At 45.2% G+C, this 72,089-nt stretch overlaps 1 protein-coding gene across 1 annotated transcript; it reads left to right on the top strand.

The window, feature by feature from the left end:
- The first annotated feature begins 20,807 nt into the window (after positions 1–20,807).
- Positions 20,808–60,929, top strand: LOC135557261 (protein naked cuticle homolog 1-like). The gene is made up of 10 exons (XM_064990463.1): positions 20,808–20,970; positions 21,098–21,130; positions 21,407–21,540; positions 44,859–44,916; positions 50,128–50,234; positions 50,398–50,493; positions 51,925–52,072; positions 54,781–54,862; positions 55,043–55,203; positions 55,736–60,929. Exons 1-10 carry the CDS (start codon positions 20,946–20,948, stop codon positions 56,272–56,274), a joined length of 1,383 nt encoding a protein of 460 aa, XP_064846535.1. The 5' UTR covers positions 20,808–20,945; the 3' UTR covers positions 56,275–60,929.
- The last annotated feature ends 11,160 nt before the right edge of the window (positions 60,930–72,089 follow it).

Raw genomic sequence — 72,089 nt, 5'->3', positions numbered from 1 at the left:
ATGTAGAACACCTTGCATTGTGGACATTCCAATCTATAGATGACAAGAGTGGTTTTGCAGTTAATGAAATGCTTGAGGTAATACTCCATTTTGGAAGCTGTGTCAACAAAATACTTCTTCTGTACAATATTACTGCAATGGTTGCAATGGTTAAATTTAAAAAATTTTTGAGAGTCACCCGGAATATAACTGTGGACTAATTTGTCATTTAGGGTAGGACATCTCTTAAAGCTTATGACTGGTGGCTCAGGAAAGACTTGGCGTAGTAGCGTATCACTTTGGATGATTCTCCAATTGTTTATAATGATTATTTTAATGCTCTCTGCTTCAGTGCTGTATCTTGTAACAAAATACACTCTCTCCGATGTATCACAATGCTCTCCCCTTCGCAACAAGTTCTCTCTGTCAAGTAATCCAGCCCTTATAGCGGCATCTTTCAGGGCCTGAACGCTGTAGCCCTGATTCAAGAAGCGATTCTTCAATTAAGCAGATTTGACACTGTAGTCTGTTTCCTGATCACAAATTCTGCGGATTCTTTGGAATTGGCCATATGGAATATTCTCTGTTAGCCTTCTGGGGTGAAAGCTGTCTGCCCTCAGAATGGTATTCCCATCTGTAGGCTTCCTAAAGATTGATGTGTGCAAACAACCGTTGTCGTTTTCACTAATGTCGAGGTCCAAAAAATGAATGTTATCCTTGATGTACTCCATAGTTAGTTTGATGTTAGGGTTAATGTTGTTAAGGTATTGGTGGAAGGAAATAAGTTCATCTTCTGAACCGGACCAAAACAGGCAAACATCATCCATATAGCGTCCCCATCATGTAATCCGGTCAAAGAAATGGTTATTAGAAGGATCCAAAATGAAGTCATTTTCCCATTTACCCAAGTACAAACCAGCGTAGGAAGGGCTGTAGCTCCCATGGCACAGCCTTTGACCTGTTCAAAGATACGGTCCTGAAAGATGTTATGATTAAGAGTCCATTCAGTCAGTGAGACAATGAATTCTGTAGGAGGCATCTCAGTTTCAGGTCGGGTACTCAAGAAATGGTGCATAGCTGTCAAACCTTGTTCATGCTCAATGGTGGTGTATAGAGACTCCACATCCATGGGGACTGAAAAGGAAGCTGTACCTATATTGTTCAATTCCTTCATTTTGTTCAACACATCTGTGGTGTCTTGAAGATAGGATGGGAGTGACGTCAGAAAAGGCTTAATAAAGTCATCAATGGACTTAGAGATGGGTTCTGGCAGACTTTCATTACCACTAATGACTGGTCTGCCTGGGGGGTTTTCAAGACCTTTGTGGACTTTTGGAAGAAGGTTAAAAGAAGCCATACTGTCATTGAAAAGACATTTGAACTCATTTCTGAAATGTAACCATTCTCCTTAGCTTCTGTGAGGATCCCTTTCAATTCAGTTTTTAGGTCCTCTGTAGGGTTGAAGGTAAGAGATTGGTAGAATTCATCATTGTCTAATTGACGGTAGGCTTCTGTCACATATTTCTCTTTACTCCACACTACTGTAGCACCACCTTTGTCTGCTTTTTTAACCACAGTCTGTTCATTTATGGACAATTATTCAACTGCATCCCTCTCTGTCTTAGAAAGATTACGTTGTGTTTAGTTGGAGTCAATTTGACCCTTAAACAGATTCTCCACATCAAAATGCACTTTCTTGGTGTGGCATTCTGGACGATGGGACAAAAAGTGGACTTGGGGGAACAGAAACTGAGGGAACAGAAACTGCCTGACCTGAGACGCTGGTGTCTGTAGTTGGAGAGATGTTTGGCTTGTACCAGGCCTTCAGATGTAGATTCTTGCAGAAACTAAATAGGTCAATCTTTGTATTAAATTCATTAGTTGAATATGTGGAGGCAAAGGACAGTCCTTTAGACAATACCCTTATGCAATCATCAGAAAGGGGTTCTCCAGAAATGTTGATCACAGCCTTGTTCTGGTCCTGCTCCATGTGGTTGGATAGTCTTGATTTCTTCCTCCCCCTCCGTGTTGGCCTCTTCCGTGTCCTCTCCTTCTCTTGTTGAGGAACCTGCGTGACTCCTCTTCCTGATCTAAAACATCTTGGTAGGAGCTGGCCTCTTCGGCGTCCTCTCCTTCTCTTGTTGAGGAACCTGCGTGACTCCTCTTCCTGATCTAAAACATCTTGGGAGGAGCTGGCCTCTGAGCGTCTGGGGTGATCCTCATCGTCACTGCTTGTAAACTTGAAAGAAACAGATCTAGGCTTCCTTCTCTGCAGATGTGATTCTGAATTCTTGCGTGTTGGTTTTCTCCAGGCAAAGACCTTGCCATCTCTATAGGCTACTTCATCTCTTCTAAATGTTCTTAGCTTGTCTTGTTTCAATATCAGAGTGAATGTGTCTACTTTCTCTTTCAAGATCTCATCACATTGTGCTTTTTTAGAATTGTCACAGTGTTCTGTGATTTTCCTTTCTCCTTTTTCAATTTCTGTTTGGACTACTTGTCTGTCCTTTTTAGATTCTTCTATTAGACGTAGCATTAGGTCAAAAGAACACTTGTTGAGAATAGCCTCCCATTTATCTATAAATTCAGTTTTACCTTGTGCTCCATGAGCTGCAAACTTCATAATACGGAGTCATCTGGGGATTAGGCCTTTCCTCCAATAGTCAGACAAGGTGATAGAATTGAGGTCAAGTTTGGTATCTTTCTCCATAAGGTGTTGCAAGTCTCTGGAAGCCTTGTTTAAGTCCATTCCAGTATTCTCTGTGGCTGTCATCTAATCTAGCAATGAGGTAGTGGTAATAATCCTTTGGCCCTCTTCGTGGGAATAGGAACATCTTGTAGCCTCTTGGGTAAAATCCGTAGTTTGAGTTGTAAAATGTCCTCAAAAAACACAGAAAGAAATGACTGTGGAGTTGCTTCCTCTTGCTTCCTCTAAGCACCATCCATGCTTTTGTTAGCGTCAGGTACACATATCCAAATGTACGAGCTTCGGACAAAAACTTCAAAAAGTTATATTACAGGTCGAAGAAACATTTCAAACTAAGTATAGAATCAATCATTAGGATGTTTTTATCATAAATCTTCAATAAAGTTCCAACCGGAGAATTCCTTACAGGAACAACGGAACGCAAGTCGATATCATGTGGAATGTGCGTGAAATGGCTCTCTGCCAGTAAGCTGACTCATTCAGCTCTTATTCAGTCCCACAACACAGCAGAAGCCTCATTCAAGTTTCTAAAGATGGTTGACATCTAGTGGAAGCCTTAGGAAGTGCAACATCATTCATATCCCAATGTGAATTCAATAGGGCCTGGGTTGAAAATATACCTCAGATTTCTCACTTCCCGTTTGGATTTCTTCTCAGGTTTTTGCCTGCCATATGAGTTCTGTTATACTCACAGACATCATTCAAACATTTTTAGAAACTTCAGAGTGTTTTCTATCCAATATTAATGCATATATTAGCAACTGAGACTGAAGAGCAGGCCGTTTACTCTGGGCACCTTTCATCCAAGCTACTCAATACTGCCCCTGCAGCCGTAAGAAGAACAAAATCTTATTCACAATGACGGCCTATGGGACTCCCAATCTGGAATCGAACTAGGTACTGCAGTGACGCCTCTTGTACTGCAATGCAATGTCTTTGACTGCTGTGCCACTCAGGATCCCTGTAAGATGGTTAAATAAAGAGCAAAATTATTGATTATTATTATATTATTATTTGTGCCCTGGTCCTATAAGAGCTCTCTGTTATTTCCCAAGCTGGGTTGTGACAAAAACTCACACTCATTCTTATGTTTAATAAATGTATTGTATAGTGTGTGTGTGGCAGGCTTTCAATGATGGCAAAAAACAACATTTGAGAGTGTGCTGACCCTGGTGCTAGAGGGGGTACGCAGTTGGAGGTACGGGACTAGGGGTACGGGACTATAAAACGTTTGGGAACCAGGGTCACCGTTGATGGTGGCAGATTTTGGCCATGACCCCACTCTCTGAGTGTATCTCATGGGGAGTTGTGAGTGCAAAGAAACATTTCCAATTCACACATACGTCGGAATACACACTTGTACTGTGTGAAATAGAACAAATATAAGCACCCACCAAATTATTATTATCATTACAACCTGAAAATTCAGCAGGCTATGGTGTGAAAAAGGATATTAAAAGTGCCGTCTTGTGATATGTTTTTGAATATTACTATTTTTAATATACAAGAACATATGATTATTCAAATATTTAATCAGTTGTCTTTCTCAAATATGGTCCGGAGAACGAAGGGATGATGACGCACTCTTTGTGAGAGGGAGGGCATCTAATTTGATTTCTCCTCAACTCACAGCTCAAACACTTCATTCAGGAAAAGTGGAGTTAGCCCTGAATTAGCCTGCCCCAAAGCAGGTTCTGAAGGATTTGTTGCCATAGAAATGTACTTAGCTAAAAGGTGAGCCCCTTTTGTGTTACCATTACCCCGAGTTGAACTCAGAGTTGACCAAAGTTAGCTTGCTAACTCCTCTATCTAGATTTGTAGTACACCACTCTGGAATCAACATTGAATCCAGCACCACCACCCATCTCCATTGGCTCTTCTCCCCCCGACCCAGACTCATCCCTTCACCTCTGCTGCAGGCTCAGGCCCTAGGGGTTTCTGGGAGATTTAGTGCGGTATCTCCCTGAGAGATAAATTACTCCTGCACTCTTTCTCTCTCTCACGCGCCGCTCTCGCACTCGATTTAAGGGTTTTATTGTAATGGGAAACATGTTTACATTGCCAAAGCAAGTGAAATAGATAATTAACAAAAGTGAAATAAACAATAAAAATTAATAGTAAACATTACACTCAAAGTTTGAAAAGAATAAAGACATTTCAAATGTCATTATTTATATATACAGTGTTATAACGGTGTGCAAATAGTTAAAGAACAAAACGGAAAATGAATAAACATAAATATGGGTTGTATTTACAATGGTGTTTGATCTTCACTGGTTGCCCTTTTCTTGTGGCAACAGGTTACAAATCTTGCTGCTGTGATTGAACACTGTGGTATTTCACCCAGTAGACGTGGGAGTTTATCAACATTGGATTTGGTTTCTAATTCTTTGTGGGTCTGTGTAATCTGAGAGAAATATGTCTCTAATATAGTCAAACATTTGGCAGGAGGTTGGGAAGTGCAGCTCAGTTTCCACCTAATTTTGTGGGCAGTGTGCACATAGCCTGTTTTCTCTTGAGAGACAGGTTTGCCTCTCTCTCGCTCTCGCTCTCCATCCTTCTCCCCCTCTACATAGTTCTATCAGCCTTACATCTCCCTCCAATGGTCCCTCTTTCCTTATTCTCCCTACCATCGTTGTGTAAGGAAAAAAAATAAACATTCTCCTGGCTTGCCGTGTGTCTGTGTGTGAAAGGTTGTAAGCTCAGGGCCCGTGGTGAGGATTCTCTCTGCAACCAGAGCCCGTGGGCCCACCCCACCAAACCCTGTCAAACCCTGGGCCATGTTATTCCAAACAGCCCTCTTTGCTGTGGATAAGCCCCAGTAAATATTTGCGTATTAGCCACCCTTGTCACGCCCTGGCCATAGAGAGGCTTTAATTCTCTATTTTGGCTAGGCCAGGGTGTGACGAGAGTGGGCATTCTAGTTTCTTTATTTCTATGTTTTTTATTTCTTTGTTTTTTGCCGAGTGTGGTTCCCATTGCAGAAATCAGAAAAGTGCAAAAATTATGCAGAAAAATGAATCCATGCTTTTGTTACTTCTAGGTTAGACTACTGTAATGCTGCACTTTCCGGCTACCCGGATAAAGCACTAAATAAACTTCAGTTAGTGCTAAATATGGCTGCTAGAATCCTAACTAGAACCAACATTTTTAATCATCTTACTCCAGTGCTAGCCTCCCTACACTGGCTTCCTGTCAAGGCAAGGGCTGATTTCAAGGTTTTACTGCTAACCTACAAAGCATTACATGGGCTTGCTCCTACCTATCTTTCCGATTTGGTCCTGTCGTACATACCTATAACGTACGCTACAGTCACAAGACGCAGGCCTCCTAATTGTCCCTAGAATTTCTAAGCAAACAACTGGAGGCAGGGCTTTCTCCAAGAGCTCCATTTTTATGGAATGGTCTGCCTACCCATGTGAGAGACGCAAACTCGGTCTCAACCTTTAAGTCTTTAGTGAAGACTCATCTCTTCAGTGGGTCATATGATTGAGTGTAGTCTGGCCCAGGAGAGTGAAGATGAACGGCAAGGCTCTGGAGCAACAAACCGCCCTTGCTGTCTCTGCCTGGCCGGTTCCCCTCTTTCCACTGGGATTCTCTGCCTCTAACCCTATTACAGGTGCTGAGTCACTAGCTTACTGGTGCTCTTTCATGCCGTCCCTAGGAGGGGTGCGTCACTTGAGTGGGTTGAGTCACTGATGTGATCTTCCTATCTGGGATGGCGCCCCCCCTTGGGTTGTGCCGTGGCGGAGATCTTTGTGGGCTATACTTGGACTTGTCTCAGGATGGTAAGTTGTTGGTTGAAGATATCCCTCTAGTGGTGTGGGGGCTGTGCTTTGGCAAAGTGGGTGGGGTTATATCCTTCCTGTTTGTCCCTGTCCAGGGGTATAGTGTCTCCTGATCCCTCCTGTCTCAGCCTCCAGTATTTATGCTGCAGTAGTTTATGTGTCGGAGGGCTAGGGTCAGTTTCTAAATCTGGGGTACTTCTATCTGTCTTATCCGGTGTCCTGTGTGAATTTAAGTATGCTCTCTATAATTCTCTCTTTCTCTCTCTCGGAGGACCTGAGACCTAGGACCATGCCCCAGGACTACCTTGATGACTCCTTGCTGTCCCCAGTCCACCTGGCCGTGCTGCTGCTCCAGTTTCAACTGTTCTGCCTGCGACTATGGAATCCTGACCTGTTCACCGGAAGTGCTACCTGTCCCAGACATATTACTTGGCCATGCTGGTCATTTTAACATCTTGTTATAACATGTTCTGTTATAATCTCCACCCGGCACAGCCAGAAGAGGACTGGCCACCCCTCATAGCCTGGTTCCTCTCTGGGTTTCTTCCTAGGTTTTGGCCTTTCTAGGGCGTTTTTCCTAGCCAACGTGCTTCAACACTTGCATTGCATGCTGTTTGGGGTTTTAGGCTGGTTTTCTGTACATCACTTATATCAGCAGATGTACGAAGGGCTATATAAATACATTTGATTTGATACCTCCACTGAAGGTCCATGCACCAGGGCCGTCACCAAAGCGAAGGGATCTGTGGGCGGAGGCGGGTCTATGTCCCGCACCGGAGCCGCCGCAGTGAAGAGATGTCCACCCGGGCCCTCCCCTTTAGAGTCAGGTTTTGCGGCCGGAGTCCGCACCTTTGGGGGGGGGGATTTTGCTTACCTCTGTCTTCTACGCAAGAATCATTCTGAGAGCCATCAGTTGGCCACTTACGCAATGTAGTTGTTTACGCTCATTCTTCAACATAAAGGCGTGAAACTATGTCAAAATGCTGTAGACACCTTGGGGAATACGTAGAAAAAGGAATCTGGTTGATATCCCTTTCAATGGCCAATAGGGGTGCATAGGAAGACAACGGTTTCAAAATAAGAGGCACTTCCTGATTGGATTTTCCTCAGGGTTTTGCCTGCGATATCAGTTTTGTTATACTCACAGACAATATTTTGACAGTTTTGGAAACTTTAGAGTGTTTTCTATCCTAAGATGTCAATTATATGCATATTCTAGCATCTGGTCCTGAGAAATAGGCGGTTTACTTTGGGAACGTTATGTTTCCAAAAATAAAAATAGTGCCCCCTAGTTTCAAGAGGTTAAAGAATCATGAACAATTACCACGATGCACCTTGGTCTCCTTCCGACGACAAACGTTAAAGCCCTTTGTTTTTCTGTGTGGGCTACAGCCACGGCCGCAAAGCAGCTCACGGCGAATACCTTGAAGATGATATAACACTGTGGCCGCAATTCAAACGTGGTCCTCTAGCGATTGAACCTGAGGAGAGAAAGAGAGAGAGAAAGAGAGAGAGTGCACTTTCAAAGCCTGGTGAAACTATAGAAAACACAGGCGGCTCGTTTCCGGGCCTGGGATAATGAATTCCATGGCCATCCAGGCCTCTATGTGTAGGAGACTCAGAGCTTAGCTAAATAAACCAACCAGTCTGGAGGATGGTGGAGTGAGTACAGTGTCTTGCAAAATTATTCATCCCCCATGGTGTTTTTCCTATTTTGTTGCATTACAACCTGTAATTTAAATGTAGTTTTCATGATTTCATGTAATGGACATACACAAAATAGTCCAAATTGGTGAAGTGATATGAAAAATGACTTGTATCAAATAATTCTCAAAAAAAAAGAAAAACGGAAAAGTGGTGCGTGCATATGTATTCACCCCATTTGCTATGAAGCCCCTAAATAAGATCCGGTGCACCCAACTACATTCAGAAGTCACATAATTAGTTAAATAAAGCCCACCTGTGTGCAATATAAGTATTGCATGATCTGTCACATGATCTCAGTATAAATAAACCTGTTCTGAAAACCCCACTAAGAGTCTGCAACACCACTAAGCAAGGGGCACCATCAAGCAAGCGGCACCATGAAGACCAAGGAGCTCTCCAAACAGGTCCGAGACAAAGTTGTGGAGAAATACAAATCAGGGTTGGGTAAAAAAAAATATCCATAACTTTGAAAATCCCAAGGAGCACCATTAAATCCATTATTAAAACATGGAAAGAATATGGCACCAGAACAAACCTGCCAAGAGAGGGCTGACCACCAAAACTCACGGACCAGGCAAGGAGGGCATTAATCAGAGAGGCAACAAAGAGACCAAAGATAATCCTGAAGGAGCTGCAAAGCTCCACAGCGGAGATTGGAGTATCTGTCTATAGGACCACTTTAAGCTGTACACTCCACAGAGTTGGACTTTACAGAAGAGTCACCAGAAAAAAGCCATTGCTTAAAGAAAAAAAATAAGCAAACACATTCGGTGTTCACCAAAAGGCATGTGGGAGACTCCTCAAACATATGGAAGAAGGTACTCTGGTCAGATGAGACTACAATTGAGCTTTTTGGCCATCAAGGAAAATGCTTTGTCTGGTGCAAATACAACACCTCTCATCACCCCAAGAACACCATCCTCACAGTGAAGCATGGTGGTGGCAGCATCATGCTGTTGGGATGTTTTTCATCGGCAGGGACTGGGAAACTGGTCAGAATGGAAGGAATGATGGATGGCACTAAATACAGGGAAATTCTTGAGGGAAACCTGTTCCAGTTGTCCAGAGATTGGAGGCTGGGACCTTCCTGCAGGACAATGACCCTAAGCATACTGCTAAAGCAACACTTGAGTGGTTTAAAGGGAAACATTTAAATGTCTTGGAATGATCAAGTCAAAGCCCAGACCTCAATCCAATTGAGAATCTCTGGTATGACGATTGCTGTACACCAGCGGAACCCATCAAACTTGATGGAGCTGGAGCAGTTTTTCCTTGAAGAATAAGGAAAAATCTCAGTGGCTAGATACCCCAAGAGACTTGCAGCTGTAATTGATGCAAAGGATGGATCTACAAAGTATTGACTTGGGGGGGTGAATAGTTATGCACGCTCAAGTTTTCATTTTTTTGGTCTTATTTCTTGTTTGTTTCACAATAAAAAAGATGTTGCATCTTCAAAGTGGTAGGCATGTTGTGTAAATCAAATGATACAAACACCCCCAAAATCAATTTTAATTCCAGGTTGTAAGGCAACAAAATATGAAAAATGTCAAGGGGGGTGAATACTTACGCAAGCCACTGTAGCCCTGCTGGTGTCCAGCCCTGCAGGGTGGAGAGAGAAGCCTGGTCACTCACAGATCACTGCATGGCCTAGGCCCAGTCACTGCTACTGACAGGCTCAAAATGCCAACAAGATCTCATAGTTTCCCTTCAAATGTCAATGTATTATGGATTAGGGATTAACATGGGTAACCGTGATCCCAGGACTGTCCCAGGAACACTCTTCACATTTCTCCAAAAAATAAAATGACAAGACCAGGGGAATTACAAAACATTTTCTTCACACAAAGACAACAAAAATTCAAAGCACAATGCATAATTGACATAATTGACTGCACACACGACCTGAATGTAGTTAATAAACCCTACAGGAAACCCCTACAGTATAGCCTATAATATAATATAATGTGTGCCTCTTTGAGCTGTCATTGAGACTCTTCAGACAGTCACAAATGTGATAGGCCTATGCACAATTTACTACATAGGCATATCTGTCACAGACATGAAGTCTGTTGACAATCCAAAAAGGCATAAGGGAAAATGATATCTTCTCCTGTCCTAGAGCCTCCGAGGCTATTTTCCTTTCCAGTCCCAATCCCACTGAACCCAAATCCTAACTTCTGTCTCGCATGAAAATTCCTAACAATTCTGTAATCCATAGGTTGTATTATCAAAACATGTCAACTATGCATGTCAAAATACCCCTAGTATAACATCTCGTACTTGCTGTCCATATGAGAGCGTTTGTGTGATCAACAAACGGTATGAGTAGATATGGATATTTTTAAAATGGAGTTGGTCTCAATTAAGATACCTTGATATTTAAACTATTTCCACTCTCATCTCCCCGTTTTTCATGAGCTGATATGCTATCTGTATAATCATCAACCCCATTTTGCCAAATATAAGAGATATTACGTTATTTGTGGATGGAGGTTGTCGAGCAAGTTTAGCAACTTTGGTCATTTGACTTTTGTTTGACTGCCGTTACAAAGTTTGTATGATTTTACAATGATATACTCGGGATGGGCTCTGTGCCGAGATGAAATGCTCTGAATTAGTTGAAGATCATAACGCTCAGAACTTATGAACAGCCTGTTTTGCAATTCACAACAATGTAATTGGCGATCAAAGATAGCCTACTCTATCATTACTAAATATCAGTTTAATTTGCTCTGAAATCTTTACATAGTGGCGCAACCAAGCCGACAAGCGCTCCTCTCATTTGGGGAGTCACGACTTCCACCGAAGGTGGTTCTTCACCTTGTTCAGGCGGTACTCGGTGGTCGGCGTCACCGGCCTACTAGCCATCACCCATCCATTTTTCCTTTTCTGTTTGTTTTGACATTGGTTCATTCACACCTGGTTTTAATTTGTTTTAATTTCTGTGTGTATATTTACCCGTTTAGGTTTGTGCAGAATTATTTTCATGTTGCTTATTGAGGTGGTTTCCCTCAGTTTATTCATGTGTACCGTGTGTTAAGTCTAGTAAGGAGCGTTGTTTTTTCTTCTTCCGTGAGTATCTGTGTATTCCCATGTCTTGGGCGTTTATGGACATTGTGCCTGTACCGTTTTGGGACTTGCCTATTAAAGACACTACATTGACATCTCTGCTCTCCTGCGCTTGACTCCTTTACTACCTTCAGTACAATTACACAACAGGGAGAACCCAGGCATAGTGACCGTATCTTGGTTGTAAACAGTTTAAATGGGCACTTCCTATTTTTCGGTATTTCCCAGGGACTCTTGGGCTAAATATTAATTACTCATGGTATTGAAACTTGTTAGATTTTCGGAAATATTAATCCTCATTATGGAAAACAACTCAAAGGTTAACAGTTTAGGTATTAATTCTGAGTGGTTTAGGTTAGGGCTATGGTTTGGTGAAAGCTTAAAATAAAATAATAATAAATGACACGCTTTTACCATCAAGTATTCTCACGACTTGCTAGAGCATTCTGAATTGCGGTGGTGCAGTGGTCATAGCAGTGCGCTTTGTCTCCAAGGTGGCGCTGTGGTCATAGCAGTGAGCTTCATTTCCAAAATTGCGTGGTGGTCATAGTATTGCGCTTCATCTCCAAGGTGGCGCTGTGGTCATAGCAGTGCGCTTCATCTCCAAGGTGGCGCTGTGGTCATAGCAGTGCGCTTCATCTCCAAGGTGGCGCTGTGGTCATAGCAGTACGCTTCATCTCCAAGGTGGCGCTGTGGTCATAGCTTTGCACTTCATCTCCAAGCATCACGAGTTCGTTCCCAATGCTGAGCAATCTTTTTTTTTTGCTGAGGAAGGCATATATCGACGTTCTCAGGACTATTTCAAACGTCTGAAATCGAAGTCTATTTCTAGTGATCAGAATGTATAATGCACTGTAAAATTTGGCTACTTTTTGTGGATTCAATTGGTGGGATTTTGGCTCGGATTGTGCAGTAAAGTGTCAATAGAATCTGGCAACACTGCTCATTTACCCATGGTGGAATCAACTGTGAGACTCACTAGTGACTACATCACAACTCACCTCACAGTCATGTAGGATAGAATAGGTTTCCGTTAGTAGGACAAGGGGTATTGTTAATGCCACAGTTTGAGATGACAAATCAACGTCTAAAGAGACAGGGTTTGTGTGAGATGAGCTGGTGCTGGTTCGAGGTGATATGAGAGACATTTCTGTATTTTTCTCCCCCTGACTAGTAGGTGTGGCAGAGCGCTGCTCTGATGTTTTTTTGCTGCTTCTCATTAACCATTCACATTTGTACCTTGTGTGCAGATCACCATCGCTGCTCAACGTGGGGCCAAGCAGTTCAAAGGGAAGCGTTGCTTTGGAAGTGTACGAGCCACCCCAGGAGGTGCCGAGCCTTGGACGCCTGCAGAGTCGTGGGTGCTGAGAACCAGGGCGTGTTTGGATCAGGGACTGAATTTCCCTCTGAAGATGTGGAAAGGTTTACGGCGCGCTCCCACGAGAGTGGCTCTCTGCTCTTTGAAGCTCCTGTCTTGGTGGCTTCTCTTATCTCAGGAAAGGATTATTTTATCCCCTCCCTTTTTACTTCTCTCCCTTTATTTCTCCATTCAGCTTTCTTCTACTCTCTCTCTGTTCCTCTCTCTCTTACTTTCTGATTCTCACTCTCTCCCTCAGGTTTTGCCCCAGCACTCTTTCACCCCAAGACCATTACACTCCTCTGTCCCGCCTGTTCTGTCTGTTTCTCTCCCTCTGTCCCCAATTTCCCCCTCACTCTTTTTACACTCATCTCCAATCCCAATTTTCTCTTTCACAGACTAGTACACCCAGCCTCTTTCCTCACCTCCCCACTCTCTCTCTGCCTTCATCCCCTTCCCCTTCCTCCGTTGCGCACCACTCCCTTTCTTTTCCTATCTGCTTTTCTCCCCTTCCAGCACATGACAGGCCATGTAATTAATGAGCATCATAAACCTCTTTCTATTAGCTACCCATTAGTAAACCTGGCAAGTCTGTCATTTTGGACAAAAACACACAGCTCCTTCATTTGATCCCCACATCAAAGGGGGATCCCCACTGTTTTCGGCTGAATACACTAATTGTGTCCTCGTTCTGGATGGGGCTATACCCCCACCGCTTCAAAAAGGAACTAAACTCAGTGCCGGGTGCAGAAAATTGTGAAAAAGAAGAGGTATTGATTATAGTAGAGCTACATTTGGGACAAGGTTTTGTGCCAGAGAGGAAAAATGAATACAACCATCTGGAACTGTGACTGAAAGTCTGTGGCAGACAGCGTACGTTAACTTCGTTATTACACACTACACATCATTTACTCCATTACTGTCTTCTATACTGTAGACACATTTAGCAGAATTTTTTTGAGGGCTTAAGGCCCTATTAAGAGTGTTTTTACATGCCGCCTTTATTAGATAAAAAGGAATATTTAAGTGGGACACCAGAGTTTCCACTCTTTTACACTACAAGCCAATAACATAAAGTACTAGATCAGCAGCTAATTAAGATAAGTCTCTTAAAAGAAATAAGCCAGACAATTCTTTATTTGTAAGGTATGCATATATTCCAGTTTAGCAGCACCTTCAGTTTTAATTTTGCCTTCTACTTTCATTAAGTTTTTATTGATATCGCAAAAACTGCATTTAAGTATAAAAGTGTCAGAGTTGGAAATATGGTCTGCAGCTGGTCACTTCACACACCACAATACTCTCCTTGAAGAGTTCAATCATATACATATACATTTCATGTAACGGCCGTCGTCGGCGGAATAAGGTGAGGACCAATGTGCAGCGTGGTACGTGTTCATCTTTTTAATAAAGTAAACTGAACACTGAATAACAAAACAACAAAAAAACAACCGGAACAGTTCTGTCTGGTGTAGACACACAAAGACTGAAAACAACCACCCACAAAACACAATCGAAAACAGGCTACCTAAATATGGTTCTCAATCAGGGACAACGATTGACAGCTGCCTCTGATTGAGAACCATACCAGGCCAAACACAGAAATAGAAAATCATAGAAAAACTAACATAGACAACCCACCCAACTCAAAACAAAGGAACTAAGGTCAGAACGTGACATTTAATTAGGTATGTGTATTACTATGTTTGGTCAGCCATAGTGGGAATTTGTATATAATACTTGAAGATGCATTATATGATCCACAGTCACTTTAATCTAACACAATGTGGTATCTTGTTATAAGTGTTGATATCTGGCCTAGCCAGAAACATAAAGCAGATGATATGAGATAATGGAAGTGGTAATATGCAGGAGGAGATATGGTCTGTAGTGATCTTCTAATACATGTGAAAATGTCAGTGTAGCTTTGTGTGACAATGAGGTATTTCCATACACAATGGGATTTCTTCGGTGGGTGAATTGTTTTGGAAAAACTTCTCACACCTAGAATTATGCAAAATATCATTGTCTTTATTTGGTACATGTCTACTGCTATTTTCCATAATAATGATAGGCCTAAATGCTACATAGCAATGTTACACTCAGACATTAAAACCACTAGATAGTAGTGCTGATGTCATCCACGTATCCCTATGGAAAATGCCCGATGGCGCCAGTGGCTTGTATTTATAGATGCCAAAGGAAGCCAGGCTCCCTCAAAAAAATGACCAAGAAAAATTTAAATAAACATATACAATAATGTATATTTCAACTCTTTGTGTTTACATAATTTACCTTGTATCTCACCAGAGAAAGCATCCGAGAGAGCGAAACAGTGGCCCTTTGTCTCTGTAGGCAATCTATCTGAAGCTGTAGCATTGAATGGAAGGTAAGTCAGTAAGCATTTGGCCACCGATTAGTACAATTAAATACAGAACATGTTGGCATGGTGACTCTCTTTGTAAAATCTAACTAAAATTGCAGTAAAGTTAAGTGCGTGTGAGTACACTTTCTAGTCTATCATATGACCATGATCCTTCCACCTGAAAATAAAAAGGTAATGGGCTACCGTCACATCACAACTCGGTTAGGCAATATTGGATTAACCCATGAGACTATATATAAATTATACATTTATTTTATCTCAATTCTGTATTTTTGTATGATTGTAGACTATCATTTGTGCAACTGCATCATTTTGTCATCGTAAAAAATAACCTTAGACATATGATGTAGTTTGGAATTCAAAATGTACTAAATTATAATTGCGTATTACATTCATATTTCAAACATAGTGTGAGCCAATCCTCCATGGCCATCCTCTGTCAGCCCTATAGCCATTGATCAGCCCCTCCATCTCCACTTGACAGGCTCGTTAACTCCGCGCTCTCATCTGGATACTGTAGCACACCACACCAGGTCTGCAAAGACCGTGCAAGAGAGTGTGAGCCTCCTCGTAGCCTGTCGGTCTGTGATTGGTTTGTGTCAGAAAGGATAACTATTTAATTAAATATCTTGATTTGTAGCAAACTTAATAATTCACAGTGAGGACCGAACTTGATCATAATAAACACATTTTAAAGCCCCATACGGTCGTCTAAAAAAAATGTTTTGCCATTCTGGCAATCGTAATTTACATACAGTAAGCTTTCTAGGTGCAGACAGGGGCTTTTGGCACTGCTAGGTTGCTACCATCAGAGCTCGTGACTTCTCGCTCCAGACCAGACACTGGGGCCCTGGTTACAATACACTGAGTTCATACATTTTTTGTAGATTAATTCAGCACTGGATGACTATAGGCGGCGTTCTCTATTCTCCATATGGAATGGCATACACACGACAGGCCAGAGCTCCCTTCCCGAAGACACCTCGCCTGACACATCACACGCTGAGCTCACCACAATCAGCTGAGTCACCACCGCTCCAGGAACCAACACTGTACTTCAATCACGATTGTCTTCTGCCCTTTACAACATCCCCCTCCTTTTGTCCCGCTACAAAAAGGCAACAGTCACATGTTTGTCCTCTAAGCGCCCAGCAGCTGCTCAACTAGAAGCTAGGCCTTTTCTCTATATGCTCCCTCCACACCCCCTCCTCACTGAAGCGGCATCCAGTGTGCACCCCAGGCAGCCTCCCTAACATTGTTACAAGGACATAAACACAGACAAAGCATTAGATCCCCCCGAATCCAGGGAGCTGAATGTCCCCTATTATTCCTGTTGCCAGGGAGAGGACAGGGTGGAATCAACTGGGCTTGGCCACCAAGGTGGTTGGTAAATAGGTTGACAGCCAGGCAGGCGTCCATCTTAAGACCTCAGTCTACACTCTTCTTCCGCTGTGTACTTATACCTCAAAGAGCACCTTCCTTTCACCTCTATGTGACTGTTGTTATCTTGTTTACTCTCTGAAATCCAAGCCAGACAGATAATACTGCACTGCTCTGTACATGGCATGTCAAGTTTGTAATTAGAGACACATGAATAAGAAGATGACCCTTTTGAAACATATTTTTGGTCCATTCCATAGCGGGATGATGGGTAAGTAGCCCAGTGCACAACAGCAGAATCAATGGGTGTGGGTGGTTGGAGTTTGATTCAGATCCATTCTTGCGATGGAATTCTGGCTTGAAACTCCGTCCACCTCCTCTCCCAGGCATCAAAGCGCCAGGCTCGGAAATCGGGACGCCAAGCCATCTCTCCGTTGGCCTCTTCAAAGAACAGGAAGTGTGTCAGAGGGACAGGCCTTGGTTCCCAGCGAACGCAAGAGAGCCGAGCGGCTATAATAACAAGCTCATCTGCGTGTCTTTGGCAGAGGAGTTCAAAGAGAGAGGCCTGATTCCTCTGGTACAACGTGATGATAGACTCAGGATGCGGAAAACCGCTGTTTAGTGGAAATGCACTTGGATGGGGTCTGTGGTGGCTGGTGTCAGGGACAAGCTTGCTGCTTCCACTGTATGTACATTTGAATCCTCCAAGAAGCGAAAATCCCCCAGAGAAGTGGGAGGAGATTAGATTATTGAGCATGACCTCCCCTTCAAAAAACATCCCACTTGCTTAAATGAAACCACAGTAATGTTTCTCTTAATGCACTACTTTAGCAGACTTCCTGTGCAGGTAGCTGGTATAGTGCTCAGAGTACCGTACCGCCACCACACCACACACTCTGAGACCAGACCTCCCACATGGACCTGCTCCCACAAGTGTTTTCAGGCTTGACTGCATCAGAATACAGATAGATGGGGAGGGTGAGAGAGAAAGAGAGAGAGAGAGAGAGAGAGAGAGAGAGAGAGAGAGAGAGAGAGAGAGAGAGAGAGAGAGAGAAAAAAGAGAGAGAGAGAGAGAGACCAGAAGTTTCCAGTGAAGGAGAGAGAGAAGGCCCCCTTCCTCTAACACATACTCCACAGTGTCATAACTCACTCTACCAACTCTTATCCAGCCAGATCTACAGACTCCGGTCTGGCTGATTCAGAAACTACACTCTTTGGTCTTGCTGAACCATGTCTGAGAGGCAGGCAGGCAGGCAGTCGACCTGAGTGGTTTTGCGACTACTGCCAGCAGTTATGATTTCAGTGGAGGCCCTGGTGCCAGTGATTTTATCCGCTGCTGCAGGGCCCAGGGCCTGTCAGAGGCAGACACTGCTAATGGAGCATGGCCTGGAGCCTTTGGGGCGGGAAGTAGCCTGGTGGTTAGAGCGTTGGGCCAGTAACCGACAGGTGGCTGGATCAAATCCCCAAGTTGAAAGAAAATCTGTCATTCTTCCTCTGAACAAGGCAGTAAACCCACTGTTCCCTTGTAGGCTGTCATTGTAAATAAAGGTTAAATAAATGTAAAAAAATCAGGGTAGGACCAGCAGAGTGCAAGCCAGGCCTGGAGTCTTGAGCCCCAGGGAAGGACGAGCAGAGAGCAGGCTGTGGAGCTGCACACCCAGGCACAGAGTGCAAATTATACTGTTAAATTCAGGGGTCTCTTTTTTCATGGGACTTCCTATTTGTGCCGTGCACTAAAAATGTAATAGGCCTAATAGTAAAGACATGTATTTTAACAGTAAACATGTATTATCTTTTAATGTGACATGAACAAAAACCAGTCGTGAGGTTTTTATCTGATTGTCAAACAAAATATTTCAAAAAGTAGGCTACCTGTGCACATTCGTCCACTCCAAAATAATGCCAGCTTCCAAACAGTGCACTGTGCACCAGCCATTGGGTGAATGGAAAGCGACATATGTTCCAAAACACCATAACGTTTAGCATGATGACCTTCGTAGCATGATGACCTTCGTAGCATGATGACCTTCGTAGCATGATGACCTTCGTAGCATGATGACCTACGTAGCATGATGAACTTCGTAGCATGATGACCTACGTAGCATGATGACCTACGTAGCATGATGACCTTCGTAGCATGTTGAACTTCGTAGCATGATGAACTTCGTAGCATGATGACCTACATAGCATGATGACCTTCGTAGCATGTTGAACTTCGTAGCATGATGAACTTCGACCTTACATAGCATGATGAGTAGCATTGCATTGAACTTCGTAGCATGATGACCTTGCTGACGAATGGATATTTTTTTAGCATGATAATGACCTTTCGGTTATTGTCATCAGATCTACACTCTTGTAGCCTAAATTAATTGATGTGTCTTGCTGACGAATGGATATTTTTTTGTAAAAAAAAAAGTTGGACTCCTGAAAAGGGGCTGATATACAGGATTCAAATACAGCTGTGTCTGTCCTGAGCTCATCTGCTGAAATACAGGACTCAAATACAGCTGTGTCTGTCCTGAGCTCATCTGCTGAAATACAGGACTCAAATACAGCTGTGTCTGTCCTGAGCTCATCTGCTGAAATACAGGACTCAAATACAGCTGTGTCTGTCCTGAGCTCATCTGCTGAAATACAGGACTCAAATACAGCTGTGTCTGTCCTGAGCTCATCTGCTGAAATACAGGACTCAAATACAGCTGTGTCTGTCCTGAGCTCATCTGCTGAAATACAGGACTCAAATACAGCTGTGTCTGTCCTGAGCTCATCTGCTGAAATACAGGACTCAAATACAGCTGTGTCTGTCCTGAGCTCATCTGCTGAAATACAGGACTCAAATACAGCTGTGTCTGTCCTGTCTGCTGAAATACAGGACTCAAATACAGCTCTGTCCTGAGCTCATCTGCTGAAATACAGGACTCAAATACAGCTGTGTCTGTCCTGAGCTCATCTGCTGAAATACAGGACTCAAATACAGCTGTGTCTGTCCTGAGCTCATCTGCTGAAATACAGGACTCAAATACAGCTGTGTCTGTCCTGAGCTCATCTGCTGAAATACAGGACTCAAATACAGCTGTGTCTGTCCTGAGCTCATCTGCTGAAATACAGGACTCAAATACAGCTGTGTCTGTCCTGAGCTCATCTGCTGAAATACAGGACTCAAATACAGCTGTGTCTGTCCTGAGCTCATCTGCATGGAGACTGACAGGGGCAGTAGAAAGATGAATGTGATTTGAAAGAACCTGAAACAACTGTCACATGTTTAAACCATAACAGAGGTGTGGGGTGTTGGTTTCATTTGGAATAAACTTTTAACTTCATATTTACCACTGTATCAGTACAAAATAGCATTTTAAATAAATAGGAGAACGGTTAAATTAGAGATGCCCCAAAGCTTGACTTTTGTTGCATTTAGGGGAGCTCATGTCTCATTCGGGGGTCTGAGCCCCCTTGTAATTCACACACGGTCCAGGCATGTGGGTTGGTGGTGCAGGTGGCTGCATGGCTTGGTAGATCTAAACTGCTGCAGGAGGCTGACCAGGCCTGTAAACTTAAACATAGCCTTGACTGTTATAGAGGCCCGGGATAATTTAGGGGCCATTACACTTGGGCCACGTGGGAGCCATCCTGTGAAATTGTGCACATTTTTTGTTAAAGCAATAATTGCCTTTTTTGTAAGACCTTGTACAAGTCTCAAAGCTGTATGGGACTTCATGAGATTTGAAATGTCGCTAGTATTATATACAACAAAAAAGGTGATGTGTCTCTAAACTGTGCTGTCAACAGGCTCATACAGTATGTTGTAAAATGTCTGAAGGGGATTTATGGTTTATCAAATGTATGCCTCAAATGACTTTGTCTTGTGTTTATTTTAGTTTTAAAACTGGGATCATAAAGTGTTCTATAAGTGCCATAAATATTATAAATTGTATTCCATAAATATTACTTTGTGTTTATTCAGGACTCTCACCCAAAATGTGAACTATGAAAGAAATGTGTAAACAAGTTATTATAGGAAGCAATTAACCCAAAGTTTGTATGAGTCATAAAATATTATGTTTGTATGTCTATCAATCAAATACATGTTTTTAATCATTCTTTTTTTTATTGTCCTGCGAAATATCTTTTTAGCCCTATTGCGCTGCTCTTCGACCACTGCGCCTACTTGGCTGGCTGGGAATGGTGGTAGTGGTGACGGGGGCTGCTGCATTGCTGCTCTTTTTATATGTGGAAACTCCGAAAGAATCTCGGCTGTCTCTCATGTGCCGCCTTCGTCCAATAAAACAGAAGAGGGTCTGCCTGCAAGTCGACTAATCTTGGGCGAGGTGTCAATCATGTTCATTCAGCGGTTGAAGTGCGGGTTTTGGTAACCGCCTCCTTTACGCTTGGAAGGGAGACGAAGGAGGGAGCTTTCTTCGGATCAAAGGCTGGTGTGGCGCTTTTGCCGTAGGATGTGCAGAGTGCAGCCTGCTGCTTTCTTTACGGACGCTTCTTGTATCGTCTGGATATCGCTGATTTCTGGATTATAAATACATTTGATGGTTTTCAATCCCAACTCAATGCAGAGAAATGGGTAAACTTCACTCGAAACATGGTAAGATATGATGTTTTACCGAAACATGTCACCCCCAATCGTTGATTTGAATGCTTACTTGCGGTAATACATTCGAGTAATGCCTATCTTTATGTTCTCTGTTTCTCTCGACAATTGTCCCGAAAAGCTGCGATTTGTAAACCGAGGGAAAGTCCGGAGGGTGAGTAGCCCACAGGGCTAGACTTAGGACAGGCTATATATTTGTTGTCTATATTTTATTATCTTTGTTGAAAATATACATTGTTAAAAGTATGTCCAGTCTATCATCCCATTTATCCGTTGACAACATCAGACTCGTTGACAAAATCAGACGAAGTCTGCTATCATTCAAGAAAAGTTAGAAAAAAAACACAATGCTGAAGAAATATGTTACATTGTAACTTAACCGTAACATGTTGTTTACATTGTAATAACGCACCTTTTATGTTGATTTCAGGCGACAGTTTTGTAGTTAATGCCTGTTTGGCAAGGAAAGGAATTGACGATTGGCTCGTGAAACAGAAATACTATTGCTCACGGCTTGAGCAACAGGACTGTCACCACACGAATAAATGCGGCTTGTCTACTCGGGTAAGTTAAATACATGTTTCAATGAATTATTATGATTTCAAAAACAAGATTGTTAATCTGTTTTGATGTTGATACAATGAAGCCTGTACGGTCCTAACTTTCTTAGCTTCCCATTCGAGGTTTAGCCAAGGCTGCAATTTATTTTTACTGGGATAAATTGTTGTCTAAAGTTTGACTGAATTTATCGGTTGTTTCGAATTAAGTACATTAAAAATAAATACAAAAGTACAAAAGTAGATTCTCAGTCACCTTATTGCAGTACACCAATGGAATGAGAATAGCCTTCAAATCTTCAGATGTTGCCTGCTTAATTTTTCTTCAAACACTCGTAAAGCAAAAAGTCAGCTTCTGACGTAGACCTATGCAATGACATTCTCAAGCCATTTAGCTTATTTATATGTATTCTGTGCATTATGCGGAAGTTGAAAAGAACCAGAAATGTTGTAAAAAGAAAGTAGCAGTGTGTTTAGTTATAGGCTTGTTGAGGGAAAGTTATAGGCCAGACTAATAATCTCAGTTAAAAAAAGGAAAATAATAATATAAAGCTGACATCATTTAGATAGGCAGCACATGTCTTTTTTTGTTTGTTTAGATAATCATTATTTGCTTTGTTGGCTAGACAACATAGATAGACATTCTTGACTTTCTCATCCAGACACATGGAAATGATTGAATGCAGTGGCACATTAGAAGTCTCATGCAGGTGTGGCAAGATAAAAGCTGCTATATAAAATTCCTTGTGCACGAACTTCATCCTCTTCTTTACCTGTGACGTTCGTATCAGTGTGTGCATTTCATTCCCATTGTAAAGAGTTAAGGATGTTTTGTGATTCTGGAGAATAAAAGTGTGACATGTTATCACAATGACATGGCTGTTGACAGTACACACTTGGCCCCATATACATGATAGACCAAATATTTAAGTGGGAAAACAACACTTTTCAGTCTTTCAGCCATGTTTGCTTCAACATACAGTACAAAACAGCATATGTTAATACAACTTTTTACAAAAGGAGCCCTGACTTGCTAAACACGGATTGCGTTGGTAACTGTCTAATCATCAGACACTTTTGGTGCATGGGAACAAATGTGTCACACCACCAAGAACAGATGCTGCTAAAGTTTATACTCTAGGCAATAGATCACGGCTGAGTTGAAAGCATTGCAGTCTGACAGACCGGTGACAGGGCTGCATTGTAAGGCTAGGATAGAGGTGGTGGAGGTCATGTCTGTTTCAGATTTGTCATCTCGGTAAACACACAGTGGTTACATCCCAAATGGCACCCGATTTCCTATATAGTGCACTACTTTTAACCAGAGCCCACTGGTCAAAAGTAGTGCACTATATAGGGACTAGGGCTCTAATCAAAAGTAGTGCACTATATAGGGAATTGTGTGCCATTTGGGACGTAACCTGTGTTGTTGTCGAGAGGAGAAATCCTTTCTTGGAAAAGCTTCAGAGGAGCCGGGTGTAAGCCTCTGGTTAGGGATGCTCACTTCTCAAAGGCAGCATTTTTGAGGATTGGGAGCTCATCAAAAAATCCACCAGGACTTTTCCACTTCTCAGCTACTGAGCTCACTCAGCCCACTGGAACAGAGGGAAGCTAATACACTCTGTCCAGCAAAGTGGCCATCATGTTGTGACCACAGACATACCACCATTAGGATGTTTACATGCTACATTTCATGCTGCAGTTGCGTTCAATGAGAATCATGCATTCACTGTCACACTATTTCATGGACATTGAATTTCTAGTGAGCTGCTCATGCTTGTGTGCATGAAAAGTCTTGTGTTAACTGAACAAGAGGCGTTTGCTGTTGTTTCTCTGGTTGGATTATCCCAAGCATTTATCACCCCAGCAGTTTGAAACTTTGGCAATGCACACAAAGGAATGTATCTAAACTGAATATTTTATGTGATTGCATATGCCTCTTTTTGCTTTGCTTCTTCTGATTTATCATGTCATTATCATAAGGAAGTGACCGATAGCAGTGCATACCAGACCAGTCTGGTTCATTTCATTTAAATGTCTCTGGTATGAGGAAGACACAGGGATATGCTGGTGAGGAGCCAAGTCAAGGACTCCTTCAGGGAGTGACAATCAGCCTCATGCACGCTGGCAAAATATCTTGATCAAAGTCCAACCTGTGTCTAAAGTACACCGTTGTTTTCTCTATCCCTGCCGTGAGGTGTTTTTAATAGCATCACATTGGTCGGCCGGCTGTGAAGGTGTGAGGCTCTATTAGCCCAGGGAGGTTGACGAGAAAAGCAGCGGGCTGAGATCTTTATGACTTGTGCCCAGTTTGTATTGAAGTGCGAGTGATCAAGTGTAGCACTGAGTGCCGTCATGGGGTCAGCCTCAGGTCTGCTTGTTGCATGCACATGGTGTCAAAGCCACTAAGCCTGACATGCTGTCAGGCCTCTAATAAACATCTTCATATTGTAATCGGACCCTCCTTATGACATCATCATCGGGGAGGAAGGGGTTCGGTGTTCTGTTCCGTGTAGTGTAGCAGCTCTCTGGGCACAGTTAGGGTATCCATGGGCCCTCTTCAGTTCAGCAGACTCACCAGAGGGCATTGTGGGATACATGTGAAAGGGTGGGATTGTTTTGTGGGGCATTTTCTTTTATTTGCCAGATGGTGTGAAGTGATATTTGGCCTGGATGGAAAAGGCACCCCACTGAAAAAGTAGGATGGTTTTGAACAATTTGGGCTAGCAGGGTTTTCTGTTTTATAAATTATTTAATTCTATGTGCCTAATGGCTTTCACAGCACTGGGGGAAAATTAATAAAATAGGATGAAAAGTGTTCCTGACATCAATCTTTATTTGGATGCTTTTCCCTTAGTTTTTTCCCTTCAACAAAGTGCTCTTTAGAACTTGAATATTTCATTGTAATGTTTTTAATATTTTATTTGTTTGCTTTGACATGGAATTTCATGTGTTTATTTTAGGGCTTATTTTAGGGACCATCTGGCATTTTAGATTTATTCACAATTTTTTAAAAGATTTTAAAACACTTAATTATTAGGCTTGAAATTAATGAGACATTAACTAGCAAATGTCTTATAACTTAGCATTACGAAACTTGACAGGAAGTTTGTGGAAGTTACTGCTTTCCACAAAAGCAAACAACCCTCTTAGCCTTTTAAAAGCAGCCCATAGGATACATATACTTTATAGGCCGTGTTCTTTTTGCCTCCCGGCTGAACTGGGGTCCCGGAGAATGTGGGTCAGATGGTGGCAGCAGCGGGGAGTCTGAGACTGGAATCCTTTTGATCTGAAACCTCCCAAACCAAACTATCATATTCTTTTTATTTTATTTTATTTATTTTTTACCCCTTTTTCTCCCCAATTTCGTGGTATCCAATTGTTGTAGTAGCTACTATCTTGTCTCATCGCTACAACTCCCGTACGGGCTCGGGAGAGACGAAGGTTGAAAGTCATGCGTCCTCCGATACCCAACCAGCCGTACTGCTTCTTAACACAGCGCGCATCCAACCCGGAAGCCAGCCGCACCAATGTGTCGGAGGGTACACCGTGCACCTGGCAACCTTGGTTAGCGCGCACTGCGCCCGGCACAGGAGTCGCTGGTGCGCGATGAGACAAGGACAAGCCCTCCCTAACGACGCTAGGCCAATTGTGCGTCGCCCCACGGACCTCCTGGTCGCGGCCGGTTACGACAGAGCCTCGGCGTGAACCCAGGGACTCTGATGGCACAGCTGGTGCTGCAGTACAGTGCCCTTAACCACTGCGCCACCCGGGAGTCCCTACTATCATATTCTTGAAAGGAGAGTGGGGATTACTGCCATAGCCTACCTCCATTAAAATGAAATGCCCATTTATGGAACATGTTTGTTTTGTAGAGCTTACATTAGCAAGGTTATCATTGGTTGAGGTATATATGCATTGAGTTGTGTTATGTGGTAGGGAGAGGAGAAACTCCAGAGTCAAGAAAAGTTTTCTTGCATATAGATGTAGTGCATATAGAGGATTTTAAACTCACTTGTTCTTATGTATTCGAAATCAAAATGTAAGTAAGTTAACAGTTATTTTATGTGGAACTGAGCAGTAAGGACCGCTGGTATTGTCATGTGAGATCCACAACAGGTGAGCTGGGTACATGTTCTCTCCAGACTATGGCCCTTTAAAGATAGAATCCACATTAGGGGAAACAGCGCCACTGTTTGCCCCAGTGCCTTTGTTATTGTTTTTGTTTTGTTGACAAACGGAGGTGAGCAGCATCCAAATGAAATGAGCAGTTTGGGGGAAAAAAATTGCAGAACTTAATCGGAAGTTCTATCGTGTGTGCAATAATGTCTGAGGGGGGAAAAACTGTTTGTTCTTCGCAGTCACTTCTTTGTTGTTGTGTTATTCCAAACAGATGTCAGTTTCACCACTAAGCTTTCCAGCTTTAATTCTGACTGTAAGCACAGTTTTTGTTCTTTACTAAACTGTTTTTATATCTCCTATACATTTTTGTAATCTAGATTATTAAGAAGAAGTAGAGAAGTCAACAGTATATGATTTGGCAGTTCCAATGCCTGGTCTGGTTTGTTGGGTCTTAAGAAGTCTCTAAGCCCGGGTGTTGAAGGTCTCCTGCCTTCCCCGGTCTTCTCCAGTCCTCTTCAGGCAGTGTTGTGAGTTGTACCCTAAACCAGTGGTCTGTCTGGGGAATTTGCAATGTGCTGAAAGCAAATTTAAAAGATTTAATTTGATGATTTGTTAACGCATTTTCCCCCACACCCTTGCCAGTAACTTTCATCCTCCCTTAAGCCCCCTCCCCCCATCTCAGCTCTCTCCTCTCCACCTCTCCCATTTTCCCTCTCAGGCTCCATCTGTTTCTTGTGTTTACCCTGTGGCCTTGCCTGGTTGTTGCTGATGAAATTAGACTGCATTTGAAGTGGGCCAGTGAGGTGAATATATAGAGGCCCCCTCTGTGAGGCCTAACCCTCTGTGTCGTAAAAGGTTCTAAACTCATACAAAACTGGGACAAAATATCTTAAGGTACATCTGACAACTAATAGCATTCCGAAATGAATCACAGAGTAGAATTTCTGCCCACATCCCCGTGTTTCTCGCTGGGTGCCAGCGCTCTGATTTTTGAAGTAAAGCTTTTAAATGTGCTACCCTCAGCCTCTGAGTCTGATAAAAGACATGGCAGTTCTGGGCTTCTTTTCTTACTTCTTCTCCTTTATTGTTTTTTTATTGTCTTCACAAAAGCACAGGGTCCTTGTCTCAGTGCTGAATGCACCTTTCAAATGCTTACTCCTCTCTTCCTTTCTCTCTCTCGCTTTATGTCCTCTCTCACTTTCTGTCCTCTCTCGCTTTCTGTCCTCTCCCCATGCCTGTGCTGTTCCCACCAGCTGTCCCCCTATGTGCTGTGCGTGACAGTGTGTCATATGCCCCTCTCCCACCAGGCCGTACCCCTCCACAACCCCCTGGGAGGACAGGCCTGTTGTTGGTCTTTGAAGAGGCTGGGAGAAGATTGGAGTTGTTGTCTAAGAAATGAAAGCGTTTGCCTTTGGGGAGAGGGCTGGGGAGTAGGGGGACCTGCACCTGGCTCTGTTATTACAATGAAAATAGAAGAGAGGAGAGGAAGTCTTGGGTTGTCCTTTACGTATCTGGGAGACTGGGAGGGAGAGGAGACACAGGTGGCATTAATGTCACTTCCCGGATCGTGTGTCACATAGATTGCATAGCTGGAGAAATTTCACCCAATGTGACAATGTGAAGCAGATAACCCACATTGGGTGTTGTGAATGGGACTGCCGGAAATGGTTTTGGTGAAAGAAGGAGATTATAATGATATACTAAATGAGGTAAAAGTATTGATACACATACATTAGATCTGTTGGCCCTGTTGTTTACAACTTTCTGTTGTGTGTTGTGATTAGATTAGAGGTCGACCGATTATGATTTTTCAACACCGATACCGATTATTGGAGGATCAAAAAGCCGATACCGATTAATCGGCCGATTTAAAAAAACAAAAACAAAAAAAAAACATATGACAATTTCAACAATACTGAATGAACACTTATCTTAACTTAATATAATACATCAATAAAATCAATTTAGCCTCAAGTAAATAATGAAACATGTTCAATTTGGTTTAAATAATGCAAAAACAAAGTGTTGAAGAAGAAAGTAAAAGTGCAATATGTGCTATGTAAGAAAGCTAACGTTTCAGTTCCTTGAACATATGAAAGCTGGTGGTTCCTTTTAACATGAGTCTTCAATAGCAGAGCAAGGGTAACAACGGCTAGAAGGCTCAGAGCGAGTGACGTTTAAAACGCTATTAGCGCGCACTAACTAGCTAGCCATTTCACTTCGTTACACCAGCCTAATCTTGGGAGTTGATAGGCTTGAAGTCATAAACAGCGCATTGCTTGACGCACAACGAATGCTGCTGGCAAAATGCACGAAAGTGCTGTTTGAATGAATGTTTGCGCGTCTGCTTCTGCCTACCACCGCTCAGTCAGATACTTAGATACTTGTATGCTTGTATGCAAGTATGCAACGTAGGACACGCTAGATAATATCTAGTAATATCATCAACCATGTGTAGATCACTAGTGATTATGATTGATTGTTTTTTATAAGATAAGTTTAATGCTAGCTAGCAACTTACCCTGGCTTACTGCATTCGCGTAACAGGCAGTCTCCTTGTGGAGTGCAACGAGAGAGAGGCAGGTCGTTGTTGCATTGAACTAGTTAACTGTAAGGTTGCAAGATTGGATGCCCCGAGCTGACAAGGTGAAAATCTGTCATTCTGCCCCTGAACAAGGCAGTTAACCCACCGTTCCTAGGCCGTCATTGAAAGGAAGAATGTGTTCTTAACTGACTTGCCTAGTTAAATAAAGGTATAAAAAAAAATAATAAAATCAGGAAATCGGCGCCCAAAAATACAGATTTCCGATTGTTATGAAAACGGCCCAAATTAATCGGCCATTACGATTACTCGGTCAACCTCTAGTTGTGATACTCCTGGGCTACATCTCACGCGGTTCTCCTCCATTCATTTCAGGTTGAGTATCTTCACAATATTGTTCCATTGTTGATTTTGTCTCGGTTTATTGTTGGGTTCCATGTCTGTGTGTTGTTTTGATCTGATTATTTTTATTTGTGAATGTGTAAAAATAGTGATTGAGCATGTGAGGTATGGGGGTGTGCAGGGGGATGGCATGAGACGTGTGTGTATGAGGATGCCGTGTGTCTGGGATGGGCTGTCCGGATGCACTCAGGAGATCAAAGCAGTCCCTGGAATGTGCTCTGAATCCCCAGGGATTAGCAGCTGAGATTTGGGCTTTGTTTCCCCAAATATCTGCTCACTGTGGAGCTACAGATATCCCAGGATCAATTGGAAGTGTTTCTCTTCTCCTCTCTCTTCTTTTATGATGCTTGGCTTTCAGTAGGAGTTGTTTGTATGCTAGAAGAGCTACTTTTTGTTGTTGTAATTTTAACACTACGGACCACGGATTGATATATTCTCTTTGACTCTCCCTTTGCATTTGTTTTGTGACAGAGTTTATAGTTTCCGATTTTGAGATGGCTTATCGAATTGATGAGCGTGTGCATATTAAGTATCAGTGAAAGGCCTAATTAGCAGATTAACTATCTAAATATAGAGCTAATCACGCTGACATCATCATGCTGAGATGAGATGTTTGCTTCTCTTTATCCTTTTGATGTGTGGATGCATCAGACACAGAACAACAGATTTAGAAAGCAAATACAGATGTAGGATCTTAATTTGAGCCAATTTCCTACAGCTGGAAAATAATCCTGCAGCAAAATTAAATGTGGATTATAATTAATGGATTTTTTTTAGGAGTTGATACATTTTTCATTAGGGAAAATCAAGTCTGAAATTTCAAATTGGAAATGACAAACTTTAGAAGCATTTTAAAAACTCACACTACAAGTTTGCACTTCCTGCTTTGCAAAAGAGTGATCAAATTCAGATCCTCTATCGGTAAACTATATCCCCATTTACAATTTTTTTTTTTTTACACTGGCTGATTGGAAAGGGATGGTCACAGAGAGTGTTGGTAGTAATGGATGTTATATGGGACAGGAAGACTTGGTAAAGATGGCGCGTGTGAGGCAGGACCATGTATAGACTGAGTGGGAGAGAAGGAGAGGGGGAGATTGAGTGTGAAAGAAACTCCTGTAGTGGCGTTGGGTTCCGCTGAGCATTCCATGTGAAGCTCAGTGCCCATTTTAATCACACACTTAAAAGGCCCTGCTGAAGTGGGCGTTTAAGCGTTTAAACCCTGAATAATTATCTCTTGTTTGTTTATGTGGTCCCCCAGTGGGTTGCGCTCCGGCCCATGTAGTAAGCACTGAATAATTTGACTGAGCAGTCAAAGTCGCTGCATGTATATGGCTCTTATAAATAGGACAAGATCATCATCTGGGGCGGCAGGTAGCCAAGTGGTTGAGCATTGGACCAGTAACCTAAAGGTTGCAAGATCGAATCCCCAAGCTGACAATGTAAAAAAATCTGTTGTTCTGCCCCTGAACAAGGCAGTTAACCCACTGTTCCTAGGCCGTCATTGAAAATAAGAATTTGTTCTTAACTGACTTGCCTAGTTAAATAAAGGTGTGTATATATATATATATATATATATAAACTGCAATCACACACATAGTCAGGCACACTCTCTCTCAACATATTTATTTACTTGTTGATTTAGGATTAGTAACAGCCAAATACCAATTTAGTCTACTTCCACATTTGTATGTTTTCATTAGTAGGATGACACCAATGATGGTCTCCAGTCTACAACTCTTGGAGTAGTTACTCTCTGCTTCAGACACAGAATGACCACTAGAGGAAGTGGGGCATAGATAAACATTAAACAGCTCTGGGACCATTGTGACCTCCTCCTGACAGAGAGGTTGCCTACCTGGGCCTAGATTGTCTGTTAGGGGATGTTTTCGGCATGGGCTGGAGGGAGCTGGCATGGGCTGGAGGTTGCATTGGATTGTCTGTTAGGGGATGTTTTCGGTTGAGTGAAGCCCAAACACAGGACAGGAGCGGGGGGCCCAGCTGTAAAGGAAGGCACTGCTCTCCTGTGTGTTTATGCTCCACAGGTGCCTGAGTGAGGCCCAGAGAGGAGAGGACTTTACCCCACATCACAGCCTGTCACTGGGTCAGGACAACCAGGGAGGAGTCCCTGAAGGCCCATTTGGCCTGGCTGTTAACCTTAACCCCATTACTCATGCTCAACACAGGCAGAGGAACCTCAACCAGAAGAGTGCTTGGTCTGTGTGAACTCTGAATGGAACTGAAAGTAAAGTGGCCACAGGCTGTCAAGCGTTTAACTGTGGCTACTGGTTTATGGGGGTACGTGGCTTGTTGGTTCTTCATCTGTGACCTCTGATTATATTGTCCAGAGTTGGTTTTGTTGGTTTGTGTCTGCATGTGACTGTGTGGATGATGAGGACAGCTGGGGGAATCTCCTGAGGGCTAATGCCAGTGCTCATGGGACAGGGATGAGTGTGTAGGAACATCCAGGGGCCTGAGCTGTAGGCCTCCCCACCAGGCAGATGTTAACACATGCCTCACTGTCTTGCCTCTGCTACCCCATTTCAACTCTAATAGCACAAATGTAATTACTAAACACTGTAACATCTATGGGTCATTTCCACTCCAGAAGCTTCAGTGTTCTTCTAACTTAGGTGTTCCCAGACATTGGACTGTGGTGGGCCTAGCTTAGGTGTTCCCAGACATTGGACTGTGGTGGGCCTAGCTTAGGTGTTCCCAGACATTGGACTGTGGTGGGCCTAGCTTAGGTGTTCCCAGACATTGGACTGTGGTGGGCCTAGCTTAGGTGTTCCCAGACATTGGACTGTGGTGGGCCTAGCTTAGGTGTTCCCAGACATTGGACTGTGGTGGGCCTAGCTTAGGTGTTCCCAGACATTGGACTGTGGTGGGCTTAGCTGATGTTGCATCCCTCTCTGAGGTACACCTGGGGCAGATGGAAATACTGTTTCAAATGCAGTGTCGTTCACCTCCTCCTTCTGAGTGCGCTATCTATGTGAAACGGTTCTGCTTTAACTTTCTGCTGCAGTATCAGTGGAACCTCACAGATTTTGAAATCTGTGAGTGAAATACAGGGGTTGCCTGAAGGGAGTGGAAGTGGAACAAACTGACGGTGCCGATTCATATTTGATGCTTCAAAGCCAATCCGCCTGTATGCCGTCGGTGTGATACTTTCACTTGAGATGATGAAGCCACTGCTAATGCTACACATTTCCCAAGATCTTTCAAACCAACAAAAGTGAGAGGTTCAATGATTGAGTTCTAGATTCTGTGAGTGGGGTGCTCAGAGATTTGTTTTGCTCCTTCCTGTTTGAGTTCCCGTTTCCTGATTGGTTTGTCACTGGTAACTTTTCCTGTGTGTGCAGTAGTGCACACGCGTGTTGTACAGGCAATTGTTTGTGTGTGTGCTTGCAGGGGATTCGGTCAAGCACGAGCGTGAACAACATGCTCCACCAAAGTTCATTATCATGACCAACGGACAGCTAACCCTGACCACTAGTTCTGTTTAGAGCTATGACTAGAAACCCTTAAACCTGCCACTGGCACCAGAGTGCTCTCTGGAGTTGGAAGTGCTTATTTCTTCCCCTGTGTTTATTTGCTAAGTTGAGAAGTTGTCTGTAATTAGACATAATGTTTGTGTAAAGTTTAAAGCTCAACATGAGAGAGTTCCATATGACGTGGACTAGGGAGGGTGTCTGTCTGGACTGGGCTGAAAAAGTCATCCAATAGGCTCTAATAAAGTCTGTGTGGTCTAAGGTGTGGTGACTCTGTCTTCCAGGTCTCTGGGTTCCTTCTCATGTCAACCTTAGAAAGTGTTCACCTAAACCTTATTCCACCCTTGTCCTAGGTGTAAAAACTAGACACAACTATCTGGAAGTGGCTGTGAATGATCCCTTTAGATAATGGCTTGGGACATTGAAAGAAGGGCAGTCAGAGCAGATGTAGGCCCAGACGTCATTTCCTGACAAGGTAGAGAACAGAGGTGTGTTTAGCTGGATATCTCCCTAGTGCTCTGTCTGTGGTAAGGCTGAAGTGCCTGTCACTTTCTACTTCCCCTGAGGGCTATAGACCCCCTTCCTCCCTCCCACATTCTGAAGCACGTTAGACCTGTGTCTAAACCCACACATACCCCTACAGCACCGCCTCCTAAACCAACTCATGATACTTCAACTAATTACCCAGACTTCCTAGACACACTGTGTCAAGCACTCTGGAACGCATACAGCTCTCGCTCTCTGCTGCTGCTTGGCAGTATAGCTAGATGGTTCCAAAGAGCTCCATCATTTCCTGTGTGGAGGTGAGAGGTATGTGATTGCAGTTTTAACCCCCCAGGCCCTCAGACAGAGATGAGGTGTAACACTGTCTCTGCTGCCTATACTGCTCCTCTCCCCTCATCTTTTCCATTCTTTAGAAATGTGCTTCACTTCACTCTGCATTCAAAGACCAGGGCTATAACATAGTGATTTGCTACCCTTGGCAGACTGGGCCACCTGTAAATCAAGGCCAAGTGACAAGCAGTCACCATTTCTTTCCAATCCCCCTGGGAATGAAGGCTTTCTCCCAGAGGGTTCATCATGGCTGGGCTGGCTGGCGGAGAATGTGTTCGAGAGTGAAGAACAAACGCAACCCATATTTATGTGAATTTTCTTCCCTTTTGTACTTGAACTATTTTCACATCGTTACAACACTGTACATAGCCATAATATGACTTTTGAATTGTCTCTATTCCTTTTGAGACTTTTGTGTAATGTTTACTGTTCATCTATTTCACTTGCTATGGCAATGTAAACATATGTTTCCAATGCCAATCAAGCCCTTGGGGGGGGGGGGGTATGACTGAGACTGACTATTGGCTATACTTAAACTCTTTAACATCATCCTTAGGTCTGGCATCTTCCCCAATATTTGGAACCAAGGACTGATCACCCCAATCCACAAAAGTGGAGACAAATTTAACCCCAATAACTACCGTCGGGTATGCATCACAGCATACCTTGGGAAAATCCTCTGCATTAACAGCAGACTTGTACATTTCCTCAGTGAAAACAATGTACTGAGCAAATGTCAAATTGGCTTTTCACCAAATTATCATACGACAGACCATGTATTCACCCTAACTGACAAACAAACAAATCAAAACAAAGGCAAAGTCTTCTCATCCTTTGTTGATTTCAAAAAAGCCTTCAACTCAATTTGGCATGAATGTCTGCTATAATTGATGGAAAGTGGTGTTGGGGGGAAAACATACAACATTATAAAATGAATGTACACAAACAACAAGTGTACGGTTAAAATAGGCAAAAAAACACACATTTCTTCGCACAGGGCGGCGGGGTGAGACAGGGATGCAGCTTAAGCCCCACCCTTTTTAACATATATATCAACGAATTGGCGAGGGCACTAGAACAGTCTGCAGCACCCGGCTACACCCTACTAGAATCTGAAGTCGAATGTATACTGTTTGCTGATGATCTGGTGCTTCTGTCACCAACCGAGGGCCTACAGCAGCACCTAGATCTTCTGCACAGATTCTGTCAGACCTGGGCCTGTCAGTAAATCTCAGTAAGACCAAAATAATGGTGTTCTAAAAAAGGTCCAGTCACCAGGACCACAAATACAAATTCCATCTCGACACTGTTGGCCTAGAGCACACAAAAACTATACCTTGGCCTAAACATCAGCCCCACGGGTAACTTCCACAAAGCTGTGAACGATCTGAGAGACAAGGCAAGAAGGGCATTCCATGCCATCATGGAACATAAAGGAACATAAAATTTGACATACCAATTAGGATCTGGCTAAAAATACTTGAATCACTTATAGAACCCCTTGCCCATTATGGTTGTGAGGTCTGGGGTCCGCTCACCAACCAAGAATTCACAAAATGGGACAAACACCAAATTGAGACTCTGCATGCAGAATTCTGCAAAACTATTCTCTGTTTTCAACGTAGAACACCAAATAATGCATGCAGAGCAGAATTAGGCCAATACCTGCTAATTATCAAAACCCAGAAAAGAGCCGTTCAATTCTACAACCACCAAAAAGGAAGCGGTTCCCAAACCTTCCATAACAAAGCCATCACCTACAGAGAGATGAACCTGGAGAAGACTCCCCTAAGCAAGCTGGTCCTGGGGCTCTGTTCACAAGCACACCCTACAGAGCCCCAGGACAGCAACACAATTAGACCCAATCAAATCATGAGAAAACAAAAAGATAATTACTTGACACATTGGAAAGAATAAACCAAAAAACTGATCAAACTAGAATGCTGTTTGGCCCTAAACAGAGAGTACACAGTGGCAGAATACCTGACCACTGTGACTGACCCAAACTTAAGGAAAGCTTTGACTATGTACAGACTCAGTGAGCATAGCCTTGAAAGGCTGCCGTAGGCAGACCTGGCTCTCAAGAGAAGACAGGCTATGTGCACACTGCCCACAAAATGAGGTGGAAACTGAGTTGCACTTCCTAACCTCCACTTCCTAACCTCCTGCCAGAGACCCATATTACCCTCAGATTACACAGCTCCACAAAGAATTCAAAAACAAACCCAATTTTGATAAACTCCCGTATCTATTGGGTGAAATACCACAGAGTGTAATCACAGCAGCAAGATTTGTGACCTGTTGCCACAAGAAAAGGTCAACCAGTGAAGAACAAACACCATTATAAATATAACCCATATTTATGCTTATTTATTTTCCCTTTTGTACTTTAACCATTTGGACATCATTACAACACTGTATATATACTTATGTCATTTGTAATGTCTTTATTATTTTGGATCTTCTGTGAGTGTAGAGTTTACTCTTCATTTTTACTATTTGTTTCACTTTTGTATATTACCTACCTCACTTGCTTTGGCAATGTTAACAGGTTTCCCATTCCAATAAAGCCCCTTGAATTGAATTGAGAGCAGTCCACCTGGAGTTCATATTGTCTATCTACTGTATCTCCATGAACACCTTCTCTGCTGCTGGGCTGGGGGAAACCAACTGCAGAATAACATGAGCTTTAAAGACCCTTGATCAAGCAGCCATTTTCTCCTCCTCTCTGTGAGATACTTGTTTGATAAACAGCCTGATAAAAGCTAATTGCTGTGGTTACATATTTTTCAAAGCCCTAATAAATACCTTGCTTTATGCCTTGAGAAACAGGCAGGTTACTGTGGTGTGTGTTGCTGAAGGGGTTAGCAAGCTAGCAGAGCTGTAAAAGATTATCTTTGCAGGTGTAAAAGTTTTGTAAATGGGTCATTAAGGCGTTGGCTAACTTCCCACATGAACCACGAAGAGGGAAAGGAGGGAGATTAGCTCAAATCAGCATGTTTCTGAAGCACAGAAATGAGGGCTGTAAATCTCCACTAATATTCTACTGAGCCTTTTAAGGGGAAGCCTTTGATGTGGATGAGGTCATGTGACCAGCAATGTTTGCAATGTTAATCTGACTTGGTTAAAATGACTGCACCATGCCTGTCCACCAATCAGACTATAAAAGCCAGAGTCAGTCATTAGGGGAGGAGTCTTCTGGGGGGCTGTCAACAGAGCTGGATTCACGCAGACGGGCCCACATGCAAGCAGGCATGGTCATGCACACACAATTTTCTCCCTCCAAGCCCATGAGTTAAATCTGGGATCCAAAGGCATCACATTCAGCAATGTTATGTTATGCAGTTGGTCTGCACAGACACACCAAATGTCACTAAACATACCAGCATTAATCCATGAGGTTGGACACCACAACACCTCCAATCACAGGACTTTTTTCCCCTGCCCAGTGTTGAGAGCTGTCTGTGTGTGACCTGTCCAGTTAACTGGAGATAAGATGGTAAGCCCGCTGGCATGCATCCTTCCAGGCCTCTCCATCTCTCCTATCCAGCCCAGCATAGCCATCACCGAGCCCTGGTGCTGCTCACTGCATACCATACACATCATAAGGCAGCTTCCTCCAACCTGACTGGCTGACTGACTGCTGATGAATCCCCAGCCTGTGTCTATAATGTCCTTCCTGGGTCACAGGCAGGAAGGGAAGACAAGTGAGTGTGCTGTGAGTAAGCAGTGTCAGGCATGGGGCCGCAGAGTCTGCACCGTAACCTCGCCGACTGCAATGAAGGTGTCTGGTCCACTCTGCTCCTTCAGAAGTGTCCAATTAGCCACCATCATCCTCCGACCGTCGAGCATGGTGTTTCAAACGGGCAACCTGGAGTTCAGTCAGTGAGTTGTTATGGTCCAGTTAGAGTTCAAGGAAACATTCTCTGTTTCCTTGAAGAGGGTTTTATCTGATCAGGCTGGACTTGGCTCACAAGTTGAAAAGAACCTCAAGATCAAACCTTGGATTGCCTTGACATGCTTTGATCTCAGCGAAAACATTCAGTTGATTATCAAATGTGCATCAAATAGCATTGTAAAAGAAAACAGATATGTCTCTTTTCTTGGCATGTCAAACGGCCTCTCCTCTGCTTTTATGCAGTTATGCATAATAAAGATCTATGATGTTGGAGTCCGTCCAAGTATCTATGATTTTGGAGGGAACCCAAGAAATACCTCAAAGTAGCATCAGATGTTTTTGCCCGAGAGGATAGGCTCTTCACAGTTGAACAACAGAACAGGTCTCTCTGGTTCTGGCTCATAGTTCTACATGCAGACACCTACATTATGTTTACTCAGCGCACATGCACACAGAGATGGCTGTTGATTTAACAGATGTGTTGCACAATAATTGGCTGTCTGCTTTCTCCACCCTGGTAGATGTGTCTTTCTGTTTCCTGCCAAGTTCACTACAGTATATAATTTTCTGAGATCTTAATTTCATGTGTGCAAACCGATCCTTTTTGAAGCCATGCTTAGAGGCAGTGCTCCGTTCACTACCTCACAACAACACTTTCTATCTTGGAACGATCTCAAGGCGTCGTGTTTTGTCAGTACGTGCCGCCTTGTCTGACTGTGGCTGTTACATGTCAGGTAGAGACGAGTGAGGAGGAGGAGTGGTTCACATGAAGAACTAAAGTCTTGAGTCTTGGGTCATGTTCATTATGGCAACAGAAAACACATTTGCATTTCTTATTGGACAAATCCATGTAGTTCCACCCCATTTGACTCAGTTTTCAACCTAGCTCTAAGCTGCTCTCTGGTGTCTGCTGATGCGTTTCTGTTTTTCCAAACAGTACAACACAATTAAAAGGGTCACTGCACTTCTAACTCTCTGATCTGGATCCTCCTTACTCAAGGATATAGTCGCAGCACCAGACCCAAACCTTTGAACCAGCCTCCGGAGAGTCTCAGCTTACTCTGTTGGGGGCGGAGAGGGGATGGGCATTTGCTCTCAAGATGTCCTGTTCCATTAACACTACACCTTAAGCTAATTTCCTAATATTTCAACATCAGCCATTTCTGTGCTGCAACCTATAGTATTGTCATCAAGCCATTTGGAAATGTCTTGGCTTTGAAAACTAGCAGTTTTAGTTGATTTCTTTCATTATGAATTGAATGTATATATACATTTCAGATGTTAGCAATGGTGTGGTGTGGTTTTCTAGGGTATTCATGACCCTGTCTTGACTTAGTTGTTGTATCACCTGGACAATTTCTACATTTAAAACCCCTTTCCTTTTTTGAAACCTGGGCTCCCGAGTGGCGCAGCGGTCTGAGGCACAGTATCCCAGTGTTAGAGGTGTCACTACAGACATCCTGGTTCGAATCCAGGCTGTATCACAACCGGCCGTGATTGGGCGGTGCACAATTTGCCCAGCGTCGTCCGTGTTTGGCCGGGGTAGGCCATCATTGTAAATAAGAATGTGTTCTTAACTGACTTGCCTTGTTAAATAAAGGTTACATTTCCTCTGGCTTTGGGTAAGGCCTATGGGCTGTGATCCTCTATCTCTCTGTCAAAAGGACCCAGCAGGCCTAACAGACAACCAGACAAACATGGCCACCAACCATTCCCTTGTTCTCCCCTCTCTCTTGCCTTCCTCACATTCCCTAAATGGCCTTCCATGTGTTGTTTCCCTCCCTGCTCGGCATCGTGGGCCTGTCTTACTCCAGTCTAAATGTCAGACCTGAAGGTGTTCTCCAGTTCCAGCACTGCCTGGGAGAGCAGAGCAGAGAGCAGCGGGAGGCTCCCAACCCACCGCTTCACTCTCATAATGAGATTTTTCCTGGGTTTTGAAGGAGTGCTAGTAACACTGCTCCAACCCAACGCTGCTCCTGAGGCCTCCTGTTTGCCTCCACCGAACCCTGCGCCCCGGCTGGCTGGCGCACGATCAGGGGGAGCTGTCGTCGGCCGCCCGAGTAAATTGTCAGCCGCCTGTGTTGGGTGGAGGCAGACAGCGTTGAGACCAGGACCTTGTAGGACTTTCCACAACCCCACACTTACACACGTAAACACACACATGGTAGTTACACACGCACTCATACACTGAATGCGCTCACAACCACAGTCACACACATGTAATTACACACGCACTTATGCACACGTGCACGTACACACACACAGCCCAGTCTGTCTGTGAACACAGTGCCAGGGTAAGGCTTGCGGGCCCCCATGGCAACCTCATGCACTAACTTGCCAAACTTCAGTCAGTCTATGATTTGCTCTTCACCCCTGCAGTCAGTGCTTCCTTGGCTCTCTTGGCTCACTTAAACTCTCAATATAACCAATGTTAGTTCTTAAAAATATTATTATTTGTAAATACGCAAATCTGGGTTTTCCTTTATTTTTCTTTATTTTCCCTTATTCAAATCCATATTTATGTGTCTCATTGTGGGTCCGCCATTTTGATTCAAAGGTCAAATCAAACAACCCTAGTAGACGGAGTGGGCAGCCTGTCCAGTACTGATGTAGCTAGCTGGGATGCTGTAATGCACCATAGTCACACTGTGTTCCTGTCTTATGCTGCTCTAGGAATAAATCACTTTCTGTGAAGGGGCTTTAACAACTTTAAAACACACTGGGGCCATACAATCCTCCATCCTCCAAGCCCAGAAGAGAAAACTCTCTGAAGGGTCTGGCTCCTGTTGAAAGCAAAATGCTTTAAACTTTGGTTTCCACAGAACATTAAACATCATGTCTGGAAAATTGTTTTCGGTGGTCCCAAGTGTTGGAGGAAAGAGGCTTGTTCATGTGCTTACAGCATTTCATGATACTCTGAAGCTCTGGAGTATCACCCAAATACATTCTGCAGAGCTGGGAAAGTGACACTTCACTGTAGTCTTCGTAAAACCTTCATAAACACTCCATAACACCAGTCGTGAACACACAGGAAAAAAAGCCAAAAGACCTGTACAAGTACAGTATCACGCAATGTTCATCATCTGAGCAATTCATTCTCCTCGACCAGTGCTTAACTGAGCAGCTGGGCCTTCACTTTTTTTGTTTTGTATAGAGTTAGACCATGGAAGCACATTTGATTAGCATATATAGTATGGAAGACGGTTACTGAAGGTATGCACGATACAGGAAGAGGCAGTGTTCATTGAGGTCTACTTGAGATTATCAAAGTGGTGCAGCTCTTGGCCTTGTCCCTGACTCTGTTTGCCTTAAGCTGCACTCCTATTGTGACCCTTGACCCCACATAGGTCACCAGACAGGCCTGTGATTGGCTCATTGGCCTGACACGACAGGTCAAGATGGATGGCTCTTTTTAAGGTCAGCTGATTACCATGCTTATAGCCAGTGGAAAACACGGTCATTGAAGATAAAGAATAAAGGTTGGCTGAGCAAAAGATGCTATCACTGAAAAACATTTTAACAATAGTATAAATTATTCTTTAATATAGTCACTTGTGTATTTGATCCCACATTGACCCTGAAGCAGAGGATGAAACAACTTTGAAGTGGGAATAAAAAAAAATAATCAGTAAGCATCCTGTGTGAAATTTTCCATTTATTGAGCCAGCAAAGAATCCATCAATGAACTAAAACAAGTCCTAAACCTTTTTTAGAACCCCCTAAAAGAGGACAGAGGTCACTAGTCAGTATATGCTAATTCTCAAACCTGGGGTCTGTGGGGTCCCTGTGAGCTCCCCAGGAAGAAAAGAGCAGTTAGTCCCACAGTTGAGGGGTGCGGGCCTGAGGGGTGCGGGCCTGAGGGGTGCGGGCCTGAGGGGTGCGGGCCTGAGGGGTGCGGGCCTGAGGGGTGAGGGCCTGTGTCAGGTCCTCCATTGATCTAAATGGAGATGCTGACGTGGCAGGGAGGGGCTGAAGACAATGGAGTGCTCAGTGTGTCACCACCAGAGTCAGAAGTGAGGTTCGGGGATTAAACTTAATTCTCATAGCGCTGAATAAAGCTGGTCCAGCCCTCTGCCTGCCTGGTGAGGACCTGAGCCTCACTGAAAGTGTTATTGTAGCTCCATTAAAGCCTACTGACTGGGCCACAACAGGCCCTGGAGCTGCTGAACAAAGAGAGTGGCCTTAGTGTTCCTTTGGGACAAGGCCCTGAAAGAAAGAACGCTAAGACCAGAGGAATCTTAAGATGGGGAATTTTGGGCATTTCTGGAATTTTAGGCAGTTCTGGAGTTCAAACTTTGAGTGTGTGTCGAGAGGGGGAGTGAGTGAGAGGAGAGGGGGAGTGAGTGAGAGGAGAGGGGGAGTGAGTGAGAGGAGAGGGGGAGTGAGTGAGAGGAGAGGGGGAGTGAGTGAGAGGAGAGGGGGAGTGAGTGAGAGGAGAGGGGGAGTGAGTGAGAGGAGAGGGGGAGTGAGTGAGAGGAGAGGGGGAGTGAGTGAGAGGGGAGAGGGGAGTGAGTGAGAGGAGAAGGGAGTGAGTGAGAGGAGAAGGGGAGTGAGTGAGAGGGAGGGGGATCGAGTGAGAGGGGAGAGGAGAGGGGAGAGAGGAGAGGGGGAGCGAGTGAGCGAGAGAGGAGAGGGGGAGCGAGAGAGGAGGGGGAGCGAGAGGGAGCGAGTGAGCGAGAGGGGGAGTGAGTGAGCAAGAGAGAGAGGAGAGGGTGAGTGAGTGAGAGTGAGTGAGAGGGTGAGTGAGTGATAGAGGAGAGGGGGAGTGAGTGATAGAGGAGAGGGGGAGTGAGTGCGAGAGGAGAGGGGTGAGTGAGAGAGGAGAGGGGGAGTGAGTGCGAGAGGGGGAGTGAGTGCGAGAGGAGAGGGGGAGTGAGTGCGAGAGGAGAGGGGGAGTGAGTGCGAGAGGAGAGGGGGAGTGAGTGCGAGAGAGGAGGGGGAGTGAGTGAGAGAGGAGAGGGGGAGCGAGTGCGAGAGGAGAGGGGGAGGAGTGAGAGAGGAGAGGGGGAGGAGTGAGAGGAGAGAGGAGGGGGGAGCGAGAGGGAGTGGTGAGCGAGAGAGGAGAGGGGGAGTGAGTGAGAGAGGAGAGGAGAGAGGAGAGGGGGAGGAGTGAGTGAGAGAGGAGAGTGGGGAGAGAGAGGAGGGAGTGAGAGAGAGGGAGAGGGTGAGTGAGTGAGTGAGAGGAGGAGGGGAGTGAGTGAGAGGAGAGTGAGGGAGGGAGAGAGGTGAGAGGAGAGGGGGAGGGTGAGTGAGTGAGAGAGGAGAGGGGGAGTGAGTGAGAGGAGAGGGGGAGTGAGTGCGAGAGGAGAGGGGGAGTGAGTGCGAGAGGAGAGGGGGAGTGAGTGCGAGAGGAGAGGGGGGTGAGGGAGAGGAGAGGGGGAGTGAGTGCGAGAGGAGAGGGGGAGTGAGTGCGAGAGGAGAGGGAGTGAGTGCGAGAGGAGAGGGGGAGTGAGTGCGAGAGGAGAGGGGGAGTGAGTGAGGGTGAGAGGAGAGTTAGGGGAGTGAGTGAGGAGAGGGAGGAGTGGGAGAGTGAGTGAGTGAGGAGCGGAAGAGTGATGGGGGGAGTGGGTGGGTGAGAGTGAGAGTGAGAGAGCGAAGGAGAGGAAGGAGTGAGAGCGAAACGAGATGGGGGGAGGGAGGGGCAGGAGAGAGGGCATAGGGAGTGAGAGAGGAACGAGAGAAACGAGAAGGGCAGGGGGAGAGTTAGAGGTTTTTACTGAGAGAGAAAGAGAGAAGGGGATCCCGGAGTAAGGGGTTGAGCATACTAATAATACTGCTGCCATCCATCATCACAGACAACAACCAATTAGCACATTCCTCTTTCCCCTGTTCTCTTGTTCTTGGTTGATCCCTCACTTTTTGTGTCATTCATCATAAACAGAAAATGTTTTCGACTCAATACTGAGTGTGAGTGTGAGAGGCTGGAGGAATGTTGATTGAGGGGTGATTTTTCTGTGTGTTTATGGAAGGAGGCTGTGGCCTGGGCTGGGTCCTGGGCTGGGGTTACTGTACAGGCCTGGACCTTAATTGTGAAGAGTACTGTAGACCTGGAGCTCTGTGGCTGTGGTGCCAATGCTGGCTGCAGTACTACTGACAATTAAGTTGTCAGCTGGCGCTCCAGAGCCCTCCTCCTCTGACCTGAAGAGCTCTGCCTGACCTGCAGAGACAGTCCTGACGCCACTCAGGGACAGCCATCTGACTGCAGCTCTCTCTGTCTCTGTCTCCGTCTCCGTCTCTGTCTCTCTCTCACACACACACACACACACACACACACACACACACACACACACACACACACACACACACACACACTACAGCTTAATCTGTACTACATTCAGAGCCCCCTGCTGAGGATCTTGTAAATACGAGGCATTCAGAAATGCTTTACAGATGTGTGCTGGCAGCAGGATTTCAGCAGTGCTGAGACATTCAGGTCCTGAGTGTGTTCTTGTGTTGGCCAGGGATATCTTTTAAAGCAGCGTACACATGGAGAGCCTCTCCTGTTACTTACCCTGTCTGCTGCAGACTGGTCTGCTGGCTGCCTCGCAAAGGCAAAGCAGGGGCTGAGCTCCTAAGCAGCAACACAACACTACTTCATATAACTCTCTCACCCACCGCCCCACCGCCCACTCCCTCCTAACTCCATCTCTACTCTCAATTCTTCCACACAGTCAGTGTCTGATTTTTATCTCCTGGGCTGGCTTCTTTTGGACCTGACCATATTAGTCTGGGCCTAGTTTAAATAGCAGGCTGGTAAGGTTTCAGCTCCGTGGGGGAGAGAGGAACCTGGCTACATCCTGAGGAGGTTTTAATGATTCAGACAGCCTCAGTCAAGCTGTGTCCCAAATGGCATCCTACTCCATATTTAGTGCACTATAGTTAGTCAGTCAGTCAGTCAGTGATGTGGTGTATACTCCTCCTGAGGTGCCACCCCACTGGGTACACTGCAGAGCTGCTCTACTAGGCTGACTGGGCTAGGATCACACCAGCTGAACTCTACCTCTCTACTGGATTAAACCCAAATCTCTCCTACACGTTCTCACTGTCATAAATCCACCTCTTTAACACAGAGAGGGGAGAGGGGAGAGAGCTAGTAGCTCCACATAGACTCGATCAAGCAGCTTAGGTGTTGTTTTAGTGGTATTTGATTGCTGGAGTAGGTACTTCACACAAGGGATAGGGTGTACTGTGTTTATAATGTAGTTAGTATGTCTCTGGATTTATATCTCTGTAGGTTTATGGTGTGAGAGTGTTTTCAGTATTATGTAGTATGTCTATGCCAGAGCGAGAGAGAGAGCTTTTTCCCATGTGTGTGTAAAAGAGAACTCTCAGATCAGGGGGGTGTGTGTGAAAGAGAACTCTCAAATCAGGGGTGTGTGTAATGGTTATTGGGCCAGATGACTGTAATGCCACAGAGACACCTGAGTTGGCATTTTCCATGGTTAAGCCCTGTGCTCACATATCACGCAGTCCCATTGGTATGCACTCACAGACACGGCTGCCAGGAGGGGCTCGGGTCGGGTGGACTGAAAAACCAATCCCACCAGCGTATCGCTACCCCCAATGACGATAGACCCCGTCACGGAAATAACCTCACAGACAACCCACAATTCCCCACAGGAAGAGTGTGATTGTGACCAGTGATTTGAGGCCGTTCTTTGACCAACTCCAGTACTGTGTCAGTGACATGCAGTCATACGCTCACTCTGTTTAGATTCTTCAATTACAGTACTGTCTTCTCTAACTTTCTGGTTCTGCTCAGCTTCAACTGACAGTTGTCAAACAAATACAGTGTATATAGAGCTGAATACTGTCATTTGGATTTAGCCATGTCAGTATGTGTTGGCGGCTCTAATGTAGATCTCCAGTGTCCATCTAAAATAGTTTGTTTATATGGTGACTATACTCTTCCTCTTTACTGTATGTATGACAACAAACATGGAAATAAACTCTGTAGCTAAATCTGGTGGAATATATATTTGTTGTGCTTGGTCTGTGACAAATACACTAAAATAAATGTGTTTCTCTTTCTCCAGGATGTGTTGGACAAGGCGTGTGCAGAGGGGATCAGTGATGAACATTACCGTTTAGAAGGTATGACCCCCCCCCTGATGCTGATGAGGTGGATGTATGGAACACCTCCCCCAGCTCCTCTCTCCCCCCTTTATCTACCTTCTCCTTGGCCCTCCCCTCCCACTCTGTGCTTTGCAACCCACCTCCATCTATTCTGTTTTCCCCCTGTGTGGTGTGATCTTGGATTAAGGAATCAGGGTGGAAGGCCTCCCCCTTCATCTGAAAAGAGTACCATAGCTCTGTTATGCTACCTAACGGGCAGCAGGGGAGAGTGGGATGGGACCAGCCCAGAGCTCTGTTGTGCTACCTAACTGGCAGCAGGGGAGACTGGGATGGGACCAGTCCAGAGCTCTGTTGTGCTACCTAACTGTCAGCAGGGGAGACTGGGATGGGACCAGCCCAGAGCTCTGTTTTGCTACCTAACTCTCAGCAGGGGAGACTGGGATGGGACCAGTCCAGAGCTCTGTTGTGCTACCTAACTGGCAGCAGGGGAGAGTGGGATGGGACCAGTCCAGAGCTCTGTTGTGCTACCTAACTGTCAGCAGGGGAGACTGGGATGGGACCAGTCCAGAGCTCTGTTGTGCTACCTAACTGGCAGCAGGGGAGAGAGTGGGATGGGACCAGGCCAGAGCTCTGTTGTGCTACCTAACTGGCAGCAGGGGAGACTGGGATGGGACCAGCCCAGAGCTCTGTTGTGCTACCTAACTGGCAGCAGGGGAGAGTGGGATGGGACCAGCCCAGAGCTCTGTTGTGCTACCTAACTGGCAGCAGGGGAGACTGGGATGGGACCAGTCCAGAGCTCTGTTGTGCTACCTAACTGGCAGCAGGGGAGAGAGTGGGATGGGACCAGGCCAGAGCTCTGTTGTGCTACCTAACTGGCAGCAGGGGAGACTGGGTTGGGACCAGCCCAGAGCTCTGTTGTGCTACCTAACTGGCAGCAGGGGAGAGTGGGATGGGACCAGGCCAGAGCTCTGTTGTGCTACCTAACTGGCAGCAGGGGAGACTGGGTTGGGACCAGCCCAGAGCTCTGTTGTGCTACCTAACTGGCAGCAGGGGAGACTGGGATGGGACCAGCCCAGAGCTCTGTTGTGCTACCTAACTGGCAGCAGGGGAGACTGGGATGGGACCAGTCCAGAGCTCTGTTGTGCTACCTTACTGGCAGCAGGGGAGACTGGGATGGGACCAGCCCAGAGCTCTGTTGTGCTACCTAACTGGCAGCAGGGGAGACTGGGATGGGACCAGCCCAGAGCTCTGTTGTGCTACCTAACGGGCAGCAGGGGAGACTGGGATGGGACCAGTCCAGAGCTCTGTTGTGCTACCTAACGGGCAGCAGGGGAGACTGGGATGGGACCAGCCCAGCGCTCTGTTGTGCTACCTAACTGGCAGCAGGGGAGACTGGGATGGGACCAGCCCAGAGCTCTGTTGTGCTACCTAACTGGCAGCAGGGGACTGGAGACTGGGACCAGCCCAGAGCTCTGTTGTGCTACCTAACTGGCAGCAGGGGAGACTGGGATGGGACCAGCCCAGAGCTCTGTTGTGCTACCTAACTGGCAGCAGGGGAGACTGGGATGGGACCAGCCCAGAGCTCTGTTGTGCTACCTAACTGGCAGCAGGGGAGACTGGGATGGGACCAGCCCAGAGCTCTGTTGTGCTACCTAACTGGCAGCAGGGGAGACTGGGATGGGACCAGCCCAGAGCTCTGTTGTGCTACCTAACTGGCAGCAGGGGAGACTGGGATGGGACCAGCCCAGAGCTCTGTTGTGCTACCTAACTGGCAGCAGGGGAGACTGGGATGGGACCAGCCCAGAGCTCTGTTGTGCTACCTAACTGGCAGCAGGGGAGACTGGGATGGGACCAGTCCAGAGCTCTGTTGTGCTACCTAACTGGCAGCAGGGGAGACTGGGATGGGACCAGTCCAGAGCTCTGTTGTGCTACCTAACTGGCAGCAGGGGAGACTGGGATGGGACCAGCCCAGAGCTCTGTTGTGCTACCTAACTGGCAGCAGGGGAGACTGGGATGGGACCAGCCCAGAGCTCTGTTGTGCTACCTAACTGGCAGCAGGGGAGACTGGGATGGGACCAGCCCAGAGCTCTGTTGTGCTACCTAACTGGCAGCAGGGGAGACTGGGATGGGACCAGCCCAGAGCTCTGTTGTGCTACCTAACTGGCAGCAGGGGAGACTGGGATGGGACCAGCCCAGAGCTCTGTTGTGCTACCTAACTGGCAGCAGGGGAGACTGGGATGGGACCAGCCCAGAGCTCTGTTGTGCTACCTAACTGGCAGCAGGGGAGACTGGGATGGGACCAGGCCAGAGCTCTGTTGTGCTACCTAACTGGCAGCAGGGGAGACTGGGATGGGACCAGGCCAGATATATGGGTCAGGGTGTCTCGGCTGGCTAGTTTTGTCATTGAGTTGAGCTAGTTCAGACTGGTTTATTTTAAGGGGTGGGCCAGGTATGCCTTGGTCCTCATCGCTGTCTTCTCCTCATAAAAGTGCCTAAAGACCTGGTGAAAAGCACTATAAATACAACCTATTATGGAACATGTAGTTATGATAATGTTAGATGACCACACACCAGACCTTGTCCATGTCAAAATCCCTCCTTGTGTCTGCTTCGGAGCCATCTTGGTCCCTTTCTCTTCCCCTCATTCTCAGAAGAGTAGACACACCATGGTTCTCTTACAAACTCTGTAAAAGTACTATTTGTTGTACATTTCAGTAAGAACTTATGAGAGACATCTTATTATCAAAGTAGTTATTGATTTCCATTTGGTACAATTCTTCTTTAGACCTGGGGGTTCATTGCTTAAATCACATTTAAACTTGAATGAAAGCCGTTATGGAGCATTCCGGCTTCTTGATTCTTTATAACCCTGGAAAGAAAGTGGTTTGTTGAAGGGGAAAGGGACAGACATCGAGAGCCAGAGAGAGGCTATGGATGATCGTTAGGCCAAAGCACATATGAAAGCTTGTCTTTCCTCAGGGATTCAGTAAGCATTTTCAAAGAAAGTTTGTGAGGATTAAAAAATAACTTGCTGGCAAAATTGCAAAGCGGGATGAAGCAAAAGGGATCCAAGATGGTAGTGTGTTTTGACTCTTTGGATCTTGCAGTTACTTCCTCTGTGCCTTTTTCAAATGTAGTTTTCACAAGACCATTAACTGAGGCTTAGATAACTCAATCAGCTATATAAACCTGTGTCTTTGTGTCTGGTCACACTTGTGTGACTCTCAGCTTTCACTTCTGTGTGGATGGTCTGAGAGTGAGTGACAGCGGTCTTGTGTGTGTGTGTGTGTGTGTGTGTGTGTGTGTGTGTGTGTGTGTGTGTGTGTGTGTGTGTGTGTGTGTGTGTGTGTGTGTGTGTGTGTGTGTGTGTGTGTGTGTGTGTGTGTGTGTGTGTGTGTGTGTGTGTGTGTGTGTGTAATGGCAAGGCTGTTGGATCAGGCATGATGGCATTTTGAGAGTGCCAGCCCAGTCCCTCCTCCACTCCCATCAGATCACCAGCCAATCCTCTGGCAGCATTTAGTTCCACTCATGAAGAGCAGGCCTAATGTATTTCAGTGACGTCTGAGAGGGAGATAGCAGATTATGTCTACATAGGGGATAGGGTGCCCTCTTGGACATAGCCTACAGTATTCCTCTGGGTCTTTTCATTAGCCTGGAGATAAGCATCACCATCTCCACTTTGGGCTTGTTACCCAACAGATTTGCCCCCTCGCATGGCACAATGGTACCTTTGAGCATCTGTGATGATCAAAGACGGGGTTCAATTTTCCTCCTTCAAAAAGTTTGTGCTCCCCAGGACGCTGCCTTTCATTGTGCCTGCAGCCGAGAGGACGGGAGACGGGACAGACATGTTTGATCTGCTTGGATACTGAGGATAGAAAACGAGGCTGTTGTGTCTGTCTGTCTGCTCCTTTGGCGACCACAACAAACGCTGTTTCAGATTTGACTTGGCTTAATTAATTAGTGATTCTGTCTTACAGCCGTCTGGTCTGATCCTCGGCCAAAAGGTTTGAGAATGGAACTTCAAAGTGCAACAGGGGGGTGTGTGTGTGTGTGTGTGTGTGTGTGCGTGTGTGTGGTGTGTGCGTGTGTGTGCGTGTGTGTGTGTGTGTGTGTGTGTGTGTGTGTGTGTGTGTGTGTGTGTGTGTGTGTGTGTGTGTGTGTGTGCGCAGTAACCCAGCCATCTCCTGATTGGTCGGGCAGGAGCACAAGCAAAACCAAATGGCCACCAACTGCGTCCCAATGAAATGCCACCCTATTCTGTAAATAGTGCACTACTTGGACCCATGGAGTGACTGTGTATTCATGGCCTCTGCCCTTGGCCTATCAGTCTCGTTTTAATTTGTACCCAGGTCTGAAACCTCTCAGAGGTTTTAGTTGGATTCGGATGTGATGAGAGGATATGAAAGGACTGTGACATGTTACAGTAGGAGATGTTGGTGGGCTGACATACACGATACAGGTTTGATACTGTAGTTGGGGCCTACTGTTGATGAGGATGTGCGTAGCGGTGGAATAGGATGTGTGTGTGACAGACGAGGTGAGGCCTCCCTATGGACGCTGTCTGTCTGGGCTATATGTCTGGAAGCTATAATACTCAGTGAAACATCCAGCATTATGAGCTCAGCTACAGTGGGCACAGAGACCGAGGCAGGGCTCCCACGGGGTTCTTTGATGTTCAGATCAGATGATGTTCCCACTTTAGAATGTAATATCTTAAGCCACATTATACAGTAGCATCATGTCCTGTTCTTGGCATGTAGGGCATGTTATGTCTGTTCAGTTCCATTCATCCACCTCCTCTCCCATTCCTGGGGCTATGCTATAGCACTTTCCCATGGCAATGATGTGCATCCAAGCCCCGGAGTATTTTGTGTCTGTGCCTTATGCTTATTTATACACTGGATTCTTGACGTAGCTTACTGTAATATATCTACTGCTGTACATATCTACTGCTGTACATATCATTCTTAGTTCATCTTGTGTACATTCTCCCGGTGTACATACCTATAGTTTGCATTTGATTACTGCTACAGGGCTATTTGGGTTGTTAATCAGATTCGTCCCACCGTTGTTGATTTCTCTGTATTTTTTTGTATTTTCTTTCCTGACATTTTATTTGACATTTTACTGCATCGTTAGGAGCTAGCAGCATTAGCATTTCACTGCACCTGCTACAACATCAGTAAACTTGTGTTTGATCATTTGGTTGCGTGTCTGCTCTTACAGTGGCTCTGCCCCCGGAGAAGACAGTGAACAGTTGCTGTGTGGAGGAGAAGATGCAGGGGAGAGCAGGCCAGGTGCCCACAGGCACACAGAAACAGCTCCAGTTGGAAGTGAGTGTGAAGTTGAACTGTGAACCACCAACATGGACCATTTATTAGTGCTTCTGGGAAAAACTAGAGCGAAAATATAATACTCTTTCAGGGATGGAAGGAGGCACACTTGCACACAGTCGTGAATGTATTGATACTTATATCGCAATGCGATTTGTTTCAGGAGCTTGAGTGTGCCGTCTCTGTAGAGGAAGACAACAGACAGGAGTGGACGTTCACACTGTATGATTTTGACAACAATGGCAAGGTCACCAGAGAGGTAAGGGTTCAAACACATTTTATATTCAAACATACTCTAACACATAACAGGGCACTTTCCTTTACCCGCCCATGATCTTTTCCTCTTTCAAACTAACACACACATACACATACATAGACTAAGGGAGACACAACCAGATGAAGTTACATTCATCCATTTCAATAATACAGCCACTAGGAACCAAAGAGACTTTTTCCTTCCCAGCGATAGATACCTAGTGGCTGGCTGCTGCCTTGTAAAGATCTGAGCAGTGCAGTCAGAGAGGCCTGTATTTTTGGAGAGCTGAGTTGAAACGGTGTGAAGAGACTGAAGCCGTCCTCTGTGTGGTGGGATGGTTGGATCTCCAGTTTCTCTGGCATCGCCCATGGCCCCGCGGCACATGAGACGGCAGGCGGCAGCTCACACAAAAAGAAGAAGAAGGAAATAGCTTTCTTCTCCAGCTCCCTTTCTTTATTTCTTCAGACGTATGAAAAAATGGAAAACTAAAAGTGACATAGGAAGCTTTTTTACGTCTTAGCGTTTGAAACGGTATCTGGAGCCAGTCCCCAAAGAGATCAGAATAGGCCTTTATGTTGCATTGAGAGAGAGGCGAGGCAATAGGAATGCAGGCATTTGGACGTTTCAGAGGAGCGAGAGCAGAAGCTAGGCTAACAGGCCCAAAAAGGTCCCTATTTCTGAGTGGTTTTGTAAGCCCCTTTTCTCGGCAGTGACAGTCCAGGGAACATTAGTAGAAATGCAGTAATTACCTTCAGAGGGAAAATGCTAACAAGACTTGAAATATGTATAATTAAACATACTATGCTATTGATCCATCTGTGGATGTTGCTCTCTTCCTGAACAGGCTTTTAAAGACTTAAGCGAGTGCAGATTTCAGATGTCTGCTCTATGCTCACTGACTTTGTGTGCCTGTTATTCAGCCTTTCTACAGGAATCCCACCCTACAGGATTTTCCCTCTTATGTTCTCTCTTTCTTATTCTGTCTATGTCTGACTCTTAGCCCTGAGGCAAAGGTCTGTGCTATGGCCCTCAGCTACTCGACTCATTCAAAGAGTGAGAAAGAGAGAGATATTGAGAGGGAGAATACTTTTAAAAGCTCTTAACTGAACCATTTCCAAAGTTACACAGAAAGCCTACAGAGAGAAAGGGTAATGGAGGCTCTATTAAGAGCAGAGCTGCTATAGAGTGGGTTGTGCATCATTTAATATTTTAGCACTTCTCCTCCCACCTCCTAGACATATCTTGTCATGCATTTATCCTATATTTGTACTCTCTGCCTGATCACTTTACAGGGAGAACACTGAAATAAAACAACTGACAACTCAGCATGTCTTCATCTCTCCTGTTTGCCTGTAACATGCTAGACAGACTACAGTAACTGAGTTGTCGGCTGTGCACTAACTCAGACCATCTCGCGCTCTCCCTCCCCCTCAGGACATCACCAGCCTGCTCCACACCATCTATGAGGTGGTGGACACATCGGTCAACCATTCCCCCAACAGCAGCAAGACACTGCGGGTCAAGCTCTCTGTGGCCCCCGACTCCAGCCAGCGCTGGCGGAGCTGCACTCAGGGCCCCGCAGGTAACCACCAGGCTGGGGGAGGATCACAGGGCTGGGAAGGGGGAGGGAGGGAGGATGGGGAGACAGAGGGGGAAGAAGAGGTAGGGGAGGGGAGAGAGCGGTGTTCTTTGGGCTCCCCTACTTGACTGTTCTGCTGTCAGCACAGAGTCTTGTTTGTTGTCATGTGGAAAGGCACCTGCTTCAGGCATGTCAGACTTCTCTCTGTCTCTGTCTCTGTCTCTGTCTCTCTGTCTCTCTCTCTGTCTCTCTCTGTCTCTGTCTGTCTGTCTCTGTCTCTCTCTGTCTGTCTCTGTCTCTGTCTCTCTCTCTCTGTCTCTGTCTCTGTCTGTCTCTCTCTCTCTCTCTCTCTCTCTCTGTCTCTGTCTCTCTCTCTCTCTCTCTCTCTCTGTCTCTCTCTCTCTCTCTCTCTCTCTCTCTGTCTCTCTCTGTCTCTCTCTGTCTCTCTCTCTGTCTCTCTCTCTCTCTGTCTCTCTCTCTGTCTCTCTCTCTGTGTCTCTCTCTCTCTCTCTGTCTCTCTCTCTCTCTGTCTCTCTCTCTGTCTCTCTCTCTGTGTCTCTCTCTGTGTCTCCATTGCTCCATCTCTCCGGCACAATGGGGTTCATTTTTAATGATGGGAGTAGTGACAGAGCTGAGAACCCCCCCAGTGCCTTCAAATACTCTGAAAGAAACCTTAAGAGATGCACCAACTCCTTTTGATAACCACAACCATTTTATTTTTCTCCAAAGTGTTTCTTCTTTTCCCTCACCCCCCACTTCTCAGAACTGTCGGTAAAATATAGCTACATTCCATGTAACTTTTCTAACTGACGACTTGGTAAGCAAGTATTGAGATTTTCTTTTAAATTGCTACAAAATATGACGCCCTGTTTGTTTACTTCCTGTTGTTGTGTCTATTTATAATGTCAAGGGATTCAAAAGAAGCAGGCTTTGAAAACTAAACCTTAGCTGTCAGTCTTCACGCTAATTTCAGCTGTCTTCATGCTAATTTCAAACCACAACATATCACACTTCATTAATAAACTCTGGGTTATATATACAGTACCAGTCAAAAGTTTGGACACAACTACTCATTCCAGGGTTTTTCTTTATTTTTACTATTTAATAGTGAAGACATCAAGACTATGAAATGACACATATGGAATCATGTAGTAACTAAAAAAGTGTTAAACAAATCAAAATATATTTCATATTTTAGATTCTTCAAAGTAGCCACCCTTTGCCTGATGACAGCTTTGCACATTCTCTCAACCAGCATCATGAGGTAGTCACCTGGAATGCTTTTCAGTTGTGCCTTGTTAAAAGTTAATTTCTGGAATTTCTTTCCTTCTTAATGCGTTTGAGCCAATCAGTTGTGTTGTGACAAGTTAGGTGTAGTATGCAGAAGATAGCCCTATTTGGTAAAATAACAGCTCAAATAAGCAAAGAGAAACGACAGTCCATCATTACTTTAAGGCATGAAGGTCAGACAATCCGGGAAAATGTGAAGAACTTTGAAAGTTGCTTTAAGTGCAGTCCTAAAAAACATCAAGCGCTATGATGAAACTAGCTCTCATGAGGACCGGAATGAGAAAGGAAGAGTTACCTCTGCTGCAGAGGATACGTTCATTAGAGTTACCAGCCTCAGAAATTGCTTCACAGAGTTCAAGTAACAGACACATTGAAACATCAACTGTTCAGTAGAGACTGTGTGAATCAGGCCTTCGTGGTTGAATTGCTGCAAAGAAACCACTACTAAAGGACACCAATAAGAAGAAGAGACTTGCTTGGGCCAAGAAACACGAGCAATGGACATTAGACTGGTGGAAACCTGTCCAAATTTGAGTCCAAATTTGAGATTTTTGGTTCCAACCGCCGTGAGACGCAGAGTAGGTGAACGGATGTTCTCTGCGTGTGTGGTTCCCACTGTGAAGCATGGAGGAGGTGGTGTGGAGGTGCTATGCTGGTGACACAGTCTGTGATTTATTTTGAATTCAAGGCAGACTTAAACAGCATGGCTACCATAGCATTCTGCAGTCCCACTAAGCGCAAACCAGATGGGATATTATTTGTTTTTCAACAGAACAATGACCCAGCACACTTCCAGGCTGTGTAATGGCTATTTGACCAAGGAGGAGAGTGATGGAGTGATGCATCAGATGACCTGGCCACCCCAATCACCTGACCTCAACCCAATTGAGATGGTTTGGGATGAGTTGCACTGCAGAGTGAAGAAAAAGCAGCCAACAAGTGCTCAGCATATGCGGGAACTCCTTCAAGACTGTTGGAAAAACATTCCAAGTGAAGCTGGTTGAGAGAATGCCAGGAATGTGCAAAGCTGCCATCAAGGCAAATGGTTGCTACTTTGAAAAATCGCAAATATATTGTGATCGTTTTAACACTTTTTTGGTTACTACATGATTCCATATGTGTTATTTCATAGTTTTAATGTCTTCACTATTATTCTGCAATGTAGAAAATAGTACAAATAAAGAAAAACCCTTGAATGAGTAGATGTGTCCAAACTTTTGACTGGTACTGTATAAATTTTTTCTTTGTCTTATATGAGGCCTGGAGTAAATAAATGAAGCATTGTTGTTTTTTCTCTTTTATAGATCTTCAAAGTAAAAGGCTGTGAACAAAGATTTCTTTCTTCTGAGAGCAATAGACATGCGTGCGTGTGTGTGTGTGTGGCTGCTCTTTTTGATAATGTCCTGCTCACTCTCACACAGACATGCCCCACCCCAGAACCAAGACTGACAAGTGCATTGAAGACCTTAAAAGTGCAGAGAAGAAGTCTCGAGCCCTCCTCAGGTAACAGATGTTCTACAGCCTGCATCAAGGTTTTACAAGACAATAATGTGTATCTGTGCATTTTTGACACCAATAACAACATTTCTTTTGACACCGACAGAATGTATGTTTTGCAATGCATCTAAGAAAGCTAAAAAACTGCTTCAAGCTGTTGTAAAGTCGCATCTCTCTCCCCTCCAGGCGCCATCACAGTGACCACCACACTATCCAGCACCAGGTTCTGAGCCAGCAGGGTCAGAGTCAGGGCTGCCAGCGCCACTGTGTGGATGAGAACCTGGAGCGCAGGAACCACTACCTCGACCTGGCCGGCATCGAGAATTACACATCCCGCTTTGGAGCAGGTGAGCTGTTCTGGTGGGGGCGGGGCTAGAAAGCCAAGCCAGAGGGATGGGGGGTGATGATGGAGAGATTGGAGACTAGAGGCACTGACCGATCACAGCACCCTGGGTACTTTGAAGCTGTGTCCAGATAGCGGGAGGCCTTCATTACCCCAGCACCTGCTTGGAGGGAGACAGGCAGGCAGGTCTGGCCAGTAAAACATCTGGCCCCACCGGGGCACAATACCATGTCTTTTTTTGGGCCAGGCTTCATCATGAAGTGAATTAAATTATTTTTAATATGGGGATGCTTTTGTTTAAATGTCTGTGTTGATGGGGAGTTTTTTTTGTGTGTGACACCCTCGAGTTCAAAGAAGAAAATACTCTTTGTCCCGTGAAAAAAAAAAAAGCAGAAAAAATGGGAAAAGGTATTAAAATAGTATTGGAACTGGTAATATTAACGTTTATGAGTTCTCAGTCTTTCAATGAAGTTAGTGATGTATCAATTGACCCATCATGGGTTATTTATCCTGACCTGTATTTCTCCCCTCTCCAGCCCCCACCACAGAGCCTGTGAAAGCAGAGCCACAGACCCGACCATCGAACCAGACCAGGTCTCGCTCTCATGAACCAGAGAACGGCCACACCTACTCCCACCACCGTCGCTCACAGGTGGCCATGGAGAGCAGCACCGCCCCAGGCCCTGACACCCTTTGTCCCCCACGACCGAGTAAAGACTCAGGTAAACACGCCCTGCGCTCCCCCAAGACCCACAGCCGGACACACCCCACACAGACCACCACGGGCAGGGTGATGAGGAGCAGAGGGGCCCCACCTCCCCCGGCCCTACCCAGCCAGGCCCCCCCTCACCAGTCCTCAGCCCCCTACCGCAGGCACAAGCAGAGGGCCAGGGAGGGCCAGCAGCAGTACCAGGCCCTGGGGGCTCCAGTGGGGCCTGTGGTGGAGAAGGAGCAGGTGAGGGTCCTACCCAGTGTGCTCCTCTATGAAGGAGGGCTGGCCCAGATGGTTCAAAGGCACGAGCATCATCACCACCATGAACACCACCACCACTACCACCACTTCTACCAGTCCTGAGGCAGCCAGCTAGCTCCCTGCCCTGCTGCACCAGAGCACCTTCTCACAGCCCCACCTCAACCTGGCTCCACTGCCAGGCCAGTAGACCCTACAGACAGACAGACAGACAGGCCCCTCCCACACAGCACAGCAACAGCACAGTCAGAACTGTGTCACTGTTAGGGGGAGTCGGGTCTTGCATGGCCCTGTGGGCTAAGAGGACAGGACATCAAGAGGAGTTGGACAGACAGGGAGAGGTGCAGGGTGAAGAGGGTTATTATGGGGTTGTCCAGGCATGAAGAGTCCCTGTGAGTCAGCGGGACAGTGTCTTGGTCTTCAGGTGTGCCAGGAACCAGGAGCAGAACACGGCAGAGGGATGTAACAGGGGAACCTGAGAGGAACAAAAGGAGAAAAGAGCCTTGGCTGTAAATCCTTCAGAGGACTCCTCTCATCCCTCTCTGTCTGTCTGGTTCTCTGAAAGCGTCTACTCTGATGGACTAGGTGACTCTACGAAGCCATACTGGCACTGCCATCCTCGCAGACCTCTACGTTTTGGGGAATGAGAGGTGAGGGTCTGGTTTGGAGAGCGAGAGAGATTTGTGTGTATGAATATGCAGTGTGTGTGAGAGCATGTGTTACCTGTCTGCTTTTGATGCCACTGAAAACCACTTGAAAAGCACTTGTGGGTGCAGTTGCATTGGAGACACTTTGGGCTGTCAGAACAGAGGGCTGACAGGCATCGACTGGATATGATGAAGACAAGATCATCCAGCTCCTGAATCTCACATGCAATACAGGACCCTCCCTGAGAGAACGATGTTGAAATGTTCAGTGAGAATAGAAGACTGTAATCAGCTGCTACCTCTAGTGTTATTAATGGTGTTATTATTATTGTTAATAATCAGATGCTATTTTTCAGTTACATTTTGTTTTATTTTTTAAAGATGACACAATCTGCAGTAATGTAGTGTTGAAACGCTCCTACATTGTTTACCTACATATTGTATATATTATCAACATTATAATCTTTATTTATAATGTGACGTTTGTATCAACAATCTACATTTATTTCTCACTCAACCCCATTTTCCCAATGTACCCTATTGAAAGACCACTATGTATACAATTTAGACCATCAAAGATACAACTCTGACTCCCTCTAATATCACCACCTAATATCACCACACACAGTTCTTTCACACAAATGGTCAGTGTACACCTTCTCAAGTACATCTCTGCCTTCTGAACAGTGTCTGTCTAATCGTTGTGGTTAGCAGTTCACAGTAAGGCTCTTTCTCAATAGCTGAATCATAAGTATGTAGTGGTTGACAATCCACAGCAGTCCCATGATCCTCCAGGTCTGATCATAACACATGACCCTAACCGCTGTCCCCTCATGAGGCATCCCCCTGTCCCCAGCTGTCAGCACCTGTTTCACCAGGCCGCCATCACGCCATGTGTCCCCAGCACTCAGGCAACAAGGCTCTGTTTATGATGCTGGCTGGACTGGGATGGAGGCTCTCAGCTGTCTGTCTCATTCCTCTGGTGCGAGGTGACACCAGGCCCTGCCCCAGGCTCCACCAGGACCATAACTCACCCTGCTGAAGGCCTGCTGTCGGGTAGGCAGCTCCAACCACACAGGACCTCTCAGATCTTCTCCCGTCCTAGGTGAACCATCAGAGCCATACAGCACTGTTTAGGACAGGTCACTATGGTATGCCTGCATCTAGTCCAGGAGCTCCTGACTGAGTATCATCTGGTCAGGGTAAAGAGGAAAATACTGTAATCAGCAATGTTCCCTCTATTTCTTTTCATCACTGAGCAAATTTCAGGCCTGCTGAGCAAACTTGAACATTGTGAACATTCGGTGCAACTTACGAAGCACGTTTAATGTGAACACTGAGGCTGTACCCGATTAGTGTACACCTTTAAGAGTGGTCAAGTAGGCTACTGTGGCTTTTTGATAATAATGTAGGCCTACTTGACTGGCCAACCATCAAAAACAATGGAGACAATTCACCCCATAATATGTCAACATGGAATAGCTGTTCTATGGTTCAGCCTACAGTAGTAGACAGTGTGTGGTGTTCAATGTAGGCTACATTCTATGAGACTATTGAATACTACATGCAGGGCTTGACATTAATCTGTTTATCCACTTGTCCTTCAGACAAGGAGGTGATTGAAAATGTTGTGTTTGATGCAAGAATCCACTTTATAAAATGAAAAGCATCATTATTCACATACCATTATTACAGAGAATCAGGCAAAAATATTCTACTCTCTGCCTATTGGCTACACTGCCCGTTTAAGATAAATAAGCAATTTACCTGACTTGCTTTTCAAAGATGTCTAGAAATGCACATGTTTTGTGCTATTGTAGGAAGCAATCACTCCCCCATTGCTGACAAAAAATGATCTATAACTGGGCTAATAACTGACTAACTAGCGAAGGATATGAACACAGGTACACATGTTGCTACATGCAGCTCTGGCTTTGATCTCAAAACAAATTCATCTACTCACCACCACTCATGCTGTATAAACACTTCAAAGTAAATGGCACAGATCCATATATGGCAATGGTCTATTTGCATATAGGCCTACTGCAGCTCTGATTGGTTATGGTCCACCCGTCTGTGTAGAGTATGGCCTATATTGTGCCTGTCAATGCAATAAAATCCTACTCCAATGCATTCTGCCTGCAACACATCTCTTGCATGGTTTTGTTTCGGTATGTTGCATTGAAAGTGGCTAATATTGCATTGATTCGATCACAATTCCCACAGTAAACGGAAACATTGATCATGTTAACTAATGGGGGAAAACTCTAGAAAGTTTGCTTCTCTTTGCGGGCTGATATTTCTTCTGCACGGCAGTCCTGGGGGAGCTGCATGCCTGCTCTCTCGCGCATCTGAGAGGGAACATTGGTAGTCAGTATGAGCTAATAGACCTCGCTACTGGCTATGCGTTGTGAGTAGGTGTGAAGAGTTCACTAATTCCCCTACACCAGGTGTGTGGACATCAAAGCCAACTTTCCACTCTGGGTCATGTCTAGGTTTAGAGCTTTTACTACAAGTTTCCGTTCGTGTGTGTTTTGGGTCATTTGGGGGAATCTGGTGCATTCCAGGCTTGTCCTGAGCTCCAGTGCTGCACTCCCTCACACAGCTGGGGTGGCAGGGTAGCCTAGTTGGTTGAGCGTTGGACTAGTAACCGAAAGGTTGCAAGTTCGAATCCCCGAGCTGACAAGGTACAAATCTGTCGTTCTGCCCCTGAACAGGCAGTTAACCCACTAGGCCGTCATTGAAAATAAGAATTTGTTCTTAACTGACTTGCCTAGTAAAATAAAGGTAAAATAAAAAGCTGCAGGCTGTGCATTAGCAGAGGCACCAGTCAGGCTGGCCTCCCCACGGGACACAGTCACCCCCAAGGGGAACGCAGCTGCACCCCATTCCACAGCCCCTCTCTCCCCTAGAATGCTGCCGCTCTGCGATCTGCATGGCATAAGCATCTGTCTGGATTAGCATGGCAGCACCCCATCTGACAGGGCCCATCGCAATACTGTAACTCATGTTGTTGTCTTCACACCACGACAACACCACAGCTAAACAGTACAGGTGTTGATACGAGCACCTGCCCATAGGATAGACATGCTTCAGGTGGAAATGGCTTGTGGCTGCATTGGGGACTATATCAAGCCAGTGAGAGGCAGAGGGCTTGCGTCTCCCTTCATGGTGGTCCTCATTAGGCGTGTGTGTGTGTGTGTGTGTGTGTGTGTGAAGGTGTCTGCAGTGATCCCCTCAGACAGACACCATGGCTAATAGGCAGGGATCTGCTTGGGTTCTCATCCTCAGTTAAACTTACAATCCCTCCGCCATCTTCCCCCAACACCACAGACACTAGAGGAATGGTGCCATGTGCCTCTAGAGTACTGTGGTATTAGTGGGGCAGCCGCTGGAACAGATATCTCTGTGGTGCTTTTGAAATGCAGCCCTATTCCCATTTTGATGTACAACTTCTGAACAGGGCCCAGGGTCTGGTCAAAGTAGTGCACTGTGCCTCTTTTTAAAGGGACACTCCAGCTTCACCGGCATCTAAAGTTCTGCTCCAGAATGCTCTACTGTATCTTCTCCATCTGTCAATTATTTCAATTTTGGTATTTACAGACAAGACTGAATTTAATTTTCTCACTGTATTCCACCACTAAGTTATGTTTTGTAAAAGTAATGTATCTCCATGTTAAACTAATGTAAATAGTATATGGACTGCAGAAAGGTTATACCAGTATCGTGTAGTAGGAATAAACGTATTTATAATAATAGAATGACTAAGCGAATATACAGTATTTCTGCCATGCTATCACACTTGCCTGCTATTTTGTCACTTCTCTACATTATCCACTGTGCCAATCAGTGCTATCAGGGAAGGGTAGTTGTCTCTCTCTCTCTCACTTCCTTCACTTCTTCTTGGTGATTGTTGTAAATGAAACATGTCTAACACTTGCTGTTCAGTTCCTCAATAGCAGACCAGACCCTTTCTCTCTTTTCCCTAATGGCTTTTTCATGACTTTGTTTAGTTTATATAGACGGTTTTTGATTAATTGCTTTATTTATTTGATAGCAGAACTGTGCCAAGGGAGATACCCTTTCATTAAAGTATGAACCTGTTCCCTAGAATATGTCTGCTGACTCCTTTATGTGACTTGGTGCTGTGCGTATTTGTGTTGGATGAATATGGATGAGGGAGGGAGTGTGTATGTGTGATCTAAACCACCGCAGGTCGCCTATCTGTCTTGGAATCTGTTTCTGCTGGACCTCTGTGCCCGTGGTGTTTTTTCTGCATACATTTCCTCAATGTGGTGTTTGTGCGTTTGGGTTTATTTCTGGCTGTTTTATCCGCTTGTGTGTGCGTTAGTCTGTGTGTGTGTGTGTTTTGATGAGCCGTGTATGCGTTTGTTTGATGTGGCTGAATGTGGGAACATGTGGGGATGAGGGAGTCGGAGGACAGGGGATTGGGGAAGGAGGGGGGATGATCCTTTCCATCCCACCCCATGGAGCCTCGGTGGGCTCCCAAATCTGGCTGGCAACAGCTGTCCTCCGTGCCACGCTCTCTACATGCACACCCTTTGATATGCAGCTTAAGCTCTTATCTCTCATTGGGACGAGCACAGAGTGTCCACGGCAACGTGTCTCTCGGCAACGTGACCTACCATTCTCTCCCAAATACAGCCCATTTAAATCAACCACTTTTATGTGTCTGGAGAAGTCGGCATCATGATAAACAGTATCTATCCCTCCGACACTGACACATCAAACCATTTCCAAAGCTCCCTTTCTTCATTTCATCTTTTAGTACATCAATCGTATCCCCAGCCCACTGCAGGGTCTACATGGAGATGTGTTAGCCAGGAGTGGGTATAGAAAACACAGCAATATCTAAGATCAGTCTTTCCAAGTCATTTGGATTCTTGGACTTGTTTGACTTTGACATGTCTTTTTGAACTCTGGTATTATGTTTATTAACTAACGCAGGTGTTTGATTTGCCCTGTACTGTAAGTATCTGCTCTGCTGAATTTCTGTTCTCCTTTTTGCCGTCTAATGTATGTGTCATCTCCTGTTAATCCTCTCCGAGCAAAGCAGAGTGGAGCAGGCTGGTAGGTTTAGCATGATGAGCACAAGAGATATCACCACAGGAATAATTAGACTGACCTCAGATCAATATCTGGCTCAGTTGCTTGCCTTGGCTCTTTCTCTGCCTCTGTCTGTCTCTCTCTCTCTCTGTGTGTGTGTGTGTGTGTGTGTGTGTGTGTGTGTGTGTGTGTGTGTGTGTGTGTGTGTGGTGCTCTGTGTGTGAGCATTCAGATGAACCCAGGTCAGAGGGTTATTATAGAGCCCTGGTCATTTACAGACCACTGTAATACAGCCTCTGTGATGGCCCCTGAGAGACATGGGGAGAACACGTTGGAAAGAAGGCAGTTAGGATGGTGTTCTGTTCACTCAGCTGAGGAAGAGCTCCATTCCCATCACACAGTGGATATTTAAAGCTACAATATCAAATCATTACTCATTCATACAGTTGAAGTCAGAAGTTTACATACACTTTTTACATCCTAGTTTACAGCCTAGTTTAAATACATTTAAACTCAGTTTTTCACAATTCCTGACATTTAATCCTAGTAAAAATTCCCTGTTTTAGGGGAATTAAAAATTCCTTGTCAGTTAAGATCATTACTTTATTTTATGAATGTGAATTGGCAGAATAATAGAGAGCATTATTGCTTTATTTCATATTTTATTTCTTTCATTACATTCCCAGTGGGTCTGAAGTTTACATACACTCAATTAGTATTTGGTAGCATTGCCTTTAAATGGTTTAACTTGGGTCAAACGTTTTGGGTAGCCTTCCACAAGCTTCCCACAATAATTTGGGTGAATTTTGGCCCATTCCTCCTGACAGAGCTGTAACTGAGTCAGGTTTGTAGGCCTCCTTGCTCGCACACGTTTGTTCAGTTCTGCCCTCAAATGTTCTATAGGATTGAGGTTAGGGCTTTGTGATGGCCACTACAATACTTTGACTTTGCTGTCCTTAAGCCATTTTGCCACAACTTTGGAAGTATGCTTGGGGTCATTGTCCATTTCAAAGACCCATTTGCGACCAAGCTTTAACTTCCTGAATGATGTCTTGTGACGGTGCTTCAATATATCCATGTAATTTTCCCTCCTCATGATGGCCTCTATTTTGTGAAGTGCACCACTCCCTCCTCTATCAAAGCACCCCCACAACATGATGCTGCCACCCCCGTGCTTCACGGTTGGGATGGTGTTCTTCGGCATGCAAGCCTCCCCCTTTTTCCTCCAAACATAACGATGGTCATTATGGCCAAACAGTTCTATATTTGTTTCATCAGACCAGAGGACATTTCTCCAAAAAGTATGATCTTTGTCCCCATGTGCAGTTGCAAACCGTAGTCTGGCTTTTTTATTGTGGTTTTGGAGCAGTGACTTCTTCCTTGCTGAGCGGCCTTTCAAGTTATAGTTGATATAGGACTCGTTTTACTGAGGATATTGATACTTTTGTACCTGTTTCCTCCAGCATCTTCACGAGGTCCTTTGCTGTTGTTCTGGGATTGATTTGCGCTTTTCGCACCAAAGTATGTTCATTTATAGGAGACAGAATACGTCTCCTTCCTGAGCGGTATGACGGCTGCGTGGTCCCATGGTGTTTATACTTGCGTACTATTGTTTGTACAGATGAACGTGGTACCTTCAGGCGTTTGTAAATTTCTCCCAAGGATGAACCAGACTTGTGGAGGTCTACAATTTTTATTCTGCGGTCTTGGCTTATTTCTTTTGATTTTCCCATGATGTCAAGCAAAGAGGCACTGAGTTTGAAGGTAGGCCTTGAAATATATCCACAGGTACACCTCCAATTGACTCAAAGTATGTCAATTAACCTATAAGAAGCTTCTAAAGCCATGACATCATTTTCTGGAATTTTCCAAGCTGTTTAAAGGAACAGTTAACTTAGTTTGTGTAAATTTCTGACCCACTGGAATTGTGATACAGTCAATTATAAGTGCAATAATCTGTCTAAACAATTGTTGGAAAATTACTTGTGTCATGCACAAAGTAGATGTCCTAACCGACTTGCCAAAACTATAACTTTTTTAACAAGAAATTTGTGGAGTGGTTGAAAAGGGGGTTTTAATGACTCCAACCTGAGTGTATGTAAACTATCGACTTCAACTGTATGTACACCTCTGGTTACTCTAAGGCTGCATTTATACAGGAAGCCCAATTCAAATATTTTTTTGACCAATCAAATTAGCTCTGAAAAAGATCTGAGGAGAAAAGATCTGATGTAATTTGTCAAAATACTAATTAATGGAAAAAATATGACATAATATATTTTTGTGTACTCAGTGCAGTTTGCTTAATTTCTTGTGGAATGTGAACATTCCAAAGGAACTCAAACCCCTAACAAGAGCCCAGAAACGAACCGAACTGAGACCATCTTGAGAGGTGGTCTGAGTTCGGTTCGCTTGAATTCCAAGGTTCGGTTCCCTTTAAAGGGCAATGTGAACAAAAAGCTCACCAGGTTCGCTTGTCATTATTACCACACACTAGACTACTGTTACACCATTTCCCCTCCCATAACCCCTCACACTAGACTACTGCAACACTGTTTCCCCTTCCATAACCCCTCACTCTAGACTACTACAACACTGTTTCCCCTTCCATAACCCCTCACACTAGACTACTGTTACACCATTTCCCCTCCCATAACCCCTCACACTAGACTACTGCAACACTGTTTCCCCTTCCATAACCCCTCACTCTAGACTACTACAACACTGTTTCCCCTTCCATAACCCCTCACTCTAGACTACTACAACACTGTTTCCCCTTCCATAACCCCTCACTCTAGACTACTGCAACACTGTTTCCCCTTCCATAACCCCTCACTCTAGACTACTGCAACACTGTTTCCCCTGCCATAACCCCTCACACTAGCCTACTACAACACTGTTTCCCCTTCCATAACCCCTCACTCTAGACTACTACAACACTGTTTCCCCTTCCATAACCCCTCACTCTAGACTACTGCAACACTGTTTCCCCTTCCATAACCCCTCACTCTAGACTACTACAACACTGTTTAGACTACTACAACCTGCCATAACCCCCCTCTAGACACTAGACTACTACAACACTGTTTCCCCTTCCATAACCCCTCACTCTAGACTACTACAACACTGTTTCCCCTTCCATAACCCCTCACTCTAGACTACTGCAACACTGTTTCCCCTTCCATAACCTCTCACTCTAGACTACTGCAACACTGTTTCCCCTGCCATAACCCCTCACACTAGACTACTACAACACAGTTTCCCCTGCCATAACCCCTCACACTAGACTACTGCAAAACTGTTTCCCCTGCCATAACCCCTCACACTAGACTACTGCAACACTGTTTCCCCTTCCATTACCCCTCACACTAGACTACTACAACACTGTTTCCCCTTCCATAACCCCTCACACTAGACAACTGCAACACCGTTTCCCCTTCCACAACCCCTCACAATAGACAACTGCAACACCGTTTCCCCACCAATTATCCCTCCACCAGACTACTGCAACACTGTTTCTCCTTCCATAACCCCTCACACTAGACAACTGCAACACCATTTCGCCACCAATTATCCCTCCACCAGACTACTGCAACACTGTTTCCCCTTCCATAACCCCTCACACTAGACTACTGCAACACCGTTTCCCCACCAATTATCCCTCCTACCAGACTACTGTTTCCCCACCAATTATCCCTCCACCAGACTACAACATTTCCCCTTCCATAACCCCTCACACTAGACTACTGCAACACTGTTTCCCCTTCCATAACCCCTCACTCTAGACTACTACAACACTGTTTCCCCTTCCATAACCCCTCACACTAGACTACTGCAACACTGTACTGCAACACCCTTCCATAACCCCTCACTCTAGACTACTGCAACACTGTTTCCCCTTCCATAAACCTGTTTCCCCTCACTCTAGACTACTGCAACACTGTTTCCCCTGCCATAACCCCTCACACTAGACTACTACAACACTGTTTCCCCTTCCATAACCCCTCACTCTAGACTACTACAACACTGTTTCCCCTTCCATAACCCCTCTAGACACTCTAGACTACTGCAACACTGTTTCCCCTTCCTTCCATAACTACTGCAACACTAACCCCTAGACTACTACAACACTGTTTCCCCTTCCATAACCTACTCACTCTAGACTACTACAACACTGTTTCCCCTTCCATAACCCCTCACTCTAGACTACTACAACACTGTTTCCCCTTCCATAACCCCTCACACTAGACTACTGCAACACTGTTTCCCCTGTTTCCCCTTCCATAACCCCTCACACTAGACAACTGCAACACTAGACAACTGCAATACCGTTTCCCCTTCCACAACCCCTCACACTAGACAACTGTTACACCATTTCCCCTCCCATAACCCCTCACACTAGACTACTGCAATACTTTTTCCCCTGCCATAACCCCTCACACTAGACTACTGCAACACTGTTTCCCCTGCCATAACCCCTCACACTAGACTACTACAATACTGTTTCCCCTTCCATAACCCCTCACACTAGACTACTGCAACACAGTTTCCCCTTCCATAACCCCTCACACTAGACTACTACAACACTGTTTCCCCTTCCATAACCCCTCACACTAGACAACTGCAACAGACATAACACACTAGACAACTGCAACATTGTTTCCCCCCATAACCCCTCACACTAGACTACTGCAACACTGTTTCCCCTGCCATAACCCCTCACACTAGACTACTACAACACTGTTTCCCCTTCCATAACCCCTCACACTAGACTACTGCAACACAGTTTCCCCTTCCATAACCCCTCACTCTAGACTACTACAACACTGTTTCCCCTTCCATAACCCCTCACACTAGACTACTGCAACACTGTTTCCCCTGCCATAACCCCTCACACTAGACTACTGCAACACTGTTTCCCCTGTTTCCCCTTCCATAACCCCTCACACTAGACTACTGCAACACTGTTTCCCCTTCCATAACCCCTCACACTAGACTACTGCAACACCGTTTCCCCTTCCATAACCCCTCACACTAGACTACTGCAACACTGTTTCCCCTGCCATAACCCCTCACACTAGACAACTGCAACACCGTTTCCCCTTCCATAACCCCTCACACTAGACAACTGCAACACCGTTTCCCCTTCCACAACCCCTCACACTAGACTACTACAACACTGTTTCCCTTCCATAACCCCTCACACTAGACAACTGCAACACCGTTTCCCCTTCCATTTCACAATAGACAACTGCAACACCGTTTCCCCACCAATTATCCCTCCACCAGACTACTGCAACACTGTTTCTCCTTCCATAACCCCCATAACCCCGTTCCACTAGACTAACTGTTTCCCCTTCCATAACCCCCCACTAGACTACTTTCCCCACAATTATCCCTCCACCAGACTACTGCAACACTGTTTCCCCTTCCATAACCCCTCACACTAGACTACTGCAACACTGTTTCCCCTGCCATAACCCCCACACCCCTTCCACTGCAACCCCTCAACACATAACTAGACTACTACAACACTGTTTCCCCTTCCATAACCCCCCTCACACTAGACTACTGCAACACTGTTTCCCCTGCCATAACCCCTCACACTAGACTACTACAACACTGTTTCCCCTTCCATAACCCCTCACACTAGACTACTACAACACTGTTTCCCCTTCCATAACCCCTCTAGACACTGCAACACTGACTAGACTACTGCAACACTGTTTCCCCTACTCCATAACCCCTCACACTAGACTACTACAACACAACCATAACCCCTCACACTAGACTACTGCAAAACTGTTTCCCCTGCCATAACCCCTCACACTAGACTACTGCAACACTGTTTCCCCTTCCATTACCCCTCACACTAGACTACTACAACACTGTTTCCCCTTCCATAACCCCTCACACTAGACAACTGCCGTTTCCCCTTCCACAACCCCTCACAATAGACAACTGCAACACTGTTTCCCCACCAATTATCCCTCCACCAGACTACTGCAACACTGTTTCTCCTTCCATAACCCCTCACACTAGACAACTGCAACACCGTTTCGCCACCAATTATCCCTCAGACTACTGCACCCCCACACAGTTTCAACACTGTTTCCCCTTCCATAACCCCTCACACTAGACTACTGCAACACCGTTTCCCCACCAATTATCCCTCCACCAGACTACTGCAACACTGTTTCCCCTACCATAACCCCTCACACTAGACAACTGCAACACCGTTTCCCCAGCAATTATCCCTCCACCAGACTACTGCAACACTGTTTCCCCTTCCATAACCCCTCACACTAGACTACTGCAACACCGTTTCGCCACCAATTATCCCTCCACCAGACTACTGTTACACCATTTCCCCTCCCATAACCCCTCACACTAGACTACTGCAACACTGTTTCCCCTTCAATAACCCCTCACTCTAGACTACTACAACACTGTTTCCCCTTCCATAACCCCTCACTCTAGACTACTGCAACACTGTTTCCCCTTCCACAACCCCTCACTCTAGACTACTGCAACACTGTTTCCCCTTCCATAACCTCTCACTCTAGACTACTGCAACACTGTTTCCCCTGCCATAACCCCTCACACTAGACTACAACAACACTGTTTCCCCTTCCATAAACCCTCACTCTAGACTACTACAACACTGTTTCCCCTTCCATAACCCCTCACTCTAGACTACTGCAACACTGTTTCCCCTTCCATAACCCCTCACTCTAGACTACTGCAACACTGTTTCCCCTTCCATAACCCCTCACTCTAGACTACTACAACACTGTTTCCCCTGCCATAACCCCTCACACTAGACTACTACAACACTGTTTCCCCTGCCATAACCCCTCACACTAGACAACTGCAACACCGTTTCCCCTTCCATAACCCCTCACACTAGACAACTGCAACACCGTTTCCCCTTCCACAACCCCTCACACTAGACAACTGTTACACCATTTCCCCTCCCATAACCCCTCACACTAGACTACTGCAATACTGTTTCCCCTTCCATAACCCCTCACTCTAGACTACTACAACACTGTTTCCCCTTCCATAACCCCTCACACTAGACTACTACAACACTGTTTCCCCTTCCATAACCCCTCACACTAGACAACTGCAACACTGTTTCCCCTGACATAACCCCTCACACTAGACAACTGCAACATTGTTTCCCCTGCCATAACCCCTCACACTAGACTACTGCAACACTGTTTCCCCTGCCATAACCCCTCACACTAGACTACTACAACACTGTTTCCCCTTCCATAACCCCTCACACTAGACTACTGCAACACAGTTTCCCCTTCCATAACCCCTCACACTAGACTACTGCAACACCGTTTCCCCTTCCATAACCCCTCACACTAGACAACTGCAACACTGTTTCCCCTTCCATAACCCCTCACACTAGACAACTGCAACATTGTTTCCCCTCCCATAACCCCTCACACTAGACTACTGCAACACTGACTACTACAACACTGTTTCCCCTTCCATAACCCCTCACACTAGACTACTACAACACTGTTTCCCCTTCCATAACCCCTCACACTAGACTACTACAACACTGTTTCCCCTTCCATAACCCCTCACACTAGACTACTACAACACTGTTTCCCCCTGCCATAACCCCTCACACTAGACTACTGCAACACTGTTTCCCCTTCCATAACCCCTCACACTAGACTACTGCAACACTGTTTCCCCTGCCATAACCCCTCACACTAGACTACTGCAACACTGTTTCCCCTTCCACAACCCCTCACACTGTACTACTAACACTGTTTCCCCTTCCATAACCCCTCACACTAGACTACTGCAACACTGTTTCCCCTCCATAACCCCTCACTCTAGACTACTACAACACTGTTTCCCCTTCCATAACCCCTCACACTAGACTACTACAACACTGTTTCCCCTGCCATAACCCCTCACACTAGACTACTGCAACACTGTTTCCCCTGCCATAACCCCTCACACTAGACTACTACAACACTGTTTCCCCTTCCATAACCCCTCACACTAGACAAGCAACACAACTAGACAACTGCAACATTGTTTCCCCTGACATAACCCCTCACACTAGACTACTGCAACACTGTTTCCCCTGCCATAACCCCTCACACTAGACTACTGCAACACAGTTTCCCCTTCCATAACCCCTCACACTAGACTACTACAACACTGTTTCCCCTTCCATAACCCCTCACACTAGACTACTGCAACACAGTTTCCCCTTCCATAACCCCTCACACTAGACTACTGCAACACCGTTTCCCCACCAATTATCCCTCCACCAGACTACTGCAACACTGTTTCCCCTGCCGTAACCCCTCACACTAGACTACTACAACACTGTTTCCCCTTCCATAACCCCTCACACTAGACTACTGCAACACAGTTTCCCCTGCCATAACCCCTCACACTAGACTACTACAACACTGTTTCCCCTTCCATAACCCCTCACACTAGACTACTGCAACACCGTTTCCCCTGCCATAACCCCTCACACTAGACTACTACAACACTGTTTCCCCTTCCATAACCCCTCACACTAGACTACTGCAACACAGTTTCCCCTGCCATAACCCCTCACACTAGACTACTGCAAAACTGTTTCCCCTGCCATAACCCCTCACACTAGACTACTGCAACACTGTTTCCCCTTCCATTACCCCTCACACTAGACTACTACAACACTGTTTCCCCTTCCATAACCCCTCACACTAGACAACTGCAACACCGTTTCCCCTTCCACAACCCCTCACAATAGACAACTGCAACACCGTTTCCCCACCAATTATCCCTCCACCAGACTACTGCAACACTGTTTCCCCTTCCATAACCCCTCACACTAGACAACTGCAACACCGTTTCGCCACCAATTATCCCTCCACCAGACTACTGCAACACTGTTTCCCCTTCCATAACCCCTCACACTAGACTACTGCAACACCGTTTCCCCACCAATTATCCCTCCACCAGACTACTGCAACACTGTTTCCCCTACCATAACCCCTCACACTAGACAACTCCAACACCGTTTCCCCACCAATTTTCCCTCCACCAAACTACTGCAACACTGTTTCCCCTACCATAACCCCTCACACTAGACAACTGCAACACTGTTTCCCCTACCATAACCCCTCACACTAGACTACTGCAACACTGCTTCCCCTGCCATAACCCCTCACAGTGGTGCCACAAAAAATGTGTGCTGTTTTTGGATATTGATTATCGATAGGTCACAGAAATTCCAAAATATGTGTAGAGTTTTTAGTTCAGATTACTTGTTTGTGATCTATTCGTTGGAGAGCTTCAAAAGCTATTTATTCGATTATGGAGTTTGAATAGTAGAGAGAAGAGAAGACAACATATTTGGTGAGAATCACAACATTGGGTACAATATGAAATACTATCTCAAGGGGGCACTAGCCTACATTGGGTGTGCAATTTTCAATTACAGCATTATACCTCTTAAATGTAAAGTCCCCTGTTTTGAGGACCTGCGTTGTTCTGGTATTGGTTCCGACCAACATTTTTGCTTGGGGGCAGATGTTTTGATCGAGAGACCTTTTAGAAAATATGCACATTTTCTCTATCACTAAGTACATAAAGATGTATTTTACAGTTATAAGGAAGGTGAACTCTTATAGTTAGTCATTGTATAAGTTGATGATACTATATTTAGAAAGCATGCAAGTTATGTCAAGCCTTATTCATACAGATTTGTTTAATAGGAAACACATCATATAACAGATTTCATATTTGCACGGTGTACTTGAGCTTGTGTCCTCAAAAGTGACTAAACCTCAGCAATTTATAACTATTTGTTACCAGAGAAGTCAGATTCGAACCTTTCTTAGATATGCAGCATTAGTATGCTCTCATGATAAACAATTACATAGATTACATTCAGTTACATTCAACTGGTTTTTAATCTGCAGCTATTCTTCTGCTATTTATTCTGTTATTATTTTCTGATTATAATTATGTCCCATCTTTTAACTAAATGCAATCTATTAGCTTCCAAAATGTAAGTAGGTATATGGTATATCTGGCTGTCTGATAACACATTCTGATGGAATGGCTTGTCCTGCACTTTGTAAAAACCCACAATGCATTGAGTGAATGTTGGAAAAAGATCTTGGTTCCTTTCTAAACATAAGCAATGTGAATGATATGCATAGG

Source organism: Oncorhynchus masou, chromosome 2, assembly GCF_036934945.1.
Source record: "Oncorhynchus masou masou isolate Uvic2021 chromosome 2, UVic_Omas_1.1, whole genome shotgun sequence".
NCBI lineage: Eukaryota > Metazoa > Chordata > Actinopteri > Salmoniformes > Salmonidae > Oncorhynchus > Oncorhynchus masou.
Note: the sequence above shows the minus strand (reverse complement) of the source record. Positions and strands in the feature narration are given on the sequence as shown.

Excerpts from the sequence above, each read along its gene's own strand:
- LOC135557261 (XM_064990463.1), top strand. The coding sequence starts at position 20,946 with ATGGGTAAACTTCACTCGAAACATG. Across the intron at positions 21,541-44,858 it reads AATGCGGCTTGTCTACTCGG|GATGTGTTGGACAAGGCGTG; the intron begins GTAAGTTAAATA and ends CTCTTTCTCCAG. Across the intron at positions 55,204-55,735 it reads CACATCCCGCTTTGGAGCAG|CCCCCACCACAGAGCCTGTG; the intron begins GTGAGCTGTTCT and ends TCCCCTCTCCAG.